This window comes from Pelophylax lessonae (genome assembly GCF_965119305.1).
Source record: "Pelophylax lessonae genome assembly, chromosome: 4".
In the NCBI taxonomy this organism is placed as follows: Eukaryota; Metazoa; Chordata; class Amphibia; order Anura; family Ranidae; genus Pelophylax; species Pelophylax lessonae.
The window spans coordinates 677,606,102-677,677,494 of NC_138771.1; the positions used below are offsets into that span (position 1 = coordinate 677,606,102).

A 71,393-nucleotide genomic window follows, 5' to 3' on the forward strand; every position below is an offset into this window, starting at 1 on the left:
GAGCTGAGGATGTAGGGAGGTCCTCTCAGGAGGAGGCGGAGCTGAGGATGTAGGGAGGTCCTCTCAGGAGGAGGCGGAGCTGAGGATGTAGGGAGGTCCTCTCAGGAGGAGGCGGAGCTGAGGATGTAGGGAGGTCCTCTCAGGAGGAGGCGGAGCTGAGGATGTAGGGAGGTCCTCTCAGGAGGAGGCGGAGCTGAGGATGTAGGGAGGTCGTCTCAGGAGGAGGCGGAGCTGAGGATGTAGGGAGGTCGTCTCAGGAGGAGGCGGAGCTGAGGATGTAGGGAGGTCCTCTCAGGAGGAGGCGGAGCTGAGGATGTAGGGAGGTCCTCTCAGGAGGAGGCGGAGCTGAGGATGTAGGGAGGTCCTCTCAGGAGGAGGCGGAGCTGAGGATGTAGGGAGGTCCTCTCAGGAGGAGGCGGAGCTGAGGATGTAGGGAGGTCCTCTCAGGAGGAGGCGGAGCTGAGGATGTAGGGAGGTCCTCTCAGGAGGAGGCGGAGCTGAGGATGTAGGGAGGTCCTCTCAGGAGGAGGCGGAGCTGAGGATGTAGGGAGGTCCTCTCAGGAGGAGGCGGAGCTGAGGATGTAGGGAGGTCCTCTCAGGAGGAGGCGGAGCTGAGGATGTAGGGAGGTCCTCTCAGGAGGAGGCGGAGCTGAGGATGTAGGGAGGTCCTCTCAGGAGGAGGCGGAGCTGAGGATGTAGGGAGGTCCTCTCAGGAGGAGGCGGAGCTGAGGATGTAGGGAGGTCCTCTCAGGAGGAGGCGGAGCTGAGGATGTAGGGAGGTCCTCTCAGGAGGAGGCGGAGCTGAGGATGTAGGGAGGTCCTCTCAGGAGGAGGCGGAGCTGAGGATGTAGGGAGGTCCTCTCAGGAGGAGGCGGAGCTGAGGATGTAGGGAGGTCCTCTCAGGAGGAGGCGGAGCTGAGGATGTAGGGAGGTCCTCTCAGGAGGAGGCGGAGCTGAGGATGTAGGGAGGTCCTCTCAGGAGGAGGCGGAGCTGAGGATGTAGGGAGGTCCTCTCAGGAGGAGGCGGAGCTGAGGATGTAGGGAGGTCCTCTCAGGAGGAGGCGGAGCTGAGGATGTAGGGAGGTCCTCTCAGGAGGAGGCGGAGCTGAGGATGTAGGGAGGTCCTCTCAGGAGGAGGCGGAGCTGAGGATGTAGGGAGGTCGTCTCAGGAGGAGGCGGAGCTGAGGATGTAGGGAGGTCGTCTCAGGAGGAGGCGGAGCTGAGGATGTAGGGAGGTCCTCTCAGGAGGAGGCGGAGCTGAGGATGTAGGGAGGTCCTCTCAGGAGGAGGCGGAGCTGAGGATGTAGGGAGGTCCTCTCAGGAGGAGGCGGAGCTGAGGATGTAGGGAGGTCCTCTCAGGAGGAGGCGGAGCTGAGGATGTAGGGAGGTCCTCTCAGGAGGAGGCGGAGCTGAGGATGTAGGGAGGTCCTCTCAGGAGGAGGCGGAGCTGAGGATGTAGGGAGGTCTCTCAGGAGGAGGCGGAGCTGAGGATGTAGGGAGGTCCTCTCAGGAGGAGGCGGAGCTGAGGATGTAGGGAGGTTTCTCAGGATGGGGATGTAGGGAGGTCCTCTCAGGAGGAGGCGGAGCTGAGGATGTAGGGAGGTCCTCTCAGGAGGAGGCGGAGCTGAGGATGTAGGGAGGTCTCTCAGGAGGAGGCGGAGCTGAGGATGTAGGGAGGTCTCTCAGGATGAGGATGTAGGGAGGTCCTCTCAGGAGGAGGCGGAGCTGAGGATGTAGGGAGGTCCTCTCAGGAGGAGGCGGAGCTGAGGATGTAGGGAGGTCCTCTCAGGAGGAGGCGGAGCTGAGGATGTAGGGAGGTCCTCTCAGGAGGAGGCGGAGCTGAGGATGTAGGGAGGTCCTCTCAGGAGGAGGCGGAGCTGAGGATGTAGGGAGGTCCTCTCAGGAGGAGGCGGAGCTGAGGATGTAGGGAGGTCCTCTCAGGAGGAGGCGGAGCTGAGGATGTAGGGAGGTCCTCTCAGGAGGAGGTGGAGCTGAGGATGTAGGGAGGTCCTCTCAGGAGGAGGCGGAGCTGAGGATGTAGGGAGGTCCTCTCAGGATTAGGCGGAGCTGAGGATGTAGGGAGGTCCTCTCAGGAGGAGGCGGAGCTGAGGATGTAGGGAGGTCTCTCAGGATGGGGATGTAGGGAGGTCCTCTCAGGAGGAGGCGGAGCTGAGGATGTAGGGAGGTCTCTCAGGATGAGGATGTAGGGAGGTCCTCTCAGGAGGAGGCGGAGCTGAGGATGTAGGGAGGTCCTCTCAGGAGGAGGCGGAGCTGAGGATGTAGGGAGGTCTCTCAGGAGGAGGCGGAGCTGAGGATGTAGGGAGGTCCTCTCAGGAGGAGGCGGAGCTGAGGATGTAGGGAGGTCTCTCAGGATGGGGATGTAGGGAGGTCCTCTCAGGAGGAGGCGGAGCTGAGGATGTAGGGAGGTCCTCTCAGGAGGAGGCGGAGCTGAGGATGTAGGGAGGTCTCTCAGGAGGAGGCGGAGCTGAGGATGTAGGGAGGTCTCTCAGGATGAGGATGTAGGGAGGTCCTCTCAGGAGGAGGCGGAGCTGAGGATGTAGGGAGGTCCTCTCAGGAGGAGGCGGAGCTGAGGATGTAGGGAGGTCCTCTCAGGAGGAGGCGGAGCTGAGGATGTAGGGAGGTCCTCTCAGGAGGCGGAGCTGAGGATGTAGGGAGGTCCTCTCAGGAGGAGGCGGAGCTGAGGATGTAGGGAGGTCCTCTCAGGAGGAGGCGGAGCTGAGGATGTAGGGAGGTCCTCTCAGGAGGAGGCGGAGCTGAGGATGTAGGGAGGTCCTCTCAGGAGGAGGCGGAGCTGAGGATGTAGGGAGGTCCTCTCAGGAGGAGGCGGAGCTGAGGATGTAGGGAGGTCCTCTCAGGAGGAGGCGGAGCTGAGGATGTAGGGAGGTCCTCTCAGGAGGAGGCGGAGCTGAGGATGTAGGGAGGTCCTCTCAGGAGGAGGCGGAGATGAGGATGTAGGGAGGTCTCTCAGGAGGAGGCGGAGCTGAGGATGTAGGGAGGTTTCTCAGGATGAGGATGTAGGGAGGTCCTCTCAGGAGGAGGCGGAGCTGAGGATGTAGGGAGGTCCTCTCAGGAGGAGGCGGAGCTGAGGATGTAGGGAGGTCCTCTCAGGAGGAGGCGGAGCTGAGGATGTAGGGAGGTCCTCTCAGGAGGAGGCGGAGCTGAGGATGTAGGGAGGTCCTCTCAGGAGGAGGCGGAGCTGAGGATGTAGGGAGGTCCTCTCAGGAGGCGGAGCTGAGGATGTAGGGAGGTCCTCTCAGGAGGAGGCGGAGCTGAGGATGTAGGGAGGTCCTCTCAGGAGGAGGCGGAGCTGAGGATGTAGGGAGGTCCTCTCAGGAGGAGGCGGAGCTGAGGATGTAGGGAGGTCCTCTCAGGAGGAGGCGGAGCTGAGGATGTAGGGAGGTCCTCTCAGGAGGAGGCGGAGCTGAGGATGTAGGGAGGTCCTCTCAGGAGGAGGCGGAGCTGAGGATGTAGGGAGGTCCTCTCAGGAGGAGGCGGAGCTGAGGATGTAGGGAGGTCCTCTCAGGAGGAGGCGGAGCTGAGGATGTAGGGAGGTCCTCTCAGGAGGAGGCGGAGCTGAGGATGTAGGGAGGTCCTCTCAGGAGGAGGCGGAGCTGAGGATGTAGGGAGGTCCTCTCAGGAGGAGGCGGAGCTGAGGATGTAGGGAGGTCCTCTCAGGAGGAGGCGGAGCTGAGGATGTAGGGAGGTCCTCTCAGGAGGAGGCGGAGCTGAGGATGTAGGGAGGTCCTCTCAGGAGGAGGCGGAGCTGAGGATGTAGGGAGGTCCTCTCAGGAGGAGGCGGAGCTGAGGATGTAGGGAGGTCCTCTCAGGAGGAGGCGGAGCTGAGGATGTAGGGAGGTCCTCTCAGGAGGAGGCGGAGCTGAGGATGTAGGGAGGTCCTCTCAGGAGGAGGCGGAGCTGAGGATGTAGGGAGGTCCTCTCAGGAGGAGGCGGAGCTGAGGATGTAGGGAGGTCCTCTCAGGAGGAGGCGGAGCTGAGGATGTAGGGAGGTCCTCTCAGGAGGAGGCGGAGCTGAGGATGTAGGGAGGTCCTCTCAGGAGGAGGCGGAGCTGAGGATGTAGGGAGGTCCTCTCAGGAGGAGGCGGAGCTGAGGATGTAGGGAGGTCCTCTCAGGAGGAGGCGGAGCTGAGGATGTAGGGAGGTCCTCTCAGGAGGAGGCGGAGCTGAGGATGTAGGGAGGTCCTCTCAGGAGGAGGCGGAGCTGAGGATGTAGGGAGGTCCTCTCAGGAGGAGGCGGAGCTGAGGATGTAGGGAGGTCCTCTCAGGAGGAGGCGGAGCTGAGGATGTAGGGAGGTCCTCTCAGGAGGAGGCGGAGCTGAGGATGTAGGGAGGTCCTCTCAGGAGGAGGCGGAGCTGAGGATGTAGGGAGGTCCTCTCAGGAGGAGGCGGAGCTGAGGATGTAGGGAGGTCCTGTCAGGAGGAGGCGGAGCTGAGGATGTAGGGAGGTCCTCTCAGGAGGAGGCGGAGCTGAGGATGTAGGGAGGTCCTCTCAGGAGGAGGCGGAGCTGAGGATGTAGGGAGGTCCTCTCAGGAGGAGGCGGAGCTGAGGATGTAGGGAGGTCCTCTCAGGAGGAGGCGGAGCTGAGGATGTAGGGAGGTCCTCTCAGGAGGAGGCGGAGCTGAGGATGTAGGGAGGTCCTCTCAGGAGGAGGCGGAGCTGAGGATGTAGGGAGGTCCTCTCAGGAGGAGGCGGAGCTGAGGATGTAGGGAGGTCCTCTCAGGAGGAGGCGGAGCTGAGGATGTAGGGAGGTCTCTCATTGCTATACAGAGACATATTTATTAAAAATAAAGATTCCCTTACAATGTAAAAATTTGCTGTGAGCAGAGGGGGCGCCGCTCCGCAGTCTACACAGCAGAAGAAATGTGTTCTGTGTCAGGAGACCGACGCGTTTTGTCAGCAAACGTCTGACATCATCAGGGGTCAGCATGGGGGGGGGGAGAAAGGGAGGGAGGAGAGGAGGAGTTGGGGAGGGGGGAGAGGAGGGAAGGGGGAGGAGTCGGGGAGGGAAGGGGGAGGGGTCGGGGAGGGGGGAATCAAGGAGGAGGAGTCGGGAAGGGGGAGGAGTCAGTGAGGGGGGAGAGGAGGTAGGGAATGGGGAGGAGTCAGGGAGGGGAGGTAGGGAAGGGGGGAGGAGTCAGGGAGGGGGAGGAGTCAGTGAGGGGGGAGAGGAGGTAGGGAATGGGGAGGAGTCAGGGAGGGGAGGTAGGGAAGGGGGGAGGAGTCAGGGAGGGGGAGGAGTCAGTGAGGGGGGAGAGGAGGTAGGGAATGGGGAGGAGTCAGGGAGGGGAGGTAGGGAAGGGGGGAGGAGTCAGGGAGGGGAGGAGTCAGTGAGGGGGGAGAGGAGGTAGGGAATGGGGAGGAGTCAGGGAGGGGAGGTAGGGAAGGGGGGAGGAGTCAGAGAGGGGGAGGAGTCAGTGAGGGGGGAGAGGAGGTAGGGAAGGGGGGAGGAGTCAGGGAGGGGTATCATTGCTGTCTGTGTCCCCAGAACAGGAAGAGAGGAAATCTTAGTTCCGGTGACTCCATAGATTTGCCGGAATTTCCATTGAGAGGGAATTCTCCTCAGATTAGAGACATGGAGGGAGGGGGAGGAGTCACACAATGACACTCTCCTCCTATCTCTGGAATGGAGGGGAGGAGTCTGTAGATTAGGGGCGGGGTTATCCTATTATCGCCATGCGGTATGATCGGAGATGTGGGAGGGGCGCACAGGACCAATCACCTTTCAGGAAAAGAGCAGGACGCACGGCTGACCCCGCCTCTCACCTGACGCCATCTTCTGACCGCGGAGAGAAAATGGCGGCCGGCGGACATCTTCCTCCACCCGGAGAGCGAGGTTGGGGCGCAGCTCAGTGACGTCATCAGCCGCCGCCGCCGGACGGAGCGCTGTGAGGAGATGTTGGAGGAGGTGAGGAGAGCGGGAAACCCCGGAATTCTCCTCGTTACAGGTAATACATGGAGGGGGAGGAGCTCACATCCATTCTACTCATTTACATATCCCTGACTCCTCCCCTTCTTCATATATGACCCCTCCCCTTCTGTACTCCTATCATCTATAGCTCCTCCCTCTTCTTATCCCCTCCCCTTCTGTCCCCCCATCATCTATAGCTCCGCCTCCTTCCTATACCTGACCCCTCCCCTCTGTACTCCCATCCCAAAATAACTCATCTATAGCCCCTCCCTTTTTTCCCCCTGACTCCTCCCCCTCTTTAATCCCATGATACCTCCTATCATCGATAGCTCCTCCCTCTTCCTATCACTCATCCCCCTCTGTGCTCTCATCTATAGCCCCTCCCCCTTCCTTTAATAAACCCCTCCCCCTCTGTGTTCTCATCTATAGCCCCTTCCCCTTCCTTTAATAAACCCCTCCCCTTTGTTCTCTCATCTATAGCCCCTCCCCTCTTGGTTTGTGCAGGGATGTTGGGACAGGAAGGGGAGGAGCTGTGAGTGATGGGGGCGGGGAGTACCATTATGAGGTATCGGGGGACTCGCTGTGACAATATTGGGGTCACATTTCTGATTTTTCTCCCCAGAAAAAGACGCAAACACCAAATATGGCATCACCGCCATTTATCCGCTATGTAATGTGTGGGCGGAGCTGAGAGTCACATGACATTGGTGCAGTGTCTATCATTGGATATCATGGAGTGTGACTTCCGGGGGGGGGGGGCTATACACATGTAGGGGGCCGGATATCCAGAGGGACCCCGCCCACCCAGACCCCAAATAACTGGACAGAGATGTGACTGCGTCTTCTCTTTGCTGGATTGGGATGTCTCTTTACAAAATATATTGGGCTGTCTCTTTGCTGGATTGGGATGTCTCTTTGCTGAATATATGGGGGTCTTCTCTTTGCTGGATTGGGATATCTCTTTGTAGAATATAATGGGTCTTCTCTTTGCTGGATTGGGGTGTCTCTTTGCTGATTATATGGGTCTGTCTCTTTGCTGAATATATGGGGATGTCTCTTTGCTGGATTGGGGTGTCTCTTTGCTGGATTGGGATGTCTCTTTGCTGAATATATGGGGGTCTTCTCTTTGCTGGATTGGGATGTCTCTTTGTAGAATATAATGGGTCTTCTCTTTGCTGGATTGGGATGTCTCTTTGTAGAATATAATGGGTCTTCTCTTTGCTGGATTGGGATGTCTCTTTGTAGAATATAATGGGTCTTCTCTTTGCTGGATTGGGATGTCTCTTTAAAAAATATATTGGGCTGTCTCTTTGCTGGATTGGGGTGTCTCTTTGCTGGATTGGGGTGTCTCTTTGTAGAATATAATGGGTCTTCTCTTTGCTGGATTGGGATGTCTCTTTGTAGAATATAATGGGTCTTCTCTTTGCTGGATTGGGATGTCTCTTTACAAAATATATTGGGCTGTCTCTTTGCTGGATTGGGATGTCTCTTTGCTGGATTGGGATGTCTCTTTGCTGAATATATGGGGATGTCTCTTTGCTGGATTGGGATGTCTCTTTGCTGGATTGGGATGTCTCTTTGCTGAATATATGGGGATGTCTCTTTGCTGGATTGGGATGTCTCTTTGTAGAATATAATGGGTCTTCTCTTTGCTGGATTGGGATGTCTCTTTGCTGGATTGGGATGTCTCTTTGTAGAATATAATGGGTCTGTCTCTTTGCTGGATTGGGATGTCTCTTTGCTGGATTGGGATGTCTCTTTGCTGGATTGGGATGTCTCTTTGCTGGATTGGGATGTCTCTTTGTAGAATATAATGGGTCTTCTCTTTGCTGGATTGGGATGTCTCTTTACAAAATATATTGGGCTGTCTCTTTGCTGGATTTGGATGTCTCTTTGCTGGATTGGGATATCTCTTTGTAGAATATAATGGGTCTTCTCTTTGCTGGATTGGGGTGTCTCTTTGCTGGATTGGGGTGTCTCTTTGCTGGATTGGGATGTCTCTTTGTAGAATATAATGGGTCTTCTCTTTGCTGAATTGGGATGTCTCTTTGCTGGATTGGGATGTCTCTTTGTAGAATATAATGGGTCTTCTCTTTGCTGGATTGGGATGTCTCTTTGCTGAATATATGGGGATGTCTCTTTGCTGGATTGGGATGTCTCTTTGCTGAATATATGGGGATGTCTCTTTGCTGGATTGGGATGTCTCTTTGTAGAATATAATGGGTCTTCTCTTTGCTGGATTGGGATGTCTCTTTACAAAATATATTGGGCTGTCTCTTTGCTGGATTGGGATGTCTCTTTGCTGAATATATGGGGGTCTTCTCTTTGCTGGATTTGGATGTCTCTTTGCTGGATTGGGATGTCTCTTTGTAGAATATAATGGGTCTGTCTCTTTGCTGGATTGGGATGTCTCTTTGCTGGATTGGGATGTCTCTTTGCTGGATTGGGATGTCTCTTTGCTGAATATATGGGGATGTCTCTTTGCTGGATTGGGGTGTCTCTTTGCTGGATTGGGATATCTCTTTGTAGAATATAATGGGTCTTCTCTTTGCTGGATTGGGGTGTCTCTTTGCTGGATTGGGGTGTCTCTTTGCTGGATTGGGATGTCTCTTTGCTGGATTGGGATGTCTCTTTGCTGAATATATGGGGATGTCTCTTTGCTGGATTGGGGTGTCTCTTTGCTGGATTGGGATGTCTCTTTGCTGAATATATGGGGGTCTTCTCTTTGCTGGATTGGGATGTCTCTTTGTAGAATATAATGGGTCTGTCTCTTTGCTGGATTGGGATGTCTCTTTGCTGGATTGGGATGTCTCTTTGCTGAATATATGGGGATGTCTCTTTGCTGGATTGGGATGTCTCTTTGTAGAATATAATGGGTCTTCTCTTTGCTGGATTGGGGTGTCTCTTTGCTGGATTGGGATGTCTCTTTGCTGAATATATGGGGATGTCTCTTTGCTGGATTGGGATGTCTCTTTGCTGAATATATGGGGGTCTTCTCTTTGCTGGATTGGGATATCTCTTTGTAGAATATAATGGGTCTTCTCTTTGCTGGATTGGGGTGTCTCTTTGCTGGATTGGGATGTCTCTTTGCTGATTATATGGGTCTGTCTCTTTGCTGAATATATGGGGATGTCTCTTTGCTGGATTGGGGTGTCTCTTTGCTGGATTGGGATGTCTCTTTGCTGAATATATGGGGGTCTTCTCTTTGCTGGATTGGGATGTCTCTTTGTAGAATATAATGGGTCTTCTCTTTGCTGGATTGGGATGTCTCTTTGTAGAATATAATGGGTCTTCTCTTTGCTGGATTGGGATGTCTCTTTGTAGAATATAATGGGTCTTCTCTTTGCTGGATTGGGATGTCTCTTTAAAAAATATATTGGGCTGTCTCTTTGCTGGATTGGGGTGTCTCTTTGCTGGATTGGGGTGTCTCTTTGTAGAATATAATGGGTCTTCTCTTTGCTGGATTGGGATGTCTCTTTGTAGAATATAATGGGTCTTCTCTTTGCTGGATTGGGATGTCTCTTTACAAAATATATTGGGCTGTCTCTTTGCTGGATTGGGATGTCTCTTTGCTGGATTGGGATGTCTCTTTGCTGAATATATGGGGATGTCTCTTTGCTGGATTGGGATGTCTCTTTGCTGGATTGGGATGTCTCTTTGCTGAATATATGGGGATGTCTCTTTGCTGGATTGGGATGTCTCTTTGTAGAATATAATGGGTCTTCTCTTTGCTGGATTGGGATGTCTCTTTGCTGAATATATGGGGATGTCTCTTTGCTGGATTGGGATGTCTCTTTGCTGGATTGGGATGTCTCTTTGCTGAATATATGGGGATGTCTCTTTGCTGGATTGGGATGTCTCTTTGTAGAATATAATGGGTCTTCTCTTTGCTGGATTGGGATGTCTCTTTGCTGGATTGGGATGTCTCTTTGTAGAATATAATGGGTCTGTCTCTTTGCTGGATTGGGATGTCTCTTTGCTGGATTGGGATGTCTCTTTGCTGGATTGGGATGTCTCTTTGCTGGATTGGGGTGTCTCTTTGCTGGATTGGGATGTCTCTTTGTAGAATATAATGGGTCTTCTCTTTGCTGGATTGGGATGTCTCTTTACAAAATATATTGGGCTGTCTCTTTGCTGGATTTGGATGTCTCTTTGCTGGATTGGGATATCTCTTTGTAGAATATAATGGGTCTTCTCTTTGCTGGATTGGGGTGTCTCTTTGCTGGATTGGGATGTCTCTTTGCTGGATTGGGATGTCTCTTTGTAGAATATAATGGGTCTTCTCTTTGCTGGATTGGGATGTCTCTTTGCTGAATATATGGGGATGTCTCTTTGCTGGATTGGGATGTCTCTTTGCTGAATATATGGGGATGTCTCTTTGCTGGATTGGGATGTCTCTTTGTAGAATATAATGGGTCTTCTCTTTGCTGGATTGGGATGTCTCTTTACAAAATATATTGGGCTGTCTCTTTGCTGGATTGGGATGTCTCTTTGCTGAATATATGGGGGTCTTCTCTTTGCTGGATTTGGATGTCTCTTTGCTGGATTGGGATGTCTCTTTGTAGAATATAATGGGTCTGTCTCTTTGCTGGATTGGGATGTCTCTTTGCTGGATTGGGATGTCTCTTTGCTGGATTGGGATGTCTCTTTGCTGAATATATGGGGATGTCTCTTTGCTGGATTGGGGTGTCTCTTTGCTGGATTGGGATATCTCTTTGTAGAATATAATGGGTCTTCTCTTTGCTGGATTGGGGTGTCTCTTTGCTGGATTGGGGTGTCTCTTTGCTGGATTGGGATGTCTCTTTGCTGGATTGGGATGTCTCTTTGCTGAATATATGGGGATGTCTCTTTGCTGGATTGGGGTGTCTCTTTGCTGGATTGGGATGTCTCTTTGCTGAATATATGGGGGTCTTCTCTTTGCTGGATTGGGATGTCTCTTTGTAGAATATAATGGGTCTGTCTCTTTGCTGGATTGGGATGTCTCTTTGCTGGATTGGGATGTCTCTTTGCTGAATATATGGGGATGTCTCTTTGCTGGATTGGGATGTCTCTTTGCTGGATTGGGATGTCTCTTTGCTGAATATATGGGGATGTCTCTTTGCTGGATTGGGATGTCTCTTTGTAGAATATAATGGGTCTTCTCTTTGCTGGATTGGGATGTCTCTTTGCTGAATATATGGGGGTCTTCTCTTTGCTGGATTTGGATGTCTCTTTGCTGGATTGGGATATCTCTTTGTAGAATATAATGGGTCTTCTCTTTGCTGGATTGGGATGTCTCTTTGCTGGATTGGGATGTCTCTTTGTAGAATATAATGGGTCTGTCTCTTTGCTGGATTGGGATGTCTCTTTGCTGGATTGGGATGTCTCTTTGCTGGATTGGGATGTCTCTTTGCTGAATATATGGGGATGTCTCTTTGCTGGATTGGGATGTCTCTTTGCTGGATTGGGATGTCTCTTTGCTGAATATATGGGGATGTCTCTTTGCTGGATTGGGATGTCTCTTTGTAGAATATAATGGGTCTTCTCTTTGCTGGATTGGGATGTCTCTTTGCTGAATATATGGGGGTCTTCTCTTTGCTGGATTTGGATGTCTCTTTGCTGGATTGGGATGTCTCTTTGCTGAATATATGGGGATGTCTCTTTGCTGGATTGGGATGTCTCTTTGCTGGATTGGGATGTCTCTTTGCTGAATATATGGGGATGTCTCTTTGCTGGATTGGGATGTCTCTTTGTAGAATATAATGGGTCTTCTCTTTGCTGGATTGGGATGTCTCTTTGTAGAATATAATGGGTCTTCTCTTTGCTGGATTGGGATGTCTCTTTGCTGGATTGGGATGTCTCTTTGTAGAATATAATGGGTCTGTCTCTTTGCTGGATTGGGATGTCTCTTTGCTGGATTGGGATGTCTCTTTGCTGGATTGGGATGTCTCTTTGCTGAATATATGGGGATGTCTCTTTGCTGGATTGGGGTGTCTCTTTGCTGGATTGGGATGTCTCTTTGTAGAATATAATGGGTCTTCTCTTTGCTGGATTGGGATGTCTCTTTACAAAATATATTGGGCTGTCTCTTTGCTGGATTTGGATGTCTCTTTGCTGGATTGGGATATCTCTTTGTAGAATATAATGGGTCTTCTCTTTGCTGGATTGGGGTGTCTCTTTGCTGGATTGGGGTGTCTCTTTGCTGGATTGGGATGTCTCTTTGCTGGATTGGGATGTCTCTTTGTAGAATATAATGGGTCTTCTCTTTGCTGAATTGGGATGTCTCTTTGCTGGATTGGGATGTCTCTTTGTAGAATATAATGGGTCTTCTCTTTGCTGGATTGGGGTGTCTCTTTGCTGGATTGGGATGTCTCTTTGTAGAATATAATGGGTCTTCTCTTTGCTGGATTGGGATGTCTCTTTGCTGGATTGGGATGTCTCTTTGTAGAATATAATGGGTCTTCTCTTTGCTGGATTGGGGTGTCTCTTTGCTGGATTGGGATGTCTCTTTGTAGAATATAATGGGTCTTCTCTTTGCTGGATTGGGATGTCTCTTTAAAAAATATATTGGGCTGTCTCTTTGCTGGATTGGGATGTCTCTTTGCTGGATTGGGGTGTCTCTTTGCTGGATTGGGATGTCTCTTTGTAGAATATAATGGGTCTTCTCTTTGCTGAATTGGGATGTCTCTTTGCTGGATTGGGATGTCTCTTTGTAGAATATAATGGGTCTTCTCTTTGCTGGATTGGGGTGTCTCTTTGCTGGATTGGGATGTCTCTTTGTAGAATATAATGGGTCTTCTCTTTGCTGGATTGGGATGTCTCTTTGTAGAATATAATGGGTCTTCTCTTTGCTGGATTGGGGTGTCTCTTTGTAGAATATAATGGGTCTTCTCTTTGCTGGATTGGGATGTCTCTTTGTAGAATATAATGGGTCTTCTCTTTGCTGGATTGGGGTGTCTCTTTGTAGAATATAATGGGTCTTCTATTTGCTGGATTGGGATGTCTCTTTGTAGAATATAATGGGTCTTCTCTTTGCTGGATTGGGATGTCTCTTTGTAGAATATAATGGGTCTTCTCTTTGCTGGATTGGGATGTCTCTTTGTAGAATATAATGGGTCTTCTCTTTGCTGGATTGGGATGTCTCTTTGTAGAATATAATGGGTCTTCTCTTTGCTGGATTGGGATGTCTCTTTAAAAAATATATTGGGCTGTCTCTTTGCTGGATTGGGGTGTCTCTTTGCTGGATTGGGGTGTCTCTTTGTAGAATATAATGGGTCTTCTCTTTGCTGGATTGGGATGTCTCTTTGTAGAATATAATGGGTCTTCTCTTTGCTGGATTGGGATGTCTCTTTGTAGAATATAATGGGTCTTCTCTTTGCTGGATTGGGATGTCTCTTTGTAGAATATAATGGGTCTTCTCTTTGCTGGATTGGGATGTCTCTTTAAAAAATATATTGGGCTGTCTCTTTGCTGGATTGGGATGTCTCTTTGCTGAATATATGGGGATGTCTCTCTGCTGGATTGGATTCATTTTCATACATTAAGTTGTAAGTGGGTGGACTGAAGGTCTCCGTGGGATGGCCAGTGGGCGGGTTCAGTGAGATGGCCATTGGACAGGACCTGGGGGGGAGGGGCCCGGGTGTAAAGCTGTGTTAGGGGCCCCTGATTTTCTTTGCAGACATGTGGAAGAGGCGGAAGTGATGGAAGAGGCGGTGAGTAGGAATAGAGACCCGGACTGAGCGCAGCGATACAGCATGACATAAATATGGATGTGGGTGTCGGCCTATAGAATGCAGGCGGGACAGAAGTTCCCCCCGGGACTGTGAGGTTAGGAGGCGTGGCCATTGCACATTAAAGTACATGAAATGCGTATAGAAAAACGCCAAACCGATTGGTCATCGCTACAATGTATGATACACCATTGTGATAATACACGATACTGAAAACCATCGTAGCCTGACGCGTTTCGTCAGCTCCCGCTCACTTCTTCAGGAGTCAATGTGTAAAAAACATGTAAATGGGCAACGCCGGGATACCAGAGCCGCATTTCTGTCCGGTGGGGGTGGGGTGTGTCTGGGGGACGTTCACGCTCTGGGGTTTGTGCCCCTCACCAGGTGGGGAATGCAGGTTCCGGGGTTCGCCTGTTCCTCCTCTGCTGCCCTTACATGGCGTTAGGGGTGGGACTAATCACGCCCACTTGAGTGGGAGGGATGGTAGATGGGGGGGTCCTCTCTTCCCCCTCATCACATGAAAACCATTTTATTACTTGTGATCTGGAAGAACACACCTCCACTTATACAACATTCACCATCCCACCCCTGGGGGGGGTCTCCACTGGCTCCGCCCCCTTCAGCTTCCCACCCAGACACACCCCACCCCCACCAGACAGAAATGCAGGTTCGGTATCCCAGCATTACACATTTACATGTTTTTTACACATCTACTCCTGAAGAAGTTAGTGGTAGCTGACGAAACGCGTCGAGTCTATGATGCTTTTCAGTATGGTGTATCATACATTGTAGCGATAACCAATCGGTTTGGCGTTTCTCTATACGCATTTCATGTACTTTGATCCTCATTTATCTACTTTAACCTCTTCATGCCCACACTATAGCCGAAAGACTATTACAGGGCGGGGCATAAATACCCAGAGGGCGTCCATGTACATCCTCCTCCTGTGCACTCCCTTCGGGCTCGCTCTCTGATCAACGAGTCCATGAGTCTAGCCTGACCACAGATCAGAGTAAGGGGCGGATCCTGGCCCCCTACCATGTGATCAGCTGCCAGCCAATGGCATCGGATCACATGATCCCATCATGCCTAGTCATGTCTGTGAATGTCAAAGATTTGCAATGCCTCATGGGAGGTGTAGTTCCACAACAGCTGGAGGGCCGTAGTTTGAGGATCCCTGACATATATAGTCCTTATAGAGTCCACAAACTGGGGTGAGTGCAGAGACCAGCCATCAACACATCTAGACAGTCGTGTTTCATCCAGGGACCACCACCACCAATACCACCACCACCAATACCACCACCACCAATACCGCCAACACCACCAATACCACCACCACCAATACCACCACCAATATCACCACCACCACCAACACCACCACCAATACCACCACCACCAATACCACCACCACCAATACCACCACCACCAATACCACCACCACCAATACCGCCAACACCACCAATACCACCACCACCAATACCACCACCAATATCACCACCACCACCAACACCACCACCAATACCACCACCACCAATACCACCACCACCAATACCAATACCACCACCAATACCACCACCGCCAATACCAACACCACCAATACCAACACCACCAATACCACCACCAATACTACCACCAATACTACCACCACCAATACCACCAACAACAACACCACTAATACCGCCACCAATACCAACACCACCAATACCACCAACACCACCACCAATACCACCACCCAACACCACCACCACCAATACCACCACCACCAATACCACCACCAATACTACCACCACCAATACCGCCACCAATACCACCACCACCAATACCACCAACACCACCACCAATACCACCACCACCAATACCACCACCACCAATACTACCACCACCAATACCGCCACCAATACCAACACCACCAATACCACCACCACCAATACCACCACCCAACACCACCACCACCAATACCACCACCACCCAACACCACCACCACCAATACCACCACCCAACACCACCACCACCAATACCACCACCCAACACCACCACCACCACCAATACCACCAACACCAATACCACCACCACCAATACCACCACCCAACACCACCACCACCAACACCACCACCAATACCATCACCACCGCCACCAACACCCAAGTGCCGGAGCCTCTTACCAGATAAGACCGACCCTCATTACAAAGGTCATTCAGATGCACAAATTCATATCTCCAGGAGAGTTCACAAACCGTCCCCCTCGTGGTCTTTGGTCAATAGCCCGATGTCAACACGACCAGACTTCTTCCAGAGTCGCCCCTTTCCAGTTCAAAGGCTGAAGCTTGGCATCTATGAGGACAATGCTGGCCTCAGGACTAAGCCTCAGTATCACTTCATCACTGGTTAAGGAATGCCCTAATGGGGTGGTGAAGGCTCCAATAAGCCTGGGATTACCTATGAAATTCTCCTCCAATGCCCTTCGAAGTATCAAGACTTCTTCTTCAGGGGTAGGGCTGGGGTCTGCGATTAGATCAATTCACTCGTCTACTCTACAGCTTACACTGTTTGCCAATTAAAAACAACTGGTTTTAGAGAACCCCCTGCTTGGTGAGTCACAGCCACCAAATACCATATCAGGATGATGATCCAACGGATGTTTATCAGGAAAAGTCACCTCCAGTATGGACCTCGTGGAGGGATGAAGTCCAAGAGATACGGAGCCCTTAGTATTGAATAGAGGCTTGTGTATTCATGGCCGACCCTCACAGCAGGCACAAGCCTCTCTTCAATACTAAGGGCTTCGTATCTCTTGAACTTCATCCCTCCACGAGTGAATTGATCTAATCGCAGACACCAGCCCTACCCCTGAAGAAGTCTTGATACTTCGAAGGGCATTGGAGGAGAATTTCATAGGTAATCATAGGGCATTCCTTAACCAGTGATGAAGTGATACTGAGGCTTAGTCCTGAGGCCAGCATTGTCCTCATAGATGTCAATCTTCAGGCCTTTGAACTGGAAAGGGGCAACTTTGGAAGAGGTCTGGTACTATAAGTTTATTGGTCGGTTTATTTTACCACTAAAAGACAGAATAACCACAAAAGTAACCAGAAAAACGCTTTAAAAAAAAAAAAGTTGTAAATTGATTTGCATTTTAATGAGTGAAATAAGTATTTGATCCCCGATCAATCAGCAGATTTCTGGCTCCCAGGTGTCTTCTATACAGGTAATGAGCTGAGATTAGGAGGATTCTCTTATAGGGAGTGCTCCTAATCTCAGCTTGTTACCTGTATAGAAGACACCTGTCCACAGAATCAACCAATCAGATTCCAATCTCTCCACCATGGCCAAGACCAAAGAGCTGTCCAAGGATGTCAGGGAGAAGATTGGAGACCTACACAAGGCTGGAATGGCTACAAGACCATCGCCAAGCAGCTTGGTGAGAGGTGACAACAGTTGGTTGGAAGAAACAGAAAATAACTGTCAGTCTCCCTCAGTCTGGGGCTCCATGGAAGATCTCACCTCATGGAGGTTCAATGATGATGGAGAACGGTGAGGAATCAGCCCAGAACTACACAGGAGAATCTTCTCAATGATCTCAGCTGGGACCATCGTCACCAAGAAAACAATTGGTAACACACTACCCCATGGAGGACTGAAATCCTGCAGCACCCGCAAGGTCCCCCTGCTCAGGAAATCACATGGTACAGCCCGTCTGATGTCTGCTAATGAACATCTGAATGATTCAGAGGAGAACTGTGTGAAAGTGATGTGGTCAGATGAGACCAAAATCAAACTCTTTGGCATCAACTCAACTCACCGTGATTGGAGGAGGAGGAATTCTGCCTATGACCCCAAGAACACCATCCCCCACCGTCACTCATGGAGGTGGAAACATTATGCTTTGGGGGTGTTTTTCTGCTAAGGGGACAACTTCACCGCATCAAAGGGACGATGGGCGGGGCCATGTAGAACCTCCTTCCCTCAGCCAGGGCATTGAAAATGGGTCGTGGATGGGTCTTCCAGCATGAGAATGACCCAAAATACATGGCCAAGGCAACAAAGAAGAAGCACATTAAGGTCCTGGAGTGGCCCCAGTCTCCAGACTATAATCCCATAGAAAATATCTGGAGGGAGCTGAAGGTTCGAGTTACCAAACGTCAGCCTGAAAAACCTTAATGACTTGGAGAGGATCTGCAGAGAGGAGTGGGATTAAATCCCTCCTTAGATGTGTGCGAACCTGGAGGCCAACTCCAAGAAACGTCTGACCTCTGTGACCCCAACTCCAAGAAACGTCTGACCTCTGTGACCCCCAACTCCAAGAAACGTCTGACCTCTGTGACCCCCAACTCCAAGAAACGTCTGACCTCTGTGACCCCAACTCCAAGAAACGTCTGACCTCTGTGACCCCAACTCCAAGAAACGTCTGACCTCTGTGACCCCAACTCCAAGAAACGTCTGACCTCTGTGACCCCCAACTCCAAGAAACGTCTGACCTCTGTGACCTCTGACCTCTGTGATTGCCAACAAGGGTTTCTCCACCATCATGTTTTGTGAAGGGGTCAAATACTTTTTCCCTCACTGAATATAGGAAACTAAGGTGGGATCCGGTCCGGGTTTTCCGGCCACCTTGGCAGTGTTGTTTCCGTACCGGATTTTGCTTTCCGTGGGTGAATAAAGCCGGACTGGAGCAGGAGGTGGTCCTGGGACTCCGAAAGACCACCCTGGGAGAGGTGTGGAAAGACCACCCTGGGAGAGGTGTGGGAAGACCACCCTGGGAGAGGTGTGGAAAGACCACCCTGGGAGAGGTGTGGAGATTGGAGAGGAAGGAAAAGGTTTGGTTGGTTGGGAGAAGCCCCTCCCCCGTGAGGTAGGGTTCTGCAGTTAGTGCCTGGATGGATTTACTTTCTGTTTTGTTTTCTGTGAAGTTGACTATAAGTCAGAGTATTAGGAGGAGACCTGTCATTGGATGATTGTAAGATTTATGACATCACATCTCGGCTGACGTTTTCTATCCAATCAGAGCAGAATGTTGTCTGTAATAAAGATGCAGAGGATACCAAACTTCAAAGACCTGACTACACTTTCCCTTCCCCCACTAAACTCCACCTTTCCATCTCTCCACAGACTCCGCCTTCCTCAGTGGCCGAAAACTCCTCCACAGCCTGATTGTATCCTCAGTACAGAGGTCAGTGTACCAGACCAACCAATCAGGAATGAGGAGGGGAGGATGGGTGGGGTGTTGTAGGGGATGATGAGGGACGGGTGGGGTGTTGTAGGGGATGATGAGGGATGGGTGGGGTGTTGTAGGGGATGATGAGGGATGGGTGGGGTGTTGTAGGGGATGATGAGGGACGGGTGGGGTGTTGTAGGGGATGATGAGGGATGGGTGGGGTGTTGTAGGGGATGATGAGGGATGGGTGGGGTGTTGTAGGGGATGATGAGGGACGGGAGGGGTGTTGTAGGGGATGATGAGGGACGGGTGGGGTGTTGTAGGGGATGATGAGGGATGGGTGGGGTGTTGTAGGGGATGATGAGGACGGGTGGGGTGTTGTAGGGGATGATGAGGGATGGGTGGGGTGTTGTAGGGGATGATGAGGGATGGGTGGGGTGTTGTAGGGGATGATGAGGGATGGGTGGGGTGTTGTAGGGGATGATGAGGGACGGGAGGGGTGTTGTAGGGGATGATGAGGATGGGTGGGGTGTTGTAGGGGATGATGAGGGACGGGTGGGGTGTTGTAGGGGATGATGAGGGATGGGTGGGGTGTTGTAGGGGATGATGAGGGACGGGTGGGGTGTTGTAGGGGATGATGAGGGATGGGTGGGGTGTTGTAGGGGATGATGAGGACGGGTGGGGTGTTGTAGAGGAGGATGAGGGATGGGTGGGGTGTTGTAGGGGATGATGAGGGATGGGTGGGGTGTTGTAGGGGATGATGAGGGATGGGTGGGGTGTTGTAGGGGAGGATGAGGGATGGGTGAGGTGTTGTAGGAGATGATGAGGGATGGGTGAGGTGTTGTAGAGGATGATGAGGGATGGGTGGGGTGTTGTAGAGGATGATGAGGGACGGGTGGGGTGTTGTAGGGGAGGATGAGGGATGGGTGGGGTGTTGTAGGGGATGATGAGGATGGGTGGGGTGTTGTAGGGGATGATGAGGGACGGGTGGGGTGTTGTAGGGGATGATGAGGGACGGGTGTGGTGTTGTAGGGGATGATGAGGGACGGGTGGGGTGTTGTAGGGGATGATGAGGGACGGGTGGGGTGTTGTAGAGGATGATGAGGGATGGGTGGGGTGTTGTAGAGGATGATGAGGGATGGGTGGGGTGTTGTAGAGGATGATGAGGGACGGGTGGGGTGTTGTAGGGGATGATGAGGGACGGGTGGGGTGTTGTAGGGGATGATGAGGGATGGGTGGGGTGTTGTAGGGGATGATGAGGGATGGGTGGGGTGTTGTAGGGGATGATGAGGGATGGGAGGGGTGTTGTAGGGGATGATGAGGGATGGGTGGGGTGTTGTAGGGGATGATGAGGGATGGGTGGGGTGTTGTAGGGGATGATGAGGGATGGGTGGGGTGTTGTAGAGGAGGATGAGGGATGGGTGGGGTGTTGTAGGGGATGATGAGGGACGGGAGGGGTGTTGTAGGGGATGATGAGGGATGGGTGAGGTGTTGTAGGAGATGATGAGGGATGGGTGAGGTGTTGTAGGGGGAGATGAGGGATGGATGGGGTGTTGTAGGGGATGATGAGGGATGGGTGAGGTGTTGTAGGGGGAGATGAGGGATGGATGGGGTGTTGTAGGGGATGATGAGGGATGGGTGAGGTGTTGTAGGGGATGATGAGGGATGGGTGGGGTGTTGTAGAGGATGATGAGGGATGGGTGGGGTGTTGTAGAGGATGATGAGGGACGGGTGGGGTGTTGTAGGGGATGATGAGGGATGGGTGGGGTGTTGTAGGGGATGATGAGGGATGGGTGGGGTGTTGTAGAGGATGATGAGGGATGGGTGAGGTGTTGTAGGGGATGATGAGGGATGGGTGGGGTGTTGTAGAGGAGGATGAGGGATGGGTGGGGTGTTGTAGAGGATGATGAGGGATGGGTGGGGTGTTGTAGGGGATGATGAGGGATGGGTGGGGTGTTGTAGGGGATGATGAGGGATGGGTGGGGTGTTGTAGGGGATGATGAGGGATGGATGGGGTGTTGTAGGGGATGATGAGGGATGGGTGGGGTGTTGTAGGGGATGATGAGGGATGGGTGGGGTGTTGTAGGGGATGAGGAGGGTGGGTGGGTGTTGTAGGGGATGATGAGGGGATGGGTGGAGGTGTTGTAGGGGATGATGAGGGATGGGTGGGGTGTTGTAGGGATGATGAGGGATGGGTGGGTGTTGTAAGTTGTAGGGCAGGGGGGGGGGGGGGTGGTGGGGATGGTAGGGATGAGGGTTGGGTGGGGTTGTAGGGGATGATGGGGATGGGTGGGGTGTTGTAGGGGATGATGAGGGATGGGTGGGGTGTTGTAGGGGATGATGAGGACGGGTGGGGTGTTGTAGGGGATGATGAGGGATGGGTGGGGTGTTGTAGGGGATGATGAGGGATGGGTGGGGTTTTGTAGGGGAGATGAGGGATTGGTGGGGTGTTGTAGGGGTGGAGGAGGGACGGGTGGGGTTTTGTTGGGGTGTTGTAGGGGAGGATGAGGGACGGGTGGGGTGTTGTAGGGGATGATGAGGGACGGGTGGGGTGTTGTAGGGGTGGATGAGGGATGGGTGGGGTGTTGTAGGGGAGGATGAGGGATGGGTGGGGTGTTGTAGGGGATGATGAGGGACGGGTGGGGTGTTGTAGGGGAGGATGAGGGACGGGTGGGGTGTTGTAGAGGATGATGAGGGATGGGTGGGGTGTTGTAGGGGGATGATGAGGGATGGGTGGGGTGTTGTAGGGGATGATGAGGGATGGGTGGGGTTTTGTAGGGGAGATGAGGGATGGGTGGGGTGTTGTAGGGGTGGAGGAGGGACGGGTGGGGTTTTGTTGGGGTGTTGTAGGGGAGGATGAGGGACGGGTGGGGTGTTGTAGGGGATGATGAGGGACGGGTGGGGTGTTGTAGGGGGAGATGAGGGATGGGTGGGGTGTTGTAGGGGAGGATGAGGGACGGGTGGGGTGTTGTAGGGGAGGATGAGGGATGGGTGGGGTGTTGTAGGGGGATGATGAGGGATGGGTGGGGTGTTGTAGGGGATGATGAGGGATGGGTGGGGTGTTGTAGGCGATGATGAGGGACGGGTGGGATGTTGTAGAGGAGGATGAGGGATGGGTGGGGTGTTGTAGAGGATGATGAGGGACGGGTGGGGTGTTGTAGGGGATGATGAGGGACGGGTGGGATGTTGTAGAGGAGGATGAGGGATGGGTGGGGTGTTGTAGGGGATGATGAGGGATGGGTGGGGTTTTGTAGGGGAGATGAGGGATTGGTGGGGTGTTGTAGGGGTGGAGGAGGGACGGGTGGGGTTTTGTTGGGGTGTTGTAGGGGAGGATGAGGGACGGGTGGGGTGTTGTAGGGGAGGATGAGGGACGGGTGGGGTGTTGTAGGGGATGATGAGGGACGGGTGGGGTGTTGTAGGGGTGGATGAGGGATGGGTGGGGTGTTGTAGGGGAGGATGAGGGATGGGTGGGGTGTTGTAGGGGAGGATGAGGGATGGGTGGGGTGTTGTAGGGGATGATGAGGGACGGGTGGGGTGTTGTAGGGGGAGATGAGGGACGGGTGGGGTGTTGTAGGGGAGGATGAGGGACGGGTGGGGTGTTGTAGAGGAGGATGAGGGATGGGTGGGGTGTTGTAGGGGGATGATGAGGGATGGGTGGGGTGTTGTAGGGGATGATGAGGGATGGGTGGGGTTTTGTAGGGGAGATGAGGGATGGGTGGGGTGTTGTAGAGGAGGATGAGGGATGGGTGGGGTTTTGTAGGGGATGATGAGGGACGGGTGGGGTGTTGTAGGCGATGATGAGGGATGGGTGGGGTTTTGTAGGGGAGGATGAGGGATGGGTGGGGTGTTGTAGGGGATGATGAGGGATGGGTGGGGTGTTGTAGAGGAGGATGAGGGATGGGTGGGGTGTTGTAGGGGATGATGAGGGATGGGTGGGGTGTTGTAGGGGAGGATGAGGGATGGGTGGGGTGTTGTAGAGGAGGATGAGGGATGGGTGGGGTGTTGTAGGGGATGATGAGGGATGGGTGGGGTGTTGTAGAGGAGGATGAGGGATGGGTGGGGTGTTGTAGGGGATGATGAGGGATGGGTGGGGTGTTGTAGGGGAGGATGAGGGATGGGTGGGGTGTTGTAGGGGAGGATGAGGGATGGGTGGGGTGTTGTAGGGGAGGATGAGGGATGGGTGGGGTGTTGTAGAGGAGGATGAGGGATGGGTGGGGTGTTGTAGGGGTGGAGGAGGGACGGGTGGGGTGTTGTAGGGGAGGATGAGGGATGGGTGGGGTGTTGTAGGGGGATGATGAGGGATGGGTGGGGTGTTGTAGGGGAGATGAGGGATGGGTGGGGTGTTGTAGGGGAGGATGAGGGATGGGTGGGGTGTTGTAGGGGGATGATGAGGGATGGGTGGGGTGTTGTAGGGGAGATGAGGGATGGGTGGGGTGTTGTAGGGGTGGAGGAGGGACGGGTTGGGTGTTGTAGGGGATGATGAGGGATGGGTGGGGTGTTGTAGAGGAGGATGAGGGATGGGTGGGGTGTTGTAGGGGATGATGAGGGATGGGTGGGGTGTTGTAGGGGAGGATGAGGGATGGGTGGGGTGTTGTAGGGGAGGATGAGGGATGGGTGGGGTGTTGTAGGGGAGGATGAGGGATGGGTGGGGTGTTGTAGGGGAGGATGAGGGATGGGTGGGGTGTTGTAGAGGAGGATGAGGGATGGGTGGGGTGTTGTAGGGGTGGAGGAGGGACGGGTGGGGTGTTGTAGGGGAGGATGAGGGATGGGTGGGGTGTTGTAGGGGGATGATGAGGGATGGGTGGGGTGTTGTAGGGGAGATGAGGGATGGGTGGGGTGTTGTAGGGGAGGATGAGGGATGGGTGGGGTGTTGTAGGGGGATGATGAGGGATGGGTGGGGTGTTGTAGGGGAGATGAGGGATGGGTGGGGTGTTGTAGGGGTGGAGGAGGGACGGGTGGGGTTTTGTTGGGGTGGAAGAGGGATTAGTCATTGTCTGTGGGTCTCTCTTCCAGAGGAGAACATGTTCATATTTTCAGCTTTGAGTTTCCTGCAGAGGAGTTTCTGGCCGGAGTTCCGGGTGACGTGGTATCGAGGTGAGTGGAGTTGATGGAGGACGTTGTGTAGATCCCGGAGAGTTGAGGAACGTCTTGTGAATCCTCGGGAGACATAGCGTATCTCTGTAATTGTCGGGTAGTTTTGCGATAGCTGGGAGGTGATTGGTAGAAGTGTGGGATAGTAGATATAGTGTAATTCCATGTTAGTCATACATATATGTTCTTCTGTTAGCATTTGAAAAGGACAGAGCCGGCTTCTAGGCCAGGCGTGACACCGAGATGCCAATAAAATGATCGATCCCTCACCTTCATGAAGCCTCAAAGAAGACTACTAATCACTCCGGGTACAGGAACCAGCAGGGGGCAGTGAGGAGCCCCAGAATGTCTCCTAGCTGTGACTGATAGCAGATCTGAGGAATGGATTTTCTCTCATAAATGGTGAAATATTGGCGGCAGAGATAATTCCTTCTGATAGGACATGTTGGGTGACGTGTACATGGAAATCTGTATTTGTAGCGGATTGAGAATCGCAGAGAAACGCACACAACCGTTATATGGCGCCTGATTGCGGCGGGCAGTGATTGGTATTGATGTGATCGGACGGACACACTGGTGATGGAAATCCCACCCCCGACCCAGCGATCGGAGCCGTTCCGGGTCCATTCAACTCTGGTCACTACAGAACATCCTGCGGTCGGGGACAGGAGCACTCTTTAGGGTTGATTGGCCAAGGGCTAAAGTCCAGCCCACATAAATATTTCAATGGAGGAGCATGGAAAATGGGCGGGGTGATTCATACAGAGGCGGTCCCTATGACTGGGAAATTATGGACATTTCTGACATGCTTCTGTCGCAGAATAAACCTCGGTAGCTTTCTGCTTTATCCCTTTTTATTTTCATAGCCAATTGTGTGTCCTTTTTTTCTGTGAGATAAGCTCGGGCTCATATCTCTGGAGAGATTGTCGGATTGTAGGGCTCATATCTCTGGAGAGATTGTCGGATTGTAGGGCTCATATCTCTGCAGAGATTGTTGGATTGTAGGGCTCATATCTCTGGAGAGATTGTTGGATTGTAGGGCTCATATCTCTGGGAAGATTGTCGGATTGTAGGGCTCATATCTCTGGAGAGATTGTTGGATTGTAGGGCTCATATCTCTGGAGAGATTGCCGGATTGTAGGGCTCATATCTCTGGAGAGATTGTCGGATTGATATCTCTGGAGAGATTGTCGGATTGTAGGGCTCATATCTCTGGAGAGATTGTAGGGCTCCTATCTCTGTAGAGATTGTCGGATTGATATCTCTGGAGAGATTGTGGGATTGTAGGGCTCATATCTCTGGAGAAATAGTCGGATTGTAGGGCTCATATCTCTGGAGAGATTGTAGGGCTCATATCTCTGGAGAGATTGTAGGGCTCATATCTCTGGAGAGATTGTAGGGCTCGTATCTCTGGAGAGATTGTCGGATTGTAGGGCTCATATCTCTGGAGAGATTGTCGGATTGTAGGGCTCATATCTCTGGAGAGATAGTCGGATTGTAGGGCTCATATCTCTGGAGAGATTGTCGGGTTGTAGGGCTCATACCTCTGGAGAGATTGTCGGATTGTAGGGCTCATATCTCTGTAGAGATTGTCGGATTGTAGGGCTCATATCTCTGTAGAGATTGTCAGATTGTAGGGCTCATATCTCTGGAGAGATTGTCGGATTGTAGGGCTCATATCTCTGGAGAGATTGTCGGATTGTAGGGCTCATATCTCTGGAGAGATTGTCGGATTGTAGGGCTCATATCTCTGGGTAGATCCAGCCTTTCTAACCCTTGGAGATAATACTCCTTGCTGGGAAGGATGTGCAAATGCACTACAGGGGACTCCTCCACTATCCACTTGACCAAACCCCCATTTTTATTTATGGATTGTCTTCAGATTTGGTAGTTATTTCTTTTGCATTTGCGCGCTATTCTTTTTTAATATACATGTCTTTTGGTTCATAGCTGCAGCACCTAGAGATTGTCGGATTGTAGGGCTCATATCTCTGGAGAGATTGTCGGATTGTAGGGCTCGTATCTCTGGAGAGATTGTTGGATTGTAGGGCTCATATCTCTGGAGAGATTGTTGGATTGTAGGGCTCATATCTCTGGAGAGATTGTTGGATTGTAGGGCTCGTATCTCTGGAGAGATTGTCGGATTGTAGGGCTCATATCTCTGGAGAGATTGTCGGATTGTAGGGCTCATATCTCTGGAGAGATTGTCAGATTGTAGGGCTCATATCTCTGGAGAGATTGTCGGATTGTAGGGCTCATATCTCTGGAGAGATTGTTGGATTGTAGGGCTCATATCTCTGGAGAGATTGTTGGATTGTAGGGCTCATATCTCTGGAGAGATTGTTGGATTGTAGGGCTCATATCTCTGGAGAGATTGTTGGATTGTAGGGCTCGTATCTCTGGAGAGATTGTCGGATTGTAGGGCTCATATCTCTGGAGAGATTGTCGGATTGTAGGGCTCATATCTCTGGAGAGATTGTCGGATTGTAGGGCTCATATCTCTGGAGAGATTGTCGGATTGTAGGGCTCATATCTCTGGAGAGATTGTCGGATTATAGGGCTCCTATCTCTGGAGAGATTGTCGGATTGTAGGGCTCATATCTCTGGAGAGATTGTTGGATTGTAGGGCTCATATCTCTGGAGAGATTGCCGGATTGTAGGGCTCATATCTCTGGAGAGATTGTCGGATTATAGGGCTCCTATCTCTGGAGAGATTGTCGGATTCTAGTGTCTTATCTGTATGTAATTGTACTGTGTGTGGGCAGATTGCATGCAGATTGTACACTAGCAGATCTGCCAGACTGAGATCTGTGTGTGTGTGGTGGCCCAGCAGACCAGTCTGCAGACATGTTGTTGGGTGGTTGCAGGCTATCGTCTGGTGGAGCTCTGGTGGGAATATTGATTCACACCGAGGTTCTAGCTCCTAGAATGGCTGGAGGAATCCTAGAAGTGACTGCCCCCCCAATCCTTAGAGGGCACCAGATTGTATGGAGGATTTGTATCTGCCTGTGTGTGGTTAGCCAGCCTGGATTGAAGTGGAGTTGCCCTCTAGTGGTGGCCAGAGGTAGTGTGGGCTGTGAAGCTGTGTCACAGCCAGTCTTACTTGCTCAGAATAAGCTCCCCTCATTCCTTCTCCCCAAGTCAAGGTCCACTCCCCGGTTAGCTTGCCACCACAGGCGTTCCCATGACAGATTTCCTGCTGCTGCCACCAATCCCTCAAGAAATGCAGGCCCATAGCAATTACCTAACCGGGGCATGGACCTTGACTTGGGTAGGAGGGAAGTCAGCCACAGCCTGCTGGTTCTTGTAGACGAATGGACTAGGACTTTCCTTTGTGGTTCAGGAAGGTGACAATCTGTCATTTTATCGGAATTTTGGTGTCACTCCTGGCCTGGAGGCTCGCTCTGTCCTTTTGAAATGCTAATAGAAGAACAGAGGTCTATGGCTGGTTACGGAAATCTTGTATCTTTGATACCACACAAACCATCTACAAACTCCTACTTCTACAGATCACATCTCCGCTATCGGAAAAACTATTCAAACTCTCGTGTTTATGTTAGTCTCTGTAGTAGACTGTTAGACCTACAATAGATCTTCACGTTGCTCTTAAAGCTGATTGGTGGCCTGATGGACCAATCATAGGGGTCAGTTTGGTGGAAGCTGATCAGATATAGGCGGAGATAGGTGGAGCCTCCCGTGGCTGGTTCAGCCATTTGCCGACACCTCTGGATGTCCTCGTGACGTGTTTGGAAGCGTCTCTGGGGCACTCCCTGGATTTGGTGTTATGGATCTGCAGCAAGAGATCCATAATCCTGAGGCAGCAATCAGTTCCTGGCAGTACCCAGTGTGAAGGGTAAGCTCTTAGGGTTAGAGGCTGTCACATCTTCATAAAATGATGGCAACGTCTGATGTGGAAGGTCCACTCTGACGTGACCAGGGAGGATGGTAGAAGCTCAGAGAAAGTTCTGGGTTACTGGAGATGGAGGAGGAACAATATAGGGCTGTAGGTGGGGGAGGTCACCCAGGAAGAGTTCTGCTCCTTTGATCTGAAAAGGTCCTTCTGCTCCTCCGATCTCCAGGGAAAAGTCTCAGCACAGGAGAAGTCCTCATGGAGTCAGTGACCAGGGAGTAATGTAGAAGATTGGAGAAGGTTCTGGGTTCCTGGAGATGTAGGAGGCGCTGGATCAGAGAGGTCTGCTCAGTAGAGGCGCAATGAAAGAACAGGGCTGTAGATGGGGGAGGTCACTAAGGAATAGTTCTGCTCCTCAGATCTCCAGGGAAAAATCTCAGCACAGGAGAAGTCCTCATAGTCAGTGACCAGGGAGGAGTGTAGAAGATTGGAGAAGGTTCTGGATTCCTGGAGATGGAGGAGGAGCTGGATTGGAGAGGTCCGCTCAGTAGAGGCGCAATGAAAGAACAGGGCTGTAGATGGGGGAGGTCACTAAGGAATAGTTCTGCTCCTCAGATCTCCAGGAAAAGTCTCAGCACAGGAGAAGTCCTCATGGAGTCAGTGACCAGGGAGTAATGTAGAAGATTGGAGAAGGTTCTGGGTTCCTGGAGATGTAGGAGGCGCTGGATCAGAGAGGTCTGCTCAGTAGAGGCGCAATGAAAGAACAGGGCTGTAGATGGGGGAGGTCACTAAGGAATAGTTCTGCTCCTCAGATCTCCAGGGAAAAATCTCAGCACAGGAGAAGTCCTCATAGTCAGTGACCAGGGAGGAGTGTAGAAGATTGGAGAAGGTTCTGGATTCCTGGAGATGGAGGAGGAGCTGGATTGGAGAGGTCCGCTCAGTAGAGGCGCAATGAAAGAACAGGGCTGTAGATGGGGGAGGTCACTAAGGAATAGTTCTGCTCCTCAGATCTCCAGGGAAAAATCTCAGCACAGGAGAAATCCTCATGGAGTCAGTGACCAGGGAATAATGTAGAAGATTGGAGAAGGTTCTGGATTCCTGGAGATGGAGGAGGAGCTGGATCAGAGAGGTCCACTCAGTAGAGACACAATGAAAGAACAGGGCTGTAGATGGGGGAGGTGACCAAGGAATAGTTCTGCTCCTCTGATCTCCAGGAAGTCTCAGCACAGGAGAAGTCCTCATGGATTCAGTGACCAGGGAGGAGTGTAGAAAATTGGAGAAGGTTCTGGATTCCTGGAGATGGAGGAGGAGCTGGATCGGAGAAGTCCGCTCAGTAGAGGCGCAATGACAGTACAGGGCTGTAGATGGGCGAAGGTCACCAAGGAATAGTTCTGCTCCTCCGATCTCCAGGAAAGTCTCAGCACAGGAGAAGTCCTCATAGAGTCAGTGACCAGGGAGGAGTGTAGAAGATTGGAGAAGGTTCTGGATTCCTGGAGATGGAGGAGGAACAATATAGGGCTGTAGATGGGGTTGGTCACTAAGGAATAGTTCTGCTCCTCAGATCTCCAGGAAAAGTCTCAGCACAGGAGAAGTCCTCATAGAGTCAGTGACCAGGGAGGAGTGTAGAAGATTGGAGAAGGTTCTGGATTACTGGAGATGGAGGAGGAACAATATAGGGCTGTAGGTGGGGGAGGTCACCCAGGAATAGTTCTTCTCCTTTGATCTCCAGAAAAGGTCCTTCTGCTCCTCAGATCTGCAGGAAAATCTCAGCACAGGAGAAGTCCTCATAGAGTCAGTGATCAGGGAGTAATGTAGAAGATTGGAGAAGGTTCTGGATTCCTGGAGATGGAGGAGGAGCTGGATCGGAGAGGTCCGCTCAGTAGAGGCGCAATGACAGTACAGGGCTGTAGATGGGGGAGGTCACCAAGGAAGAGTTCTGCTCCTCCGATCTCCAGGAAAAGTCTCAGCACAGGAGAAGTCCTCATGGATTCAGTGACCAGGGAGTAATGTAGAAGCTTGGAGAAGGTTCTGGATTCCGGGAGATGGAGGAGGAGCTGGATCTGAGAGGTCCGCTCAGTAGAGGCGCAATGAAAGAACAGGGCTGTAGATGGGGGAGGTCACCAAGGAAGAAGGAATAGTTCTGCTCCTCAGATCTCCAGGAAAAGTCTCAGCACAGAAGTCCTCATAGAGTCAGTGACCAGGGAGGAGTGTAGAAGCTTGGAGAAGGTTCTGGATTCCGGGAGATGGAGGAGGAGCTGGATCAGAGAGGTCTGCTAAGTAGAGGTGCAATGAAAGAACAGGGCTGTAGATGGGGGAGGTCACTAAGGAATAGTTTTGCTCCTCCGATCTCCAGGAAAAGTCTCAGCACAGGAGAAGTCCTCATGGATTCAGTGACCAGGGAGTAATGTAGAAGATTGGAGAAGGTTCTGGATTCCTGGAGATGGAGGAGGAGCTGGATCGGAGAGGTCTGCTCAGTAGAGGCGCAGTGAAATAAACAGGGCTGTAGATGGGGGAGGTCACTAAGGAATAGTTCTGCTCCTCAGATCTCCAGGAAAAGTCTCAGCACAGGAGAAGTCCTCATGGATTCAGTGACCAGGGAGGAGTGTAGAAGCATGGAGAAGGTTCTGGATTCCTGGAGATGGAGGAGGAGCTGGATCAGAGAGGTCCGCTCAGTAGAGGCGCAATGAAAGAACAGGGCTGTAGATGGGGGAGGTCACTAAGGAATAGTTCTGCTCTTCAGATCTCCAGGAAAAGTCTCAGCACAGGAGAAGTCCTCATAGTCAGTGACCAGGGAGGAGTGTAGAAGATTGGAGAAGGTTCTGGATTCCTGGAGATGGAGGAGGAACAATATAGGGCTGTAGGTGGGGGAGGTTTACTAAGGAATAGTTCTGCTCTTCAGATCTCCAGGAAAAGTCTCAGCACAGGAGAAGTCCTCATAGTCATTGACCAGGGAGGAGTGTAGAAGATTGGAGACGGTTCCGGATTCCTGGAGATGAATGAGGAGCTGGATCTGAGAGGTCCTCATGGATTCAGTGACCAGGGAGTAATGTAGAAGATTGGAGAAGGTTCTGGATTCCTGGAGATGGAGGAGGAGCTGGATCAGAGAGGTCTGCTCAGTAGAGGCGCAATGAAAGAACAGGGCTGTAGATGGGGGAGGTCACTAAGGAATAGTTCTGCTCCTCCGATCTCCAGGAAAAGTCTCAGCACAGGAGAAGTCCTCATAGAGTCAGTGACCAGGGAGTAATGTAGAAGGTTCTGGATTCCTGGAGATGGAGGAGGAGCTGGATTGGAGAGGTCCGCTCAGTAGAGGCGCAATGAAAGAACAGGGCTGTAGATGGGGGAGGTCACTAAGGAATAGTTCTGCTCCTCCGATCTCCAGGAAAAGTCTCAGCACAGGAGAAGTCCTCATAGAGTCAGTGACCAGGGAGGAGTGTAGAAGCTTGGAGAAGGTTCTGGGTTCCTGGAGATGGAGGAGGAGCTGGATCGGAGATGTCCTCATGGATTCAGTGATCAGGGAGGAGTGTAGAAGCTCAGAGAAGGTTCCTGGAGATGGAAACCAGTCTGGGGGGGGGGGGGGGGGGGCTCCAGTAGAAGTTGGGGGTTATAATACTGGACTGTACCTGAGGGGCCTCAATGGCAGAGCCCACCCATAATCCTGTGCAGGAGTATGAAGGCCACTCACCTCATCCTGTCTGTGTTATATAATGTGTCATAGTGGTCTATAGGGGGTGTGGCTACCCGAAAAGAGGAGGACTACAAGTCCCAGGAGGTTTACCAGTAAAGAACCCAGAAATGATTCCTCTGTATGTCCTCTTCTATCAGGATCACCCTCCACGATGGCTTCTCGGACCCCCTGCGCTGGGGGAGCGGATCGCAGTCTCTGACGCCCAGTGACTTCAACGCCAAGACAATCAGAGAGCGGGTCAGCCGGACCCCCTCCCCCGTCACTATCGTCCTGGATTCCCTCAGCTGGATCCTGTCCCGATGTCACCTCCCGTCCGTCTGTCACACCCTGCGAGAGTTATCCCGACCATCCATAAATGGAGGTGAGGAAATAGCGGACTGTCCTTCCTCCATTCATAATATAAGGAGCCATCTGTGAGCTCCTCCCCCACTCTGTAGGTGTGGCTAAGCTGTTCTGTGTGTGGATGCAGAGGTCTGACACGCCCGCTATAGCTCATGCTGTTTGCTGATTGGAGAGCTCTGGTAGTGATGTGTTGGAGCTCTGCAGAGAGGCCACTGCTTCCACACACGTGAGTCATGTGATGGGATGTACAGTCCATGCCGCTCACCCATCTGCCTTTTCCCCCCCTCAGGGTCACATGACCTGGGAATCCTGACATTGCTGCACGCCGATGTACATGATCCGGGAGCGGTGCGATCGATGTGTGCGCTCTGCGACTCTGTCCTCCATCTGACCGGGGGAAGGGAACGAATCTGTGTCACTGTCACCCAACGCAAGAGATCTGGAAAGGTTGTCACCAGCGTGAGTATCCACCATCTGTCCTGTTCTACAGATCCTCAGGAGCAGGCCCCGGGGGGCCCTAAGTATCTGGGGCTGGAGGTCATGGGGGAAGGGTAAAGGGTGATCTAGGGCTGGGGGTCATGGTGGGGGGGGGTTGCAGGATGACGTAGGGCTGGGGGTCATGGTGGGGGTGCAGGGTGACTTAGGGCTGGGGGTCATGGTGGGGGTGCAGGGTGACGTAGGGCTGGGGGTCATGGTGGGGGTGCAGGGTGACGTAGGGCTGGGGGTCATGGTGGGGGTGCAGGGTGACGTAGGGCTGGGGGTCATGGTGGGGGTGCAGGGTGACGTAGGGCTGGGGGTCATGGTGGGGGGTGCAGGGTGACGTAGGGCTGGGGGTCATGGTGGGGGGTGCAGGGTGACGTAGGGCTGGGGGTCATGGTGGGGGGTGCAGGGTGTCCTAGGGATGGGGGTCATGGTGGGGGGTGCAGGGTGTCCTAGGGATGGGGGTCATGGTGGGGGGTGCAGGGTGTCCTAGGGATGGGGGTCATGGTGGGGGGTGCAGGGTGTCCTAGGGATGGGGGTCATGGTGGGGGGTGCAGGGTGTCCTAGGGATGGGGGTCATATTCTGGGGTTGATCTGTCAGGAATCGAGAGATGAGGCGTTCCTCCTCAGATACCAGAAATAACCCAGAGACTCACAATTCAAGGACTGTCCTGCAGCGCCACCTGCTGGAGACATGTGTTATTACTGCTCCGCCACCTGCTGGAGACATGTGTTATTACTGCTCCTCCACCTGCTGGAGACATGTGTTATTATTGCTTCTCCACCTGCTGGAGACGTGTGTTATTACCGCTCCTCCACCTGCTGGAGATGTGTGGTATTACCACTCCTCCACCTGCTGGAGACATGTGTTATTACCGCTCCTCCACCTGCTGGAGAGGTGTGGTATTACTGCAGAGGCACCGACTGACATCTCTGTCCCTACCCCGACACCCTGGACACTGACACACCCGGGACACCTGGAGATGGGTGGTATTACCGCTCCTCCACCTGCTGGAGACGTGTGGTATTACCGCTCCTCCACCTGCTGGAGACGTGTGGAATTACCGCTCCTCCACCTGCTGGAGAACTGTGGTATTACCGCTCCTCCCAAATCAAATACAAGGTGGAGCTGCGCTGATAAGATGTGAAGAGAAAACCTAAATAAAGTGTGTCAGTGTGCTGGTATTTTGTGAATGAAAAAAGAATAACGAAACACAAAACAAAACCTTGTATATGTGCTCCATCAGTATATAAATAAAGTGTGGAACTAGTGTTGTGTTGTGTTGTGTGTGAAAAAATCTCAGAGGTGAATGCAAAAAACAAATCTTGTACATGTGCACCATCAAATATACGAGTGACAAAGGTGATAAATCCTGTGACAATACAACATCCCCTGAGGAAGTCACGTGACAACATAACAATATAAAATCCCCATAGGAAGTCACGTGACAATATAACATCCCCTGAGGAAGTCACGTGACAATATAACATCCCCTGAGGAAGTCACGTGACAATATAACATCCCCTGAGGAAGTCACGTGACAATATAACATCCCCTGAGGAAGTCACGTGACCATAGAACATCCCCTGAGGAAGTCGTGACAATATAACATCCCCTGCTGGACACTGACACACCCCGGAGACTGGCACACCCCAGAGACTGACACAATCGACACCCCAGACACTAACACACCCCGGACACTGACACCCCGGACACTGACACCTTGGAGACTGACACACCCCGGACACTGACACCCCGGACACTGACACCCCGGAGACTGACACACCCGGGACACTAACACCCCGGAGACTGACACACCCCGGAGACTGACACACCCCGGACACTGACACCCGGGACACTGGCACCCCGGACACTGACACCCCGGACACTGACACACCCGACACTGACACACCCGACACCCCGGACACTGACACCCTGGAGACTGACACACCCCAGACACTGACACCCCGGAGACTGACACACCCGGGACACTGGCACCCGGGACACTGACACAACTCGGAGACTGACACACCCGACACCCCAGACACTGACACACCCGACACCCCGGACACTGACACACCCGACGCCCGGAACACTGACACCCGAGACACTGACACACCTGACACCTTGGACTCTGACACCTTGGAGACTGACACACCCCAGACACTGACACCCGGGACACTGACACACCCGACACCCCGGACACTGACACCCGGGACACTGACACCCCGGACACTGACACCCTGGAGACTGACACACCCCAGACACTGACACCCCGGAGACTGACACACCCCGGACACTGACACCCGGGACACTGGCACCCGGGACACTGACACACCTCGGAGACTGACACACCCGACACCCCAGACACTAACATACCCCGGACACTGACACACCCGACACCCCGGACACTGACACACCCGACGCCCGGAACACTGACACCCCGGACAATGACACCCGAGACACTGACACACCTGACACCTTGGACTCTTGACACCTTGGAGACTGACACACCCCGGAGACTGACACACCCCGGAGACTGACACACCCCGGAGACTGACACCCGGGACACTGACACCCCGGAGACTGACACACCCCGGAGACTGACACACCCAGGAGACTGACACACCCCGGACACTGACACCCGGAGACTGACACACCCGACACCCCGGACACTGACACCCGGGACACTGACACACCCGACACCCCGGGCACTTACACCGTGGACACTGACACCCGGGACACTGACAACCCAGAGCCTGACACACCCCAGAGACTGACACCCTGGACACTGACACCCGGGACACTGTCACCCGGAACACTGACACACCCCGGAGACTGACACCCCAGACACTGATACCCCGGAGACTGCCCCCCACGGAGACTGACACACCCCGGAGACTGACACACCCTGGACAGTGACACACCCGACACCCCGGACACTGACACCGTGGACACTGACACCGTGGACTCTGACACCCCGGACTCTGACACCACGGACACCCTGGACACTGACACCCTGGACACTGACACACCCCGGAGACTGAAACACCCCGGAGACTGACACCCCGGACACCCGACACCCTGGACAATGGTACCCCGGAGACTGACACACCCCGGAGACTGACAGACCACGGACACCCCAGACACTGACACCCCGGAGACTGACACACCTCGGAGACTGACACCCCGGACAGCTGACACCCCGGAGACTGACACACCCCGGAGACTGACACCCCAGACACTGACACCTCGGAGACTGACACCCCGGACAGCCGACACCCTGGACACTGACACCCTGGCAATGATAACCCGGAGACTGACACACCCCAGAGACTGACACCCCGGACAATGATACCCCGGAGATTGACACCCCGGACACGGACACCGCAGATACTGACACCGTAAGAAACAATGTAGATCGGTGTCAGGACTGCGCTGGGCATGCGATGGAGAATATTCTATATTCTGACCCCTCCCCCTCTCTGTGTTACAGAAGGAAACATTCCGAGTTCTGGAGGACTTCTCCATAGAGATCTCCACCGAGACCCAACCCCCGACACCCGAGGTAAGTGCAACATCTACACCCCTCTTCCATCCTTCCCCATACTACCCCACCCCTCCCCTCCTCCATACTACCCCACCCCTATCCCCATACTACCCCTCCCCTCCCCCATACTACCCCTCCTCTCTCAGGCTTTGAGAGGAGAATTGTCGCTCATCATTTGGCTTCTTCCAGGTGGATCCGGCGGTGAATCTTCATCTGTCTGAGAGTGGGAGAGAACGCGGAGAATCTGCGACCCTCCCATACACCTTCAGTGACACCAAGTAAGTACCATCCCCCCCTACCCTCCACCCCCTAACCCCCCAGACCCTCCCATACACCCTCAGTGACACCAAGTAAGTACCATCCCCCCCTACCCTCCACCCCCTAACCCCCCAGACCCTCCCATACACCTTCAGTGACACCAAGTAAGTACCATCCCCCCCCTACCCTCCACCCCCTAACCCCCCAGACCCTCCCATACACCCTCAGTGACACCAAGTAAGTACCATCCCCCCCCTACCCTCCACCCCCTAACCCCCCAGACCCTCCCATACACCTTCCATGACACCAAGTAAGTACCATCCCCCCCTACCCTCCACCCCCTAACCCCCCAGACCCTCCCATACACCCTCAGTGACACCAAGTAAGTACCATCCACCCCCCAGACCCTCCAATACACCCTCAGTGACACCAAGTAAGTACCATCCCCCCCTACCCTCCACCCCCTAACCCCCCAGACCCTCCCATACACCTTCAGTGACACCAAGTAAGTACCATTTCCCCCCTACCCTCCACCCCATAACCCCCCAGACCCTCCCATACACCTTCAGTGACACCAAGTAAGTACCATTTCCCCCCTACCCTCCACCCCATAACCCCCCAGACCCTCCCATACACCCTCAGTGACACCAAGTAAGTACCATTTCCCCCCTACCCTCCACCCCCCAGACCCTCCCATACACCCTCAGTGACACCAAGTAAGTACCATTTCCCCCCTACCCTCCACCCCAGACCCTGCCATATACCTTCAGTGACACCAAGTAAGTAACAGTCCCCCCCCCCCTACCCTCCACCCCATAACCCCCCAGACCCTCCCATATACCTTCAGTGACACCAAGTAAGTACCATCCCCTCCACCCCCTAACCCCCCAGACCCTCCCATACACCCTCAGTGACACCAAGTAAGTACCATTCCCCCCCCTACCCTCCACCCCCTAACCCCTCAGACCCTACCATACACCCTCAGTGACACCAAGTAAGTACCATCCCACCCTCCACCCCCTAACCCCCCAGACCCTCCCATACACCCTCAGTGACACCAAGTAAGTACCATCCCACCCTCCACCCCCTAACCCCCCAGACCCTCCCATATACCTTCAGTGACACCAAGGAAGTACCATCCCCCCCTACCCTCCACCCCATAAACCCCCAGACCCTCCCATACATCTTCAGTGACTCCAAATAAGAACCATTGCTCTGGGGTCACTGGATTCTCGGGGTGCTCTGGGGGTCACTGGAATCTCAGGGTGCTCTGGGGGTCACTTGATTCTCAGGGTGCTCTGGGGTCACTGGATTGTTGGGGTGATGAGGCTGGATTGCCAGCGACAGAAGCACTGGTAGGGGGGAGGGGGCTCAGAGGACACAGGTGACCCCTGTGGAGGGGGAGGGGTCTCAGAGGACAGGTGACCCCTGTGGAGGGGGAGGGGTCTCAGAGGACACAGGTGAGCACTGTGGTGGTGGGGGGGTCTCAGAGGACACAGGTGAGCACTGTGGTGGTGGGGGGTCTCAGAGGACACAGATGAGCACTGTGGTGGTGGGGGGGGAGGGGGCTCAGAGGACACAGGTAAGCACTGCGGTGGTGGGGGGTCTCAGAGGACACAGGTAAGCACTGTGGTGGTGGGGGAGGGGTGAGGGGGCTCAGAGGACACAGGTAAGCACTGCGGTGGTGGGGGGGGGGCTCAGAGGACACAGGTAAGCACTGTGGTGGGGGGCAGGGGGCTCAGAGGAGACAGGTGAGTACTGTGGTGGGGTGAGGGGGCTCAGAGGACACAGGTAAGCACTGCGGTGGTGGGGGGGCTCAGAGGACACAGGTAAGCACTGCGGTGGAAGGGGGGGGCTCAGAGGACACAGGGGAGCACTGTGGTGGGGGGCAGGGGGCTCAGAGGAGACAGGTGAGTACTGTGGTGGGGGGAGGGGGCTCAGAGGACACAGGTGAGCACTGTGGTAAGGGGCTCAGAGGACACAGGTGAGTGACCACTCTGGTGGGGGAGGGGTCTCAGAGGACACAGGTGAGCACTGTGCTGGGGGGGGGCTCAGAGGACACAGTGTCTTGGAAATTAATATTTGATGCACAAATAACTACGTAAGTGCACTTTTGGATAATAATATACGCCCAGCGCAGTCACTCCCGTAGTGGTAATAAGCACAGATCTCAGCTCTGTGTATAAGGTAATGGAGCGCTCAGCAGTACCCAGGAATACAGACACACAGGCTGCTATCTCATTGGATGATCCATAGAATGTCCTGTCTAATGCATGGAGCTCCATTTATGAGACAAAGGGATAATCATAATCAGCAGGAAGTGATGACTATACTACATCAGCCAATCAGTTCCAAATGTACAGTCACATGACACAAGTTACATAGAATCGGCCAATGACACACTTACATTGCTTAATTATACATTCAAATATACAATAGGAATGGGGAGTACACGATGGTGAATGAGCAGAATAGAGTGCACGGCTTCCCGCTTAGCACTACACAATGACACCAGCGTGTAGAACCGTGAACGCTGCTCTGATAAAACCTGTGCATGTATTCCCACCACTACTACTGGTGTGACTCCTATTCAGCAAAGCTCAGAGGAGAATGTCTAATAGGGTGATACGACTGTTCCCATAGATGTGAGGCTATCTGCAGGGGAAGAGCCATGCTGTTTCCACTATGGTGATCAGGCACAGTAGAAAGACATGAGCGTGTATCCCTTCATAGAGGCAGATAGATATCAAAACGATACTGACTCTGCCCATAATACACATAGATCTGTACCAGCAGCCAGACCGCACATGGAGTGTTCACCGGTGGAGATGTCTATGTAGAGTGAACGTGTCTACACATCTAAAGGAAGTATCTCACTGTCAGTAGTCTTTCCTCAATGCCGGTTCCCCCGCACTCCCTCTAATGAGCGGATTACAAGCAAACCGACAACAGGAGCCATAATGACAATCTAAATAAAACATCCCGAGAAATGTCCTCACTAATCCTAATAAAATTTCCACAACACAGGTGAGCATTGTGGGGGGGGGGGACAGAGGACACAGGTGGGCAATGTGGTGGGGGGAGGGGGGTTCAAAGGACACAGGTGGGCACTGTGCTGGGGGGGGGGGGGGCTCAAAGGACACAGGTGAGCACTGTGGTGGGGGGGGGGGGCTCAGAGGACACAGGTGAGCATTGTGGTGAGGGGGGAGGGGCTCAGAGGACACAGGTGAGCACTGTGATATGGGGGAGGGGGCTCATAGGACACAGGGGTGAGCACTGTGTTTGGGGGGAGGGGGCTCAGAGGTCACAGGTGAGCACTGTGGAGGGGGAGGGAGGGGGCTCGGAGGACACAGGTGAGAACTGTGGTGGGGGAGGGAGGGGGCTCAGAGGACACAGGTGGGAACTGTGGTGGGGGAGGGAGGGGGCTCAGAGGACACAGGTGAGAACTGTGGTGGGGGAGGGAGGGGGCTCAGAGGACACAGGTGAGAACTGTGGTGGGGGAGGGAGGGGGCTCAGAGGACACAGGTGGGAACTGTGGTGGGGTGGGAGGGGGCCCAGAGGACACAGGTGGGAACTGTGGTGGGGGAGGGAGGGGCTCAGAGGACACAGATGAAAACTGGTGAGGTGGGGGGGCAGCAGAAGGCTAGCGATGGATTGCACTCACACCCTCCATGCATCCATTCACAATTTAAAGCAATACCAATCAGTATAGATGACTCTTGACTGGCTAGCCAGTGATTAGGAGAGCTGTGTTCTGATTGGTCAGGGTGTCAGCGATCTGGGTGAAATCCAGAATCGTCATCTTTCTGGCAGAAAGAGAAGACCCGGCACTGGATCCCGGAGGAGCTGACTGTAATGGAGGGTGTATATAATGAAGAGGTCTCTGAGTGTAAATTCCTCCTCTATTATTAGACCCTCCCCCTGGCTGTCATTCGTTCATTCCTTCTAAATTTCCCATCCGTACCCCCAATCCCACCCCCCTCCCAGGAATACAACAGCCTCCTCTCATTCCGTACCCCCAATCCCACCCCCCTCCAGAAATGGAACGGCCTTCTCTCATTCCATACCCCCAATCCCACCCTCACCCCTCCAGGAATTGAACGGCCTCCTCTCATTCCATACCCCCCAATCCCACCCCCCTCCCAGGAATACAACAGCCTCCTCTCATTCCGTACCCCCAATCCCACCCCCCCCCAGGGATGGAACGGCCTCCTCTCATTCCGTAACCCCAATCCCACCCTAACCCCTCCAGGAATTGAACGGCCTCCTCTCATTCCATACCCCCCAATCCCACCCCTCTCCAGGGATGGAACGGCCTCCTCTCATTCTGTACCCCCCAATCCCACCCTCACCCCTCCAGGAATGAAACAGCCTCCTCTTATTGCATACCCCCTCTTCCCACTCTTACCCCCATCTTCCAGGAATGGAACGGCCTCCTCTTATTCCGTACCCCCAATCCCGCCCCCCTCCAGGAATGGAACGGCCTCCTCTCATTCCGTACTCCTCAATCCCACCCCCTCCAGGAATGGAACAGCCTCCTCTTATTCCATACCCCCCAATCCCACCCCCCCCCCCTCCCGTCCTCCAGGAATGGAACGGCCTCCTCTCATTTGTACCCCCCAACCCTACCCCCCTCCAGTAATGGAACGGCCTCCTCTTATTCCATACCCCCCAATCCCACCCTCACTCCCCCCCACCATCATCCAGGAATGGAACGGCCTCCTCTCATTCTGTACCCCCCAATCCCACCCTCACCCCTCCAGGAATGAAACAGCCTCCTCTTATTGCATACCCCCTCTTCCCACTCTTACCCCCATCTTCCAGGAATGGAACGGCCTCCTCTTATTCCGTACCCCCAATCCCGCCCCCCTCCAGGAATGGAACGGCCTCCTCTCATTCCGTACTCCTCAATCCCACCCCCTCCAGGAATGGAACAGCCTCCTCTTATTCCATACCCCCCAATCCCACCCCCCCCCCCTCCCGTCCTCCAGGAATGGAACGGCCTCCTCTCATTTGTACCCCCCAACCCTACCCCCCTCCAGTAATGGAACGGCCTCCTCTTATTCCATACCCCCCAATCCCACCCTCACTCCCCCCCACCATCATCCAGGAATGGAACGGCCACCTCTCATTCTGTACTCCCAATTCCACTCCTCCCTCCCTCCAGGAATGGAATGGCCTCCTCTCGATCCTGTACACCCCAATCCCACCCTCACCTTCCAGGAATGGAATGGCCTCCTCTTATTCCATACCCCCAATCCCACCCTCACCCCTCCAGGAATGGAACAGCCTCCTATTATTCCCATACCCTCAATCCCACCGTCACCCCTCCAGGAATAGCACAGCCTCCTCTTGTTCCATACACCCAATCCCACCCTCATCCCCCCATCCTCCAGGAATGCAACAGCCTCCTCTCATTCCGTACCCCCCAATCCCACCCCCCTCCAGGGATTAAATGGCCTCCTCTCATTCCATACCCCCAATTCCACCCCTTCCACAAATGGAAACTCCTCCTCTCATTCCTTGCCTTCCAATCCCACCCTCACCCCTCCAGGAATGGAATGGCCTCCTCTCATTCCATACCCCCCAATCCCACCCCTCTCCAGGGATGGAACGGCCTCCTCTGATTCTGTACCCCCCAATCCCACCCTCACCCCTCCAGGAATGAAACAGCCTCTTCTTATTGCATACCCCCTATTCCCACCCTCATCCCCCCATCCTCCAGGAATGCAACAGCCTCCTCTCATTCTGTACCCCCAATTCCACCACCCCCCCCCATCCAGGAATGGAACTGCCTCCTCTCATGTGATCTTGCTCTGTTTTAGGAAGTCATCTCTTCTGCAAAGTTCCAGCAGCTCCGCAAAAATCTTCTATGATCCCGACCCCGCCGATGACCTGGATGACGAGGATCCGGATGACGACCTGGATGTGTGATTCTGACCCTGGCGATGACCTGGATGTGTGACCCTGGCGATGACCTGGATGTGCGATACTGACCCCGGCGACCCGGATGTGTGATTCTGATCCCGGCGATGACCTGGATGTGCGATCCTGACCCCGGCGACCTGGATGTGCAACCTTGGCGATGACCTGGATGTGCGACCCCGGCGATGACTTGGATGTGCGATCCCGGTGACGACCTGGATGTGTGATGTCACGGCTGTATATATTGTGTAAATAAAATGGTTCTAAGCTGTCAGAGGTGCTCTGGGATTTCTTGATCATTGTATAGATTTACTATTACAGTACAAAAATCATCTCTTAGTAACGATCGGAGAAGAAGAACCACCCAGGAGGCCGGATCACATCGGTGCCTCAGATCGCTGCTGCTCCTCCACTGATCTGAATATCTTCATGGAATCCTCCGTACCAATGTGTACAATACAGTTGCGATGTAAAAGTTGGCCTTGGCTAGGAAGGGAGGATGGGGGAGGGGTATGTATTGGAGGGTGATGAGAGGGGAGGGGTATGTATTGGGGGGTGATGATGGGGGGGGTACAGTTGTGATGAAGAGTTTCCCTCCCCCCTTGGAATGTTTGGCCTTGGATAGGAGGTGATGATTGTGGAAGGTGATGAGAGGGGAGGGGTGTGAATTAGGGGGTGATGATGGGGAGGGGTACAGTTGTGATGAAGAGTCCCACCCCTGGAATGTTTGGCCTTGGTACAGGCACACAAGGTGACACACACAGGAGGTCATTTCCAACACCTGTGGTGTCTGGGTATGAAATAGTCACGTATCTCACGTGGATGCACTGAGCACGCTAGATACAGAGCCATGGGGGAGCAGAAAAGAACTGTTAAAAGACCTGCGTAACAAGGTAATGGGACTTTAGAAAGATGGGAACGAATATAAAGCCTTGAATGTCAGTCAGTACTGTTTAATCACTTATTAAGAAGTGGTAAATTCGGGGATCTCTTGATACCAAGCCAAGTTCAAGTAGCCAAAGAAAGATTGCAGCCACAACTGCCAGAAGAATTGTTCGGGAAAGAAACCCCCACAGGAGGAATACGGGCTCCAAAAAATGCAAAACAAAAAAAATGCATCAAGAACACGTGTTCAAAAGTGCTTGAAAAATGCATCAATTACAACGCGCGGTGTGAACCTAGCCTTAGTTGTGGTCGGCTAATTAAAGATGATTAGAAACTGCGAGTATGGTCAAAGTCAGTGTGGTGTTCCGGAACCGACGTAGGGGGTAGGCCTGTAAATAAAAGAGGGCCCCCCGAGGGATAGTGTATCAATAAAAAAGGGTGAAGGTGGGTGGGGTGACAGCGTTGTGACGCGGCAGGCAGGAAGGGGAGGAGCAGCGTCTTAAAGGCACGCTAGCTCCTCCCACAAATAAAGGCCTGCGGCCTAACACTTGTGGTCGGCTAATTAAAGATGATTAGAAACTGCGAGTATGGTCAAAGTCGGTGTGGTGTGCCGGAACCGACGTAGGGGGTAGGCCTGTAAATAAAAGAGGGCAAAAAGGAAGCAGTAAACACACTTAAACATGACACAACTATGATACAAGATACTTGAAGGCTAACCTTACCTCCATCCCCGGTTGTGGGGTGTAAGCGTGGAAAACAGCTGATTCCCACCGCCCTAGTTTTTTTTTTTTTTTTTTTTTATTATGTGCCCTGGCGTATTGGCACTAGCAGCAGCTGAAGCCGCCCCTGTTCTGGATGAATGTCCGGAATGCGATGAGGGGTCCCAGCCTAATTCAATGCCCAAGGAGCGAAAGTAAAATATAAATTGAGTAGTGGTTAGGGGACTACGTGACAGGGAGAATAGCGGAGAGCAGAGAGCGTCCTGAGTTGGTAGTGTCAGGGCAGGGAGTGTCCTGAGTTGGTAGTGTCAGGACAGGGAGTGTCCTGAGTTGGTAGATGTTCAGGATTCCAATTGGGCACCAGTCATCCTCAGACGGGTAGAAGGGGATGCCAACGGATCGTATGTCTGCCCGGCCTTTGAACGTCGGAGTGAAAGGACAGTGGTCCTCTACCTACCTAAAACCTCTTTGAGGAGGCTTAATTGCCTATCTGACTGGGTAGCAAAGGTGAAATCCCGGGACTAAGGAACCCATGGAGGCTAAATAAATGGAGGTTGATGACTTGGTTTGTATGAGGTTCGAATGGCGATGTGTCCAGTACGCCAGAAAGGTCCGGTATTTCCCATCTATGGGCAAACGTTTGTAGTCTCGTGATGATCTACCTTGCAAAACCTTTAGTACATCCTTCGCCGGGCAAGCCCTGAGAAAAGGAGAAAGGCTTGGAACAGATGACAAGGCGTGGATTGTATTCCAGACAAAATAAAGTTTGAACGTGTTATATGAAAGTCTGAGCTGAAAGGTGGCAAAACAGCGAATGCGACCATGGTTTAACTGAACGACCGTGTAAGACGAATTCTACTGAGGACCTTGGGAGATGGTCGTGGCTCTGTCGTTAGCCCTCCTGGTGTTCGCAGACAAGGCTACCCGAGACAATTGACAATGTGAGCAAAATCCGGGCTGGCCCAGGATCAACTTGACGAATTTGGGGAACTCGTGATGTGTACACAGAAGAGGAAGAACTGAAAGGTGGCCAGCAACCAGGTCAGCCAGCGAACTAGCCTCCTGATCAAGGAAGATGAACGGCCCTTGATTACGTCGCAGGCTGCTTAGTTGACACTAACTTCACAGCCATACCTGTCCAGGATTTTCCCCCATGCAACGCCGCGGTCACTATTGGGAAAATTCCGAATAAGGCCGAAGTCTCGTGAGAGGCAGGTAAGCCAAGAGACTCTGCTGGCCAACAAACACCTAACCAAGAGTTAATATGTAGCTGCAACCCGGTACCGGCGGCTGCGTCCGTCCAGACACTGGGGATTGGGCGGATCACGGTGGGATGAACATGGAGACCCCAATACCAGTGTACCAGGAATCTGTTGGGGAATCTGAGTAACCAAAGTTCATCTGCAAGGCCCGGTAATAAGCCCAACGGCCTAGAAATAAATGACCTACCTTGGGGAATAATGCGCATGACGAAGTTCAAAGAACCTACCAGAATGAAGATCCTTACGAGTAAAAGTTCCCACTTGTAGGACCTTGACTACGTCCTTGCGAAAACGCCCGAGCTTGACCACGGGGAGACTAGCCTGCGTGGTGTTGAAAACAAGTGTGATGCCTAAGAGGACTAGTCTAGTGGTGGGTACAGTAGTCTTGTTTAGTGACAGGGGGACGCCTAAGATAGTACAGTGCCACAGTGCCTTTGACTGCCAGGGTTGCAGTCGCTATGTACGACCAACAGGAAATCAACCACGTGATGTAACATCGTGGGGCACCTCGAGAAAAAGAGGAGAAACCAGCAGAGAGTCTCAGCAAATCTGTAGAATCTTCTCGGGCTACTCTAGGCCCCAAAGTGGGACTAACAGCAAAGTACCCTTCTTCTGCCCTTGACAGCATGAACATGCCATAAGGAGGGACGAGGGCTAACACTTCAAAGGCGTAGGAGTAATCGGACTAACTGAGCCATACGCCCTACCTGCCTTCAAGATTGCTTGAATGGCATTAACCACGGTGAAATAGTAACGAGAGAATTGGTAGATGGAATGAGGGCAAATACCGGCTCGAGTTAGTGGACGGACGAAGAGCAGACAGCTTGATGACAAGATGTTTATTGGAATATGCGCTGGTGGCTATCCCAACTGAGCTTGTGCGCCCGGAGGCTTGGAAGGCACATGGATTTGGCATGGGCCCCGAAAGGATATGGAACAGACGTATAGTCAGCAGGTGCTAAAATTACAGCCACCTCCATTAAGGTTATTGCGTAATTGAGCCAAATAAATGACGGGGCGACCAAGCTTGTCCCTTAGGCTACGTTGATCAGGCTTACTAGCTCCCCCCTGAGGAACCAGGAAAGGAGGGATCGGCCTCCGAGGGGCACAGGTCGGCAGTATGAGAGGTGGAAGAGCAGACTGCCCAAGATGGGGGCACTAAGCCTGCAAAAACTTGAAAAAATATTTATCGAGCCCAAGAGGCTCCAGTGAGAACGGACGTTAAACTGGGCCAGGGCTGCCACTGCTTGCTGATACAGACTTGTGGAAGTCGTAGAACAAGAAAACCCCCCGTACTTGAGGCCCAAGTCAACCACTGCGAGAAGGTAAAAACTAATACCTTCCGGCATTGCAGACGCGCGGGGCGCGCAACGTCCCTGTAGATGCCGAAGGCTAGGACAAAATCTGGTATGGAAGCTTATTGAGTCTTGGGTCTCTGGCCTTCATCACGATGGCCAAATCCCCGTAATTGTACACCCAGTTCCCTACAACGTCTTGGAGGCAAATGGTAAGGAAACCAGATACATGTCCTACCCCTCTAAGATGTCCTTGCGGAGGGCTGGGGGGACCACGTGTGCTGGGGTAAAGACTGGGGAAGCAGAAGGGGAGAAAAGGCGAGGCTGGGGGCCTGCTCTGTCAGCTGTTAGGAGCGAGAGCCTGTAACGGCTTAGGGGGAGGTGAGACCATGTGGGATGGCCAGCGTTTCCAGTTTGGACAGTCTGTCACTGCTTGATAGTAGTGATCAGGAAATGGTGTCTAGCGTCCCTTGTAAGTCCGTCCTGGCCCCCCCCCGAGAGCTGGTACCCAGTCCAGGATCCCCGGGATGTGCTGGGAGCCGTTCGCAGAATTCAGCCTTCTTGCCGTAGCTGAAAAAAGGGGGGTGCCCCTGTGGTGCAAAACAGACGAAAACCTGGGGATGGTCCAGGGTCTTAAAAGGGGGCCTGGCATGGAAGGTACTCAGAATTCCCTGGGGGTACCAGTTCTCACAGGGGAGGTAGGCCTAGCGGCTGTGCCCAGGGGAGACGACCCGTTACCTACTTGACTGCTTGAGACATGCTGAAAGAGAAAATAACACACAAAGGAAAACTTGGTTAACCACTTGCCTACAGTGCACTTTCACCCCCTTCCTGCCCAGACCGATTTTCAGCTTTCAGCGCTCTCACACTTTGACTGAGAATTACTCAGTCATGCAACACTGTACCCATACAAAAATTGTGTCCTTTTTTTCACACAAATAGAGCTTTCTTTTGATGGTATTTGATCAATACTGGGTTTTTTATTTTTTGTGCTATAAATAAAAAAAGACTGAAAATATCGTGAAAAAAACGCATTTTTCTTTGTTTCTGTCATAAAATTTTGCAAATTAGTAATTTTTCTTCACAAATTTTGGCCAAAATTTATACTGCTACTTATCTTTGGTAAAAAAAAACCCAAATAAGTGTATATTATTTGGTCTTTGTGAAAGTTATAGAGTCCACAAGCTATGGTGCGAATCATTGAAAATTGATCACACTTGATCACACCTGATGTACTGAAGGCCTATCTCATTTCTTGAGACACTAAAAGGTCAAGAAAGTACAAATACCCCCCAAATGATCCCTTTTTGGAAAGTAGACATTCCAAGGTATTTAATAAGGGGCATGATGAGTTTTTTGAAGTTGTAATTTTTTCCCACAATGCTTTGCAAAATGAAGATTTATTTTTTTTTATTTTTTATTTTTTACAAATTGCCGTATTAACAGGTTATTTCTCTCACACAGCACATGTATACTTGCAACTACACCCCAAAACACATTCTACTACTCCTCCTGAGTATGGCGATACCACATGTGTGAGACTTTTTCACAGCCTGGCCACATACAGAGGCCTAACATCCGAGTAGCAGCGTCCGGCATTCTAGGAGCACAAATTACACATATAATTTCCTGACAACCTATCGCACTTTTGAAGGCCCTGGAGCACCAGGACAATGGAAACCCCCATAAAATGACCCCATTTTGGAAAGCAAACAGCCCAACGTATAATTTTTGAGGCATAATGAGTCTTTTGAATATGTCATTTTTTTCCACAAGTTTTTGGAAAATGTGGAAAGAAAATGAAAACACATTTTTTTTACACAAAGCTGTCCATTTATGCAATATTTCTAACACATAGCATGTACATAGCAAAAATTGCACCCCAAAATACATTCTGCTATTCCTCCTGAGTATGGCGATACCACATGTGTAACACTTTTTCACAGCCTGGCCACACACATAGGCCTCACATCCAAGTAGCGCTTTACACAAAGTTGTCCATTTATCCACTTTAAGACTGGGCCTATTTTTGACACTTGGTGTTTACAAGCTAAAATCATTTTTTTTGCTAGAAAACTACTTTGAACCCCCAAACATTATATATTTTTTTTTAGCAGAGACCCTTGAGAATAAAATGGAGATCGTTGCAATATTTTTTATCACACCATATTTGCGCAGCAGTCTTCCAAATGCGATTTTTTTTGAAAAAAATTCACTTTTTTTAACTAAAAAATAAGAAAACAGTAAATTTAGCCCAATTTTTTTCCATAATGTGAAAGATAATGTTACGCTGAGTAATTAGATACCCAACATGTCATGCTTCAAAATTGCGCATGCTCACAGAATGGCGCCAAACATTGGTACTTAAAAATCCCCATAGGCAACATTTTAAAAATTTCTGCAGGTTACTAGCTTAGAGTTACAGAGGAGGTCTAGGGCTCAAATTATTGCACTCGCTCTAACGATCGCGGCGATACCTCACATGTATGATTTGAACACCGTTTACATATGTGGGCGGGACTTGCGTATGCATTTGCTTCTGCGCGCGAGCTAACGGGGACAGGGCGCTTTAATTTTTTTTTTTTTTTTTTTTTCCTATTTATTTTATTTATTATTTTTTTATTTTTACACAGTTTAAAAAAAAAAAATGTTTTGATCATTTTTATTCCTATTACAAGGAATGTAAACATCCCTTGTAATAGAAATAGGCATGACAGGTCCTCTTTATTGTGAGATCTGGGGTCAAAAAGACCTCACACCTCACAACTACACTAAAAAAGGAAAAAAAAAAAAAAATTGTTGAAAGAGGAAAAAAAAAAAAGCAAAAAAAAAAAGCGGCCCTTTAATCCGGTTGCTAGGCAACGTCTTTTGACGTAGCTCCGGTCCTCCAAGACCATAGAGTTGAGTGAGGGCCATCTTGCCCTCACTCGACTTCCTGTCTCTGAGGATCCGGGACCGGATAGTTTTCCCCGCTGCCGGCGGGTCCGGTAAGCTGGGAAAACGTCTGGGACGCGGCAGGAGGGGGGGGGGCACCTCTTCCCCTGCACCGTAAGGGTAATTCCGCGGCGAATCCGCCACTGGGACCACCCTTATCTGAAAGCCGACCGCCCGCCGTTTCAAAAAATACGGGGGTTATGGCAGCTATCTGCTGCCATAACCCCAGTATTTAGCTTTTAATGGCCAACGCATATAGTCGTTAGGCGGTCAGTAAGTGATTGCATGTATATGGCAAACAGGTGACGATGACTGACGGGGTGACAGGTGACGATGACTGATGGGGTGACAGGTGACGATGACTGATGGGGTGACAGGTGACGATGACTGATGGGGTGACGGGTGACGATGACTGATGGGGTGACAGGTGACGATGATTGATGAGGTGACAGGTGACGATGATTGATGGGGTGACAGGTGACGATGATTGATGGGGTGACAGATGACAGTCACTGACGGGGTGACATATGACGATGATTGATGGGGTGACAAGTGACGATCACTGATGGGGTGTCAAGTGACGATGACTGATGGGATGACAGGTGACGATGACTGATGGGGTGACAGGTGACGGTGATTGATGGGGTGACAGGTGACGGGCGATGGTCACTGATGAGTGACAGGTGACAGGCGATGGTCACTGATGGGTGACAGGTGACGGCGATGATGCACGGCGGTACTGATGGCAGTCTCTGGTGACCGGTGAACTTTAGGCTACGTTCACATGTGAGCGTAGCGATCGCGGGCAGAATCACTGCGATTCTGCCCGTGATCCAGAAATCATTGCAAATTGCGGGACGCCTGTGCGTTGCCCCTGATTTGCAATAGCACCCCAAATGCTGTGCGATGTTGCCGCCATTTCCGCCTGCCGAATCGCGGTAACATCGCGCAAACAACGCATGACGCTCCAAATAAAAACTCTTGTACCTTTTTTGGGCGTCATGCGTTGTTTGCGCGATGTTACCGCGATTCGGCAGGCGGAAATGGCGGCAACATCGCACAGCGTTTGGGGTGCTATTGCAAATCAGGGGCAACGCACAGGCGTCCCGCGATTTGCAATGATTTCCGGATCGCGGGCAGAATCGCAGTGATTCTGCCCGCGATCGCTACGCTCACATGTGAACGTTATGGGTGTCAATTTCTGGGCACTGATGAGGTGACTGTTGGGTGACAGGTGACATTGGGGGGGGCTAAGGACTGTGTGGGGACATTTATTAGTGTGATTTTACATTTTACAGGTACACAGAGCAGTAACTCACTATTTCTAGCTCTTCTCTCCTCACACTGGAACCTGTATGAGGGGAGAAGAGCTAGTAACAGTGAATTACTGCTCTTTGTTTACATTTTGTGATCGGCTGTGAATGGATTCACAGCCGATCACTTAGTAAACAGTCACTGTCAAGTGACTGTTTACTACCGCCGGTGACAGCTGTGTTCCTACGGAACACAGTGCCACCGACATGACCGCGCTGCGCGCTCCCGATCGCGCATGCGCGGTCATCTGGTGGGCGCCTTCATTGTGATCGGCTGTGTCATTGGAACACAGCCGATCACGTGGGAAACAGCCACGCCCATTGGCTGTTTCCCCCCTGCCGGTGACGGGGGGTGTCCCGGGGACACCCCGACACCGGCAGTGCAGGGCGGCGCGCACGCGATCGCGCGCCTGCCCTGCTTAAAGTGCCGCCGTCATATGACGGCGGCCCAGGATAATGGTCGCTCCGCTCCGCCGTCATATGACGGCGGGCGGGCGGCAAGCGGTTAAACAAACACTGTTGAGTTAAAACAGAACTGGCTGGCTAACTAGTGCCGAGGCGAAAAGCTGACTACCCCGTGACAGGTGAGGCCCTGCTAGTTGCCGAGTGGCAGGTGAGAGGCTCTATCTATGATTTGGTCGTGGGGCACGAGCCACTAGCGTGGTGGCGGGGGGTTGGCCTCTCGGTGACGGTAAAAGATTTAAAACGTGTGGCCGTGACAGGTGAGGCCCTAACTATGACCCCAAGAGATGGGTGGATGCGAGGCACTAACTATGATTTGGCCCGAGAGCGAAAATCTCCGTGTTGAGATTGGGGAGTTGGCCTCGCGGGACCAGCTACCAGGGAGACTAAGGCCAGCGCCTAGCCCTAAATAGCCAGTTCTCTAACCCTATACGGGGGCTTGATGAAGGGGTAGTGCAACATACCAACGAAGAAGTAGTAGTAGTACACACGGTAGTAGCATAGGTAGTGTAGTAGTATGAATGCGGTAATACATGCAGTAGCGATAGTGTTAATAGTCATGTAGTGTAGCAGCGTATGCCGTAGCACAGGCGGTAGAACAGCGTTAAGTAGTGATGAAAAATAGTGTCTAGCAGTAAATAAGGCAGAAATAGTATCATCAGTGATGTAGCGTGGCCGTATAGTAGTGTCCACAGTAGTGACATGCGTAGCATGTATGGCAAGGTACACGTAAGGTAGTGGTATTGGCCGCGCATCCGTAGGTGTAGGGCAGTAGCGCGTGTGGTAGTAATTGATGCCATGGTGCATACAGTAACGGCATGGCAGTGTATCGGTATGCAGTTTAGTTGTGGTATTAAACAGTATAGTCGTGTAGTTGTAACCAGTGGAACACAGAAATAGGAGTGTGGCGGCACGTATAGCAACAGTCCAAGAGGTAACAGTAACATTGCGGCAGTACCCATAGTATCAGAGTAGCAATACCTGTAGTAACAATAGTTTTTTTTTTTTCTTCCTTTCCCTGAAGTAGCAATACTCATAGCAAAGTAGTATTAGCAGAGTAGCAGTACCCCTAGTAACAACAGTATTAAGTAGCAGTACCCAAAGTAACAATAGTATAAGAGTAACAAACCCATAGCAAGTATTAGCAGTAGCAGTACCCCTAGCCACCAATAGTATTAGAGTAGTACCCATGGTACCAGCAGTGTCCATAGTAGGGCAACAGTACATATAGTAGAAATAGTAATAACAGCATAGAAGTACACAGCTAGTAACAGTGGTAAAGACAGAGAGTGTAGTAAGAAGCAGGGCCGTGGCCTGGTGCAGGCAAGGCAGAAACAAGACCCCCCCCAGAAACCCTCGTATGCAGCATGCCGTGGCCTGGTGCAGGCAAGGCAGAAATCAAGCCCCCGCAGGAAACCCCCCCCCCCCCTCCCAGCGGTACCTGCCACCCGGCGCGGCCGGATGGATGGACGGGCCGCCCGAGCGGAGGTTGATAGTGCAGGAGGCTGGCAAGTTGGAGGCAGGCCGGAGGGAACCGGCGGCAGTGGCGGGGGTGTCAGCGGAGTCGGCGGTGCCAGCGAGGTCGGCGGTGTCAGCGGGAGTCGGCAGTGCCATCTGGAGTCAGCGGGAGTCGGCGGTGCCATCTGGTGTCAGCGGGAGTTGGCGGTGTCAGCGGGAGTCGGCGGTGTCCGCTGCACATCCCGCGGGGCCTGGGGGACCAGAAGTTCGGCTGTCCGGTGACAGCGTTGTGACGCGGCAGGCAGGGAGGGGAGGAGCAGCATCTTAAGGGCACGCTAGCTCCTCCCACAAATAAAGGCCTGCGGCCTAACACATATCATCAATGCAGAGAGGATTGGATTGTAAGTCAGTCCTGTCCTACCTGATTGGACTGTCCCAGAACCCCTCACCCTGCACAGGTAAGAACTCCTGAGAACACCAGGATCCTCACCAGCTGGGATCCATCTCTTCCTCTGATGTCACCAGGAACCCCGCCAGGTCCATGCACTGGCTGCTGTGAGTCCTTGCTTGTGCAGGCTCAAAGATGATGCGACATGGATGACCCAGGAGGCTGCAGGAGCAGGTACTTGTCATCTGCATTAGGCAAGTATGGGGGCAGGGCTATAGTAAAAAGAAGGAAATCTCCCCTCTGGGACTGAAGGTTCGCTTTAAATCTGGCTGGTCTCCTGTGTACTGACTGGACACACTGCTTACACTTCAAAACGAACACCTTTGTCTAGAAATTCTAGCAAAGATGTAGTTGATATGTCTACCTTGCGTGACCCAGTCTGGAGGAAAGTAACTTTCTCCTTTTACTGAACAGTTTCACACTCAATTTATACACATGAGCACATCCCCCTCCTGATCAAAACACCCCATCAGGTCAGGGGTTGCCTGAGTAGGGCAGGTATCTCCTCCAGGTATAGAGGGGCAGGTATCTCCTCAGGTGGAGGATGACAGCTATCTGCTCAGGTATAGTAGGACAAGTAACTCCTCAGGTATCTCCTCAAGTATAGTGCGAGAGAGAGAGAGGTATCTCCTCAGGTGTAGGATTAAAGCTATCTCCTCAGGTAGAAACAGGTATCGCCTCAGGTGGAGAATGTGGTGGAAATGAATGGGGCTTGGCGCATAGAAATTTGATCCCAATAAAACTGTGGTGCGTTGAAAAGCGCAATTGAGGATATTAATATGCATCAAACACCATTAACAGTGGTGTATTTAGGTTTTGTGCTGCCCTAGGCCTGACTAAACTTGGACTTCCCCTATTTTAATTATGACCCACCCCTTCCTGTTTATTACCCACCCTGTCATCTGTAGACCACAACCACAGTCTATCAATGCCCATCAGTGCAGCCTTATCAGTGCCCATCAATGAAGCATATCAGTGCAGCTTATCAGTGCCACCTCATCAGTGGCCATCAGTGCAGCCTTATCAGTGCCCATCAATGAAGCTTATCAGTGCCACCTCATCAGTGGCCATCAGTGCAGCCTTATCAGTGCCCATTAGTACAGCTTTATATCACTGGATTAGTAAGATTACTCCTTTCTATAAAGATATTTAGACTTGTGTTTGCTGCCACTGATTGTAATCAGATTATTTCACTTATTGTTATGACTAGGAGGTCCGGAGTCATTATATAAATAAACAAAATAATCAGTGGCAGCAAACAAGTCCAACTATCTTATAAGATTGGAGTAATTCTACTAATCCAGTGACATACTGTGATAGTACATATGAGGTGAGCAGGTCCAAAATATTAATGCCATCATATACAATAAAACGTCTTAGCCTAGGCCAAGATACAGCACTGGCCATTAATCGGTTGTACTGAAAGTACGATGTACAGCTCTTTTGTATAGAGAAATTCCGGCATGCTCGGCGGCAAAGAGTAAAACAGGCACAAGCTGTGTCACGGTTGTTGCCAACAGAAAAAGAGTCCTGCTCCAACACAGGGTTTTCGTTTATTTATGGCCAGAAAACAGGCGTTTACAGTGGGAGGAGACGGCTATACAACATAACCAATCACACACATATGTATACATTGAAAAATTCAATAGAAGGGGGAGTGTATGTTCATAAATGAGCTGAGCAGCGTGCACGAGTCCCCGCCGTTGGGTGCACGTGGAAACGTGCTCTATAGCTAACAATGAGACCCACAAGGAGTAAAATGCCAGCGAAACACTATACAATGGAACTAGCGCAAACTCATGAACGCGACCCCGCTAATACATACGCATGCACTCCCATCATAACCTGTTAAGGCCCGTACACACGCACCGATTGTTGGCCGTAAATAGTCGGCCAACATCCGATCGGCCGATTATCAGCTTGTTAGTATGATGCTTCCGACAACCGACTGCGACTTTTCGGCCGAACAAAATTTGGTGCTCAGGCTATAAAATTTTTGTTGGCCAACATAGAACGGCCGATTGTTCGTCAGTCAGCACAGATTTCGGCCGACAAAAACGTGATGATCAAGACTGGGCATGGTCAGAGAAGAAAAAACACAAAAAGTAGACCAGAACATGACATCACTTCTGCAGTTGGTTGTTGTTGGCCGACAAAATTCGTGTGCATTCTTGAGCACTTTTCAACCAACAAAACAACACTGGACAAAAGACGGCCGAACGGTCAGCCGACAATCGGTACGTGTGTACGGGGCTTTAGAGTGAATCCTAAATAATATAGTTCATAAAAACCATATTTGATAGTGATTATGCCACTGTTCCAGTAAATGAGACTTTATCTACAAAGGAAATAGCAGCAGTATTTCAATCATGCGAATAGAGCATAATAGAATGCTACCAGCCATTATTCCAGCTAAAGGGCAGATACTTATCAAAACGATAATTATTTCTACTCACAAACATATCTCCGCCAGTGAATACCGGGGCCCCGGCAGGCTGATATACATTTGCTTGGTGGAGTTCGCATCGCACTTCCACAGATCTGGACCGGTGTTCTCTCCAGCGGTATCCGCTCAGAGCGCCTGCTGTTCGGGAGATCAGGTGAGTGGTATGCAGTCTCCATTTAATGGAAGATTTCCACAATTACAGGTCTTTCCTCAATGCCAGTTAAAGCAATATTCACTGTACATAGTGATTACCGGTAAACTGACACTGGGAGACTTAATGGCAATTTAACTAAAACACATCCTGAAAAATGTCCACACAAATAGTAATACAGTCAGGTCCATAAATATTGGGACATGGACACAATTCTAATCTTTTTGGCTCTATACACCAACACAATGGATTTTAAATGAAATAAACAAGATGTGCTTTAACTGCAGACTTTCAGCTTTAATTTGAGGGTATTTACATCCAAATCAGGTGACCGGTGTAGGAATTACAACAGTTTGTATATGTGCCTCCCACTTTTTAAGGGACCAAAAGTAATGGGACAGATTAACAATCATAAATCAAACTTTCACTTTTTAATACTTGGTTGCAAATCCTTTGCAGTCAATTACAGCCTGAAGTCTGGAACGCATAGACATCACCAGACGCTGGGTTTCATCCCTGGTGATGCTCTGCCAGGCCTCTACTGCAACCGTCTTCAGTTCCTGCTTGTTCTTGGGGCATTTTCCCTTCAGTTTTGCCTTCAGCAAGTGAAATGCATGCTTAATCGGATTCAGGTCAGGTGATTGACTTGGCCATTGCATAACATTCCACTTCTTTCCCTTAAAAAACTCTGGTTGCTTTTGCAGTATGCTTCGGGTCATTGTCCATCTGCACTGTGAAGCGCCGTCCAATGAGTTCTGAAGCATTTGGCTGAATATGAGCCGATAATATTCCCCGAAACACTTCAGAATTCATCCTGCTGCTTCTGTCAGCAGTCACATCATCAATAAATACAAGAGAACCAGTTCCATTGGTTCCATACATGCCCACGCCATGACACTACCACCACCATGCTTCACTGATGAGGTGGTATGCTTTGGATCATGAGCAGTTCCTTTCCTTCTCCATACTCTTCTCTTCCCATCACTCTGCTACAAGTTGATCTTGGTCTCATCTGTCCATAGGATGTTGTTCCAGAACTGTGAAGGTTTTTTTAGATGTTGTTTGGCAAACTCTAATCTGGCCTTCCTGTTTTTGAGGTTCACCAATGGTTTACATCTTGTGGTGAACCCTCTGTAATCACTCTGGTGAAGTCTTCTCTTGATTGTTGACTTTGACACACATACACCTACCTCCTGGAGAGTGTTCCTGATCTGACACACATACACCTACCTCCTGGAGAGTGTTCCTGACCTGACACACATACACCTACCTCCTGAAGAGTGTTCCTGATCTGACACACATACACCTACCTCCTGGAGAGTGTTCCTGATCTGACACACATACACCTACCTCCTGGAGAGTGTTCTTGATCTGACACACATCCACCTACCTCCTGGAGAGTGTTCCTGATCTGACACACATACACCTACCTCCTGGAGAGTGTTCTTGATCTGACACACATCCACCTACCTCCTGGAGAGTGTTCTTGATCTGACACACATACACCTACCTCCTGGAGAGTGTTCTTGATCTGACACACATACACCAACCTCCTGGAGAGTGTTCTTGATCTGACACACATACACCTACCTCCTGGAGAGTGTTCCTGATCTGACACACATACACCTACCTCCTGGAGAGTGATCTTGATCTGACACACATACACCTACCTCCTGGAGAGTGTTCCTGACCTGACACACATACACCTACCTCCTGGAGAGTGTTCCTGATCTGACACACATACACCTACCTCCTGGAGAGTGTTCTTCATCTGACACACATACACCTACCTCCTGGAGAGTGTTCTTGATCTGACACACATACACCTACCTCCTGGAGAGTGTTCTTGATCTGACACACATACACCTACCTCCTGGAGAGTGTTCTTGATCTGACACACATACACCTACCTCCTGGAGAGTGTTCCTGATCTGACACACATACACCTACCTCCTGGAGAGTGTTCCTGATTTGACACACATACACCTACCTCCTGGAGAGCGTTCCTGATCTGACACACATACACCTACCTCCTGGAGAGCGTTCCTGATCTGACACACATACACCTACCTCCTGGAGAGCGTTCCTGATCTGACACACATACACCTACCTCCTGGAGAGCGTTCCTGATCTGACACACATACACCTACCTCCTGGAGAGTGTTCTTGATCTGGCCAACTGTTGTGAAGGTGACACACATACACCTACCTCCTGGAGAGTGTTCTTGATCTTGCCAACTGTTGTGAAGGGTGTTTTCTTCACCAGGGAAAGAATTCTTCGGTCATCCACCACAGTTGTTTTCCGTGGTCTTCCAGGTCTTTTGGTGTTGCTGAGCTCACCGGTGCGTTCTTTCTTTTTAAGAATGTTCCAAACAGTTGATTTGGCCACACCTAATGTTTTTGCTATCTCTCTGATGGGTTTGTTTGTTCAGCCTAATGATGGCTTGCTTCACTTATAGTGACAGCTCTTTGGATCTCATATTGAGAGTTGACAGCAACAGATTCCAAATGCAAATAGCACACTTGAAATTAACTCTGGACCTTTTATCTGCTCCTTGTAAATGAGGGAATAACACACACCTGGCCATGGAACAGCTGAGCAGCCAATTGTCCCATTACTTTTGGTCCCTTAAAAAGTGGGAGGCACATATACAAACTGTTGTAATTCCTACACCTTTCACCTGATTTGGATGGAAATTCCCTCAAATTAAAGCTGAAAGTCTGCAGGTAAAGCACATCTTGTTTGTTTCATTTCAAATCCATTGTGGTGGTGTATAGAGCCAAAAAGATTAGAATTGTGTAGATGTCCCAATATTTATGGACCTGACTAACATTTCTACAACAGCCCCTCCTCTTTGTCATATGCTCCCATGTGTCCCTCGATGAATCTTGATCTTCTTCCGAATAAACAGAACAGCTCTTCTCATACATAAAAACAATCCATTTCAAAAAGTTAACAATAAAAATAACGGAACCAGTGTTGACATGTAGACTCAAAAAAAAAAAAGGAATGTTGATCCACAGGTTCCGTTCTTCGGGAGGTGATTTAGAGGGAGGACATGATGTGGTGGGTCGTATTGATCGTCGATCAGGTTGGAATCCTCAGCATCTGGTGCATAGGTTGGATTTCAGGGAGTCTCGTCTCAGCAGTAAGGATGTGGTCATCTACTCGGGCTTTGGTGACTCGATCGATCAGGCAACAGGAAAATCTCACCACGGCGTATAAAGGAAATAGAAACAAAAACAACATAAGTATATATACTCCTATTTCCTTCAACCAGGATCCAATGGAGAACAAGAAATCCTCAAAACTTCCCAAAGCCTTAAAACGATTCCACCCTTCACTAGCTATAGCTCTACCTTGCAGGGAAGTTACCTTATCCATATGGGCTTGAACCTTGTCACTGGTATCTCCTACCAGGCAGTGGCGGCCGGCCCATAGGGGGCGCAGGGGCGCCGCCCCCCCCCAAAAAAAGAAAAAGAAAAAAAAAAAAGATTAAAAAAAAAAAAAAATTTTTGCCCACAAGGGGCGCCCGCCTCATTGGTGCCTATGGGGGGTGGGGTTTTCCACCCGCAGAGGCGCCGAGAGGCGGCCTTCTGGGGCGTAACTGTAGCGCAGAGCACTGCGCTACACCCACCCCCCTTTTGGAGCCCGCTCCATTGGTGCCTATGGGGGGGTGGGGTTTTCCACCCGCAGAGGTGCCAAATGGCAGCCTTCTGGGGCGTAACTGTAGCGCAGAGCACGGCGCTACACCACCCCCCTTTTGTGATGTCTTGGATCATGATTGGTCCAGACTCCAGCCTGGACCAATCATGATTAAGGACATCCATGCTGACCTCGTTGGGGGCAGTGCCGGTGCGTGCATCAGTCACTCACCGTCACCGCCCGGTCAGCTTCCCGCCGCTGAAGAGGAGTCCAGTCCTGAGAAGAAGCCGGCGCCGGTCACCCGCCGCAGAAGAGGCCGAGAGGGAGAAGAGCCGCTCACCTTCCCGCCGCCGAACGAAGAAGAGGAGAGGGAGAAGCCACCATGACTCACAGGTAAGTGCACTCTCAGTCGGGCACGCACGCATAGCTCTGCATTGGGGTACATTACTGGTGGTCACTGGAGACACGCACGTACGCATAGCTCTGCATTGGGGTACATTACTGGTGGTCACTGGAGACACGCACGTACGCATAGCTCTGCATTGGGGTACATAACTGGTGGTCACTGGAGGCACGCACGCATAGCTCTGCATTGGGGTACATTACTGGTGGTCACTGGAGGTACGCACGCACGCATAGCTCTGCATTGGGGTACATTACTGGTGGTCACTGGAGGCACGCACGCACGCATAGCTCTGCATTGGGGTACATTACTGGTGGTCACTGGAGGCACGCACGCATAGCTCTGCATTGGGGTACATTACTGGTGGTCACTGGAGGCACGCACGCATAGCTCTGCATTGGGGTACATTACTGGTGGTCACTGGAGGCACGCACGCATAGCTCTGCATTGGGGTACATTACTGGTGGTCACTGGAGGCACGCACGCACGCATAGCTCTGCATTGGGGTACATTACTGGTGGTCACTGGAGGCACGCACGCATAGCTCTGCATTGGGGTACATTACTGGTGGTCACTGGAGGCACGCACACACGCATAGCTCTGCATTGGGGTACATTACTGGTGGTCACTGGAGGCATGCACGCATAGCTCTGCATTGGGGTACATTACAGGTGGTCACTGGAGGCACGCACGCATAGCTCTGCATTGGGGTACATTACTGGTGGTCACTGGAGGCACGCACGCATAGCTCTGCATTGGGGTACATTACTGGTGGTCACTGGAGGCACGCACGCATAGCTCTGCATTGGGGTACATTACTGGTGGTCACTGGAGGCACGCACGCATAGCTCTGCATTGGAGTACATTACTGGTGGTCACTGGAGGCACGCACGCATAGCTCTGCATTGGGGTACATTACTGGTGGTCACTGGAGGCACGCACGCATAGCTCTGCATTGGGGTACATTACTGGTGGTCACTGGAGGCACGCACGCATAGCTCTGCATTGGAGTACATTACTGGTGGTCACTGGAGGCACGCACGCATAGCTCTGCATTGGGGTACATGTATACTGGTGGTCACTGGAGGCACGCACTCATAGCTCTGCATTGGGGTACATGTATACTGGTGGTCACTGGAGGCACGCACGCATAGCTCTGCATTGGGGTACATGTATACTGGTGGTCACTGGAGGCACGCACGCATGCATAGCTCTGCATTGGGGTACATGTATACTGGTGGTCACTGGAGGCACGCACGCATAGCTCTGCATTGGGGTACATGTATACTGGTGGTCACTGGAGGCACGCACGCACGCACAGCTCTGCATTGGGGTACATGTATACTGGTGGTCACTGGAGGCACGCATAGCTTTGCATTGGGGTACATGTATACTGGTGGTCACTGGAGGCACGCACGCATAGCTCTGCATTGGGGGACATGTATACTGGTGGTCACTGGAGGCACGCAAGCATAGCTCTGCATTGGGGGACATGTATACTGGTGGTCACTGGAGGCACGCATGCATAGCTCTGCATTGGGGGACATGTATACTGGTCACTGCATTGGGGACATGTATGCTGGTCACTACATTGAAAGGGGGCATTTATACTGGTCACTATATTGAAGGGGGCATGTATTATGGGGTTTATGCTAGAGGGCCTGTACTGTGGGGTTTGTGCTAGAGGGCCTGTACTGTGGGGTTTGTGCTAGAGGGCCTGTACTGTGGGGTTTGTGCTAGAGGGCCTGTACTGTGGGGTTTGTGCTAGAGGGCCTGTACTGTGGGGTTTGTGCTAGAGGGCCTATACTGTGGGGTTTATGCTAGAGGGCCTGTACTGTGGGGTTTATGCTAGAAGGCCTGTACTGTGGGGTTTGTGCTTGAGGGGTTTGTACTGCGGGGTTTGTGCCACTCTCAGTCCATGTATCACATAATAGGATGTCTCTCACAGTATATCCCATAATAGGGCCCCTGTTCCATATTATGGGATATACTAGCACTGATGGACCCCTTAATATGTGATATATTGGGAGAATTGGTTCACGCAAGCACAATACAGGGGACAAAATGGGTGGAGTCTATAAGGGGTGGGGCCTCTGAGAAATGGGAGGGGACAAAATGGAAGGGCGGGGTCTTGCACCCCCCCATCTTAAAACTTCACCAGCCGCCACTGTATCCAGGTACAACAGGCTTCTATGAATTTACAGAAACCCCCTTTGGAAGCTAACAGATAATCAAGTGCCTTCTTTTCCTGCAGTACAAGAGTCTTCATTTGTCGTTGTTCCTGAGTAATCTCCCTTACTGTTTTAATGGTCTCATTGAACATCTCATCCACAATGGACGGGAAATTGTTCAATTGCTTCATAAGTTCAATCCCCCACCCGGTCCAAGCTGGGATCCATGCCCAGGCCTGGTCGTGGCTGAAGAACAGTTCCCTGCTAGCTCTCCCTGACGTCCTTGCCTTCCTTCGCACCATGATGTAGGATGCCGGTACGAGCTTCACTAAAGCACATGAACCTCTCACATTAGGGGGAATTACCTTATAAGCGGCAGAACCACATAAGAAATAATAGGGACCTGTCAACACTGCACATGGTCATGGGCACTAATATAATAGACTGGGGGATTGTTCCCTCAGTCTAAACGTCACAACCATCCTTCCAGCAGATATAATCCAGTTGGTTGGTATCATTAAAAAGACCCGGAGTTTCATTGGTGAGATTCACTTTTATACCTGTCCCACAGGTTGTAGACCCTACAAATCTATTTCAGATGCCAAAACTAAGCTTAAAGAACATCTGTGGACTACCTAATTGTCCTGATTCCCAAATTGGATTGGCCAGCAGGGAACAAGAGTCAGGACTAACATTAGAACTTTACCTGATGTTACCTGTAATGATCACCTGTACTAGACACAGAACGAGGCGGCCATGTTGTTTTTATTTACTTATAGGACGCCATGACAGTTTACAAAAGATCCTCACTCACACAGCCCCCTCCCGAGCTAAATAATTCATGGAATGCAGAGAGTTTTGACTTCAAACAAGCCGTTTTCTGAAAAGATGTCTGGACGGATATCTGTTCTGATACTCAGGCCAGTCGTAAAGCTATAACCGGGCAAAGAAGGATAACGGCTAATGGGTCGTAAAACAGAGCCATTCAAGAGCTCTGTTAAATGAACACATTCACACACAAATCCATAACTTTAAACACAAACAAGATATGTCTCTAGAAAGTGTATAGTTAAATGAAAAATAAAATACTGAACGGAACGAGATCATACATGCCCACTTTAGCTCCTATGGAAGACAAGCTAGCTGTCAGATGCCTTACGGGTCAGAGGTTACTTTGAGATAGCCTGTGTTTGGTATCTATGGATATAAAATTCAATGCTGCACAATAATCTATCAGTTTCAAGAAGGCAACTGGTAGATATTGGAAGATATAAATTATGTTATAAGTCTGTCTATACGGGAGGTTCCTTGGTATTGTCGTAAACCCAGGACAGCCCATTGCCCCTCTGTTTTAATTGGTCAGGGGTTTTCGTCAACGCCCCTTTGATCAAAGAGAAAAACTTGCTCAAACTTTGTAATGAGAGTTCTCATGGTAACATCAAGAAGGAACATCTATCAAGTTTGAGAACCGATCACAACTGGCTCAGCTTCTGAACTCTGGTAACACCAAGGACATTGAATGCAAGTATTCTTACTTCTCAATTCTACCTTATTTTTCTAAATTGTGTCTCTATTTCTTTGAAACACCTTTTTCTGTAAATATTTTATTTGCACCAATTTTAACCTTTTTATTATTAAACCTTATTTTGAAAAGTGTTAATCTTGTCCCTAAGCTCTTAATGCAAACTAACAACGAACCTGTCTCTTGAAGAGCGCTACTGTATAGAATAAATCCTCTGAACATTCCTGCCTGAGGTGACAACGAGTGTTACAGACAATTATTCTAAAATCACAATTGGTATTTCTAAAATTACGAGCGTCCTCTGGGCTCATAACGTAGAGGTGGTGGCAGTGAAAGGGTTAATTGCTTAATTTGCCCGGTGACAATCGCTCTCAACCTGCTGGCATCTAGATTGTTACATAGTTATGGGTAGTTACATAGTAGGTGAGGTTGAATAAAGACAATAGTCCATCCAGTTCAACCTGTGTAGGTGTGTGTGGCTGTAATCATCTCACATACCCCTGAATGTTCTGATCCTTGAGATGTACGTCTAATAGTCTTTTGAAAGCCACCATACTTCCCGCAGAAACCACTTCTTGTGGTAGAGAATTCCACAGTCTTGTAGCCCTAACAGTAAAGAACCCCCCACGTTGCCTGAGGTTAAAACGCTTCTCCTCTAATCACATTGTATGCCCTCGAGTCCTCATGCAATCCCTTTGACTGAACAGCTTTTTTTCTAAGCTGAGATCCCCATTGAGATATTTAAAAATTGCTATCATGTCCCCCCTCAGGCGTCTCTTCTCCAGGGAGAATAAATCAAACGATTGGAGACGCTCTTCATAATCAAGATCCTCCAATCCCCTAATTAGTTTAGTTGCCCTTCTAAGTACTCTCTCCAGCTCCAACACATCTCTTCTGAGGACTGGCGACCAGAACTGGACAGAATACTCCAGATGAGGTCGGACCAGAGTTTTATAAAGTGGAAGGATTATAGTCTTATCTCTGGAATACATCCCTTTCTTTATGCATGCTAATATTCTGCTAGCCTTGGTAGCCGCCGCTTGACATTGCATGCTGTTGCCTAGTCTATCATCAACCAAGACTCCCAGATCTTTCTCCATTTTTGATTCCCCCAAGGGTTCCCCTCCTAACGTGTATTGTGCTTTTATGTTTCTAGTCCCCAAGTGCAAAACCTTACATTTCTCCACGTTAAACCTCATTTGCCAAGTTGTTGCCCACTCCATTATTTTGTCCAGGTCATACTGTAGGATATCTGCTTCTTGCTGTGCAGTTATTGCCCTGCCTAATTTTGTGTCATCAGCAAAAACTGATATCGAACTACTGATCCCGTCCTCAATGCTGTTTATGAATAAATTGAACAAGGTTGGTCCCAGGACTGAGCCTTGGGGGACCCCGCTTACTACCTCAGACCAGGCTGAGTATGCGCTGTTTATTACCACCCTTTGGACACGCCCTTTTAGCCAGTTCCGTATCCAAGAGCAAACACTGCTGTCGATACCTGCAGACCTTATTTTATAAATTAAGTGCTTATGGGGAACTGTATCAAACGCCTTAGCGAAATCCAGGTACACCACATCCACTGGTCTGCCCCTATCTAGGTACACCACATCCACTGGTCTGCCCCTATCTAGCTCACAGCTCACCTCCTCGTAGAATGTTAAGAGATTGGTTTGACAAGAACGCCCATTTGTAAACCCGTGCTGGTTACTACTGATGATGCTGTTGTCCTTAGCAAACTCTACAATATAGTCCCTTATCATCCCCTCCAGAAGTTTACATACTATCGATGTCAGACTGACAGGCCTATAATTTCCCGGTATATGCCTCTGACCCTTTTTGAATATCGGAATCACGTTTGCTTTCCTCCACTCCCCTGGTACATCTCCTGTCCTAATACTGTCAGCAAAGATCAGGAACAGTGGTCTGGATATAACCTTACTGAGTTCCTTGAGTACTCTCGGATGTACGCCATCCGGGCCTGGTGATTTGTTTGTGTTAAGTTTGTCCAGCCTTTCCCTGATTTCACCCTCTGTTAGCCATATTGGCAAATCCTTTGTATTACTACTAACCCTACAGTCATGGTCAGTGTACCCCATACAGTCATGGTCAGTGTACCCCTCCTTTTCCTGCGTAAAGACTGATGAGAAAAAAGCATTCAGCACGGTTGCTTTTTCAGTGTCCTCTGTAACCATACTCCCTTCATCGTTAATTATGTGTGCAATATGCTCTGCCCTAGTTTTTTTGCTGTTGATATACTTAAAGAATTTCTTTGTTTTTTTTTTTACTATCCTCCGCTATTTGTCTCTCAAAGTCTATTTTAGCCATTTTGATTTCTTGTTTACTTTTCTTATTTGCCTCCTTGTATTGCTGGAAAGCCGATACTGTGCCTTCTGATTTATATTTCCTGAAGGCCGTTTTTTTCCCCCTAATAAGTTTATTAACGCTATGGTTTAGCCAGCCAGGTTTGGCTTTGTCTCTTCTAAATTTATTTCCCATAGGAATGCACTGCAAGATGCATTTGCTTAATATGTTCCTAAAGCATTCCCATTTTTCCTCAGTGGTCAGTGATCCCAGGGTTTGGTCCCAGTTTACCCTTTCCATCAATGAGTACAATTTTGGAAAGTCTGCCCTTCTGAAGTTAAGGGTTCTTATGTTCCCCACTTGCCTTGTTATATTGTTATTTACACTAAATGTGATCATCCTGTGATCGCTAGAGCCCAGGTTGTCCTGGACTCCTACCTCCGAGATTAGGTCTGGGTCATTAGTGATCAATAGATCCAGGATTGTGTTTTCTCTAGTAGGAGAATCCACCAACTGAGACATGTAATTATCCTGTAAGGTTTCCGTGAATAGACGGGCCTTATGTGAGTGTGTAATCCCCTCATCCCAGTCAATGTCGGGATAATTGAAGTCCCCCAATATGATGACTGATCCTAGCTTTGCCACTTTACCCAAAAGTGCTAAAAATTCCAGCTCTACCTCCTCCCCTTGTTTAGGTGGCCTATAGCAAACCCCCACAATTACTTTTCTCCTTCCCTATGGAGTTCTACCCATATGGATTCTAACTCCATACTCATCCCTTCCGTAATGTCACTCCTCTCAATCACCTTTACATTGTTATTGACGTAGAGACATACCCCTCCCCCTTTTTTTCCTACCCTGTCCTTCCGGTACACCGAATACCCTTGGATATTGGCCAGCCAGTCGTGTGAGGGGGTCGAACCAAGTCTCCGCTATTCCCACAAGGTCTATGTCCTCCTCATGTACTAACATTTCCAACTCATCCATTTTATTAGCTAGGCTCCTGGCATTAGCATATACCCCTCTTAGTTTTACGGAAGTTAAACGTGATTGGTGGTTATGTTTATTCCTGTTTGGTCTGAGATTCTCCCGCACAGACCTACCGATTGACGTTGTGGACCTACTGTCGCTGCTGACCCTACAGCTGCCTTCAGTCCTTTGCTCCCTCCTAACTGCCTCCACTTCTGAGCCCTGAGATTGTGGTCCCGCAAGCTGGAAAATCTTTGTGCCAGGTGCAGCTGAGAGTGGCATTGTTACGTGACGGCAGGGTGTGAGATTGGTTGGTCCTTTGTCACGAGTTAGTGAGAAGGGCAGGGATCTGAAACCCGCCACCATCACATTACCCTCTAGGAATGTGTCATTAAATTCCATATACAAGTGTCTCCTGGTTGTCTTCGTAAGTTTCTCATATTTCTTCATGCCAATACGAATGTTGAATAGAGCAAGCAATGCTGCCATTGCAGGGGTGTAATGGCTAGGTGGGGACTCAGAGCAAACCCAGCAATTAGTCCTGCTTGCCGTCTTAGCCAGCTGAAGATGCTTTTTAAACATTGTCAGCTGAACCTGGTATAGCTCAGAATATCTCGGCTCCAATCCCGTCCTGATGTTTTTTCACTACGACCCAATCACTTGGTTGAATAGAATGGAGACTGGTTATTGTGTCAGAGTCCAGGAGAGACTCCCGAACCCTATGATGGACCCTCTGAAGCTCCCTTTGCAGGATGACAGCTGCTGAGGAAAGTACAGTCCAGTTTTTGGGTGGCTCCCAAACAACACCCCATTAGGCGATAATTCATGGGGTCGTCTAGAGGCATTCCTGATGGAATAAAGAGCAATGGGGAGACATTCAGGCCACGTCTTTTTAGTATCAGTCATTATTTTTGAGATCTTATTTTTAAGAGTTCCATTCAGTCGTTTACCTTACCGGTACTTTGAGGATGATAAGGTGTATGCAATCCCTGGTTCATGTAAAGCGCCTTACATAAATCTGCAAAGATCTGACCAGTGAAGTGTGATCTGCGATCCGACTCGATCAATTCAGGCAGCCCCCAGCGACAAACTATCTCAGACAGGTTTCCTCAGGTGGAGGGGGTGGTGACGGGTGAGGTTGGGTCTCCTCAGGCGGAGGGGATGGTGTTGGGTGAGGTGAGGTCTCCTCAGGTGGAGGGGATGGTGTTGGGTGAGGTGGGGTCTCCTCAGGTGGAGGGGGTGGTGTTGGGTGAGGTGGAGTCTCCTCAGGTGGAGGGGGTGGTGTTGGGTGAGGTTGGGTCTCCTCAGGCGGAGGGGATGGTGTTGGGTGAGGTGAGGTCTCCTCAGGTGGAGGGGATGGTGTTGGGTGAGGTGGGGTCTCCTCAGGTGGAGGGGGTGGTGTTGGGTGAGGTGGAGTCTCCTCAGGTGGAGGGGGTGGTGTTGGGTGAGGTGAGGTCTCCTCAGGTGGAGGGGGTGGTGTTGGGTGAGGTGGAGTCTCCTCAGGTGGAGGGGGTGGTGTTGGGGGAGGTGGGGTCTCCTCAGGGGGAGAGGATGGAGTTGGGTGAGGTTGGGTCTCCTCAGGCGGAGAGGATGGAGTTGGGTGAGGTGAGGTCTCCTCAGGTGGAGGGGGTGGTGTTGGGTGAGGTGGGGTCTCCTCAGGTGGAGGGGGTGGTGTTGGGTGAGGTCTCCTCGGGTGGAGGGGGTGGTGTTGGGTGAGGTGAGGTCTCCTCAGGTGGAGGGGGTGGTGTTGGGTGAGGTGGGGTCTCCTCAGGTGGAGGGGGTGGTGTTGGGTGAGGTGAGGTCTCCTCAGGAGGAGGGGGTGGTGTTGGGTGAGGTGGGGTCTCCTCAGGTGGAGGGGGTGGTGTTGGGTGAGGTGGGGTCTCCTCAGGTGGAGGGGGTGGTGTTGGGTGAGGTGAGGTCTCCTCAGGCGGAGAGGATGGTGTTGGGTGAGGTGAGGTCTCCTCAGGCGGAGGGGGTGGTGTTGGGTGAGGTGAGGTCTCCTCAGGTGGAGGGGGTGGTGTTGGGTGAGGTGAGGTCTCCTCAGGTGGAGGGGGTGGTGTTGGGGGAGGTGGAGTCTCCTCAGGTGGAGGGGGTGGTGTTGGGGGAGGTGGGGTCTCCTCAGGGGGAGAGGATGGAGTTGGGTGAGGTTGGGTCTCCTCAGGCGGAGAGGATGGAGTTGGGTGAGGTGAGGTCTCCTCAGGTGGAGGGGGTGGTGTTGGGTGAGGTGGGGTCTCCTCAGGTGGAGGGGGTGGTGTTGGGTGAGGTCTCCTCGGGTGGAGGGGGTGGTGTTGGGTGAGGTGAGGTCTCCTCAGGTGGAGGGGGTGGTGTTGGGTGAGGTGGGGTCTCCTCAGGTGGAGGGGGTGGTGTTGGGTGAGGTGGGGTCTCCTCAGGTGGATGGGGTGGTGTTGGGTGAGGTCTCCTCAGGAGGAGGGGGTGGTGTTGGGTGAGGTGGGGTCTCCTCAGGTGGAGGGGATGGTGTTGGGTGAGGTGAGGTCTCCTCAGGTGGAGGGGGTGGTGTTGGGTGAGGTGAGGTCTCCTCAGGTGGAGGGGATGGTGTTGGGTGAGGTGGGGTCTCCTCAGGTGGATGGTGTTGGGTGAGGTGGGGTCTCCTCAGGTGGAGGGGGTGGTGTTGGGTGAGGTGAGGTCTCCTCAGGCGGAGGGGGTGGTGTTGGGTGAGGTGGGGTCTCCTCAGGTGGAGGGGGTGGTGTTGGGTGAGGTGAGGTCTCCTCAGGTGGAGGGGATGGTGTTGGGTGAGGTGTCCTCAGGCGGAGGGGGTGGTGTTGGGTGAGGTGGGGTCTCCTCAGGCGGAGGGGGTGGTGTTGGGTGAGGTGAGGTCTCCTCAGGTGGAGGGGGTGGTGTTGGGTGAGGTGAGGTCTCCTCAGGTGGAGGGGGTGGTGTTGGGTGAGGTGAGGTCTCCTCAGGTGGAGGGGGTGGTGTTGGGTGAGGTGGGGTCTCCTCAGGTGGAGGGGGTGGTGTTGGGTGAGGTGAGGTCTCCTCAGGTGGAGGGGGTGGTGTTGGGTGAGGTGGGGTCTCCTCAGGTGGAGGGGGTGGTGTTGGGTGAGGTGAGGTCTCCTCAGGTGGAGGGGATGGTGTTGGGTGAGGTGGGGTCTCCTCAGGTGGAGGGGATGGTGTTGGGTGAGGTGAGGTCTCCTCAGGTGGAGGGGGTGGTGTTGGGTGAGGTGGGGTCTCCTCAGGTGGAGGGGGTGGTGTTGGGTGAGGTGAGGTCTCCTCAGGTGGAGGGGTGGTGTTGGGTGAGGTGAGGTCTCCTCAGGTGGAGGGGATGGTGTTGGGTGAGGTGGGGTCTCCTCAGGTGGAGGGGGTGGTGTTGGGTGAGGTCTCCTCGGGTGGAGGGGGTGGTGTTGGGTGAGGTGAGGTCTCCTCAGGTGGAGGGGGTGGTGTTGGGTGAGGTGGGGTCTCCTCAGGTGGAGGGGGTGGTGTTGGGTGAGGTGAGGTCTCCTCAGGAGGAGGGGGTGGTGTTGGGTGAGGTGGGGTCTCCTCAGGTGGAGGGGGTGGTGTTGGGTGAGGTGGGGTCTCCTCAGGTGGAGGGGGTGGTGTTGGGTGAGGTGAGGTCTCCTCAGGCGGAGAGGATGGTGTTGGGTGAGGTGAGGTCTCCTCAGGCGGAGGGGGTGGTGTTGGGTGAGGTGAGGTCTCCTCAGGTGGAGGGGGTGGTGTTGGGTGAGGTGAGGTCTCCTCAGGTGGAGGGGGTGGTGTTGGGGGAGGTGGAGTCTCCTCAGGTGGAGGGGGTGGTGTTGGGGGAGGTGGGGTCTCCTCAGGGGGAGAGGATGGAGTTGGGTGAGGTTGGGTCTCCTCAGGCGGAGAGGATGGAGTTGGGTGAGGTGAGGTCTCCTCAGGTGGAGGGGGTGGTGTTGGGTGAGGTGGGGTCTCCTCAGGTGGAGGGGGTGGTGTTGGGTGAGGTCTCCTCGGGTGGAGGGGGTGGTGTTGGGTGAGGTGAGGTCTCCTCAGGTGGAGGGGGTGGTGTTGGGTGAGGTGGGGTCTCCTCAGGTGGAGGGGGTGGTGTTGGGTGAGGTGGGGTCTCCTCAGGTGGATGGGGTGGTGTTGGGTGAGGTCTCCTCAGGAGGAGGGGGTGGTGTTGGGTGAGGTGGGGTCTCCTCAGGTGGAGGGGATGGTGTTGGGTGAGGTGAGGTCTCCTCAGGTGGAGGGGGTGGTGTTGGGTGAGGTGAGGTCTCCTCAGGTGGAGGGGATGGTGTTGGGTGAGGTGGGGTCTCCTCAGGTGGATGGTGTTGGGTGAGGTGGGGTCTCCTCAGGTGGAGGGGGTGGTGTTGGGTGAGGTGAGGTCTCCTCAGGCGGAGGGGGTGGTGTTGGGTGAGGTGGGGTCTCCTCAGGTGGAGGGGGTGGTGTTGGGTGAGGTGAGGTCTCCTCAGGTGGAGGGGGTGGTGTTGGGTGAGGTGAGGTCTCCTCAGGCGGAGGGGGTGGTGTTGGGTGAGGTGGGGTCTCCTCAGGCGGAGGGGGTGGTGTTGGGTGAGGTGAGGTCTCCTCAGGTGGAGGGGGTGGTGTTGGGTGAGGTGGGGTCTCCTCAGGTGGAGGGGGTGGTGTTGGGTGAGGTGAGGTCTCCTCAGGTGGAGGGGGTGGTGTTGGGTGAGGTGGGGTCTCCTCAGGTGGAGGGGGTGGTGTTGGGTGAGGTGAGGTCTCCTCAGGTGGAGGGGGTGGTGTTGGGTGAGGTGGGGTCTCCTCAGGTGGAGGGGGTGGTGTTGGGTGAGGTGAGGTCTCCTCAGGTGGAGGGGATGGTGTTGGGTGAGGTGGGGTCTCCTCAGGTGGAGGGGATGGTGTTGGGTGAGGTGAGGTCTCCTCAGGTGGAGGGGGTGGTGTTGGGTGAGGTGGGGTCTCCTCAGGTGGAGGGGGTGGTGTTGGGTGAGGTGAGGTCTCCTCAGGTGGAGGGGTGGTGTTGGGTGAGGTGAGGTCTCCTCAGGTGGAGGGGATGGTGTTGGGTGAGGTGGGGTCTCCTCAGGCGGAGGGGATGGTGTTGGGTGAGGTGGGGTCTCCTCAGGTGGAGGGG

At 51.8% G+C, this 71,393-nt stretch overlaps 1 protein-coding gene across 1 annotated transcript; it reads left to right on the plus strand.

Annotated features, from left to right (window-relative positions):
* The first annotated feature begins 5,789 nt into the window (after positions 1–5,789).
* Positions 5,790–42,018, plus strand: ELP5 (elongator acetyltransferase complex subunit 5). The gene is made up of 8 exons (XM_082252643.1): positions 5,790–5,985; positions 18,767–18,827; positions 23,826–23,906; positions 31,576–31,799; positions 32,070–32,239; positions 35,758–35,829; positions 36,001–36,089; positions 41,895–42,018. The coding sequence occupies exons 1-8, from the start codon at positions 5,934–5,936 to the stop codon at positions 42,001–42,003; spliced, it is 858 nt and encodes a 285-aa protein (XP_082108769.1). The 5' UTR covers positions 5,790–5,933; the 3' UTR covers positions 42,004–42,018.
* The last annotated feature ends 29,375 nt before the right edge of the window (positions 42,019–71,393 follow it).

What these genes read in the sequence shown, in the direction of transcription:
- ELP5 (XM_082252643.1), top strand. Translation starts at nt 5,934, where the DNA reads ATGTTGGAGGAGGTGAGGAGAGCGGGAAACCCCGGAATTCTCCTCGTT. An exon ending in CCGACCATCCATAAATGGAG is followed by an intron (nt 31,800 to 32,069) that starts GTGAGGAAATAG and finishes TCCCCCCCTCAG; the next exon opens with GGTCACATGACCTGGGAATC. An exon ending in CTGGAAAGGTTGTCACCAGC is followed by an intron (nt 32,240 to 35,757) that starts GTGAGTATCCAC and finishes TCTGTGTTACAG; the next exon opens with AAGGAAACATTCCGAGTTCT.